Source organism: Dreissena polymorpha, chromosome 6 (assembly GCF_020536995.1).
Source record: "Dreissena polymorpha isolate Duluth1 chromosome 6, UMN_Dpol_1.0, whole genome shotgun sequence".
Classification (NCBI taxonomy): Eukaryota; Metazoa; Mollusca; class Bivalvia; order Myida; family Dreissenidae; genus Dreissena; species Dreissena polymorpha.
Genome location: NC_068360.1, coordinates 21351511 through 21423599, shown reverse-complemented (window position 1 = coordinate 21423599; position 72089 = coordinate 21351511). Strand labels below are relative to the sequence as shown.

Genomic DNA, 72089 nt, shown 5'->3' with positions numbered 1-72089 from the left:
ATAAGTATACTTACATGTACCCCGGGTACGATAAATAAACTAAAACGTATCCGGGAAATTTAACGCATAATCGGCCGTTGTCGGCTATTTTGTTTTTAAGTATATTTACATTTATGTCAATTGTCTGTAAAATGACATCTATATTATCGTAACTCATACTCAAAAAGCATGTTCATGCATTTTTTTTAAATATAAGTTTGTTTAAAGGGTCCGTCCAAATATATTTTGTCATGTCATAAATGTATTGAAGCTTGTCAGTAAATGCTTTATATTGATAAATTTAAATATTGGAACTAAAAATCTCTAGTAAAAAAACAAGAATACAATTTAAAAAAAGGAAAAAAAGTAATCCTCAACAGGGCTCGAACCACTGACTCCTGGAGTCCTGGAGTAAAAAGTCTCCCGCCTTGACCACTCGACCGTCAACGCTCATGATGCAAGCGGATGTATGTTTTACCTATATAAGAAATCCTCGTTGTTTCCCAAAAATCTGTTGGACGGCCCCTTTAAAATAATCGGTAGCGCGTTTTACGACATCGGATTTTGGGCGAGAATCCAACACGGGTACAGTCTAATATCGACCGGGTACGATTAAGTATTTTCCGTACCCGGGGTACATGTAAGTATACTTAAGATACCCGGGGCACATGTAAATAGAACCCGAGCCGACAATGACCAATCAAGCATAATTGACGCTCGATTGGCCAATTTAGACTGTACACGTGTATTATTCCCGCCCAAAATTCGATGTTGTAAAACGCGCTACGGATTCGAAACAAAATTCTCTTTAAAAAACTCCTTAACATGCTTTTAAGGAAGAAGTGTCGATAATATAGAGGCTATTTTACAGAATATTGACATAAATATAAATATAATTAATTTAAAAAAAATATAGCAGACAACGATCAATTAAGGCTCGATTGGTCATTGTCGGCTCGGGTACTACTTACATGTACCCCGGGTACTCTTAAGTATACTTACATGTACCCCGGGTACGGTAAATATACTAAAACGTACCCGGAAAATATGACGTTAAATCGGTCGTTGTCGGTTATTTTTTTATATTAAATTATATTCACATTTATGTCAATTTTCTGTAAAGTGGCCTCTATATTATCGAAACTCATACTCAAAAAGCATGTTGATGCAGTTTTTATTTAAAGAGAAGTTTGTTTAAGATAATCGGTAGCGCGTTTTACGACATCGGATTTTTTGCGGGAATACAACTCGGGTACAGTCTAATATCAACCAGGTACGATTAAGTATATTTACCTCACCCGGGGTATATGTAAGTATACTAAAGAGTACCCGGGGTACATGTAAGTAGTACCCGAGCCGACAATGACCAATCGAGCTCAATTAAGCGTAAGGATTCCCGGGCACGTGTTATTTTATTTACCGTACCCGGGGTACATTTAAGTAGTGCCAGAGCCGACAATTACCAATCGAGCACAAGTGACACAAATCATAAAATGTATAATAATTGCAAAGACGGACCTTGATTAAATATTTCCGTCGTACTACGTAAATAAAAAATGTCTATAAATAAACTACATATGTACTAGGTAACTACAATTACAACTGTTGCTTCTGCTAGTACTGCTTGTATTACTCATATTAATAATTATTAGGAAAATTAAATAAAGAATGCTTCTACAACAACAATCAGTACAACTATAATACTACTATTTCTGCGTTTAACGCTTTTGCTGCTATTACTACTTCTACTACATCTATAACTACTACTTATCAAATCACGAACAGGTGCAGTACCTAATACAGACTCAACTCGACGTTCATGTCCGAAGTATCCAGTTCGATCCCCTCGATATCCGGTCGGCGCGACCGGGGTCAACTCCCGCTGGGTCGTCGAAATTTGTACTACAGCGGATATGGCAAAAGCTATACAGTCGGGGCTTCAAGTGGGCACGGACCGGCTGGTGTTCTACCCGCATGATGACGTCACTACACGCGAAACAGCGGCCTATAGAAACTACATGGGGGTTGTTAACGCTCATGCAGTGATAGCGGCGTCTGCTGATAACGCAGTTCGCGGGAAACTTAAAAACGCAGTTTCAAGCGGTCGACGTCACTCACGACCTTAAAGATACTATGAAGATATGAGCTAATTGACTTTGAAACCATGTCATCATGCTAATTTGTGTCGTTGGTATATGTACCGTAGCACTTACCAATATTGACTCGATTTTTTGAGTCAGCTTAAGATTCAAGAGGGATAATTTCATTACCACCATTTTAATTCATACATCCACATACATTAAGGCACATATACGCTTCCTTTTTTTAGTTTCAGTTTTTGTTTGTTTTGAATACTGTGAATATAATACATGTATTGATAATAATAACTTATTGATTCATTTCCAACTTAAAACACAAAATTATATCATGTATACATGAAACAGATTTAGAACAAATATAAATAACTTTCATTTCCAGATATTTTAGTTTAAGGCCCTTTCTTATCAAATAAGGTCAGACAAATTGTGTGGTCGGACGTAGCAACTGACAGACAGACACGATGATGGACAGAGGGCTAGCCTAAAGCCACCAATATCAGAATACCTTTCTGAACACAAAGTCGTGTGGTTTTGGATCCATACTAACAAAACAATTTATGTGATTTTGTAACATTATATACAATACACAAATATGACAGGACACACATATATGTAATATTAATACTATAAAAAAGCATGTTAAGTATATCTGCAAAACGAGATTTTGGTACAAAATATATATTTATATCTCATTATGTACCATAATATCTTTTCCTTTGGTATCTAAACCATAAGTCATACATACCAATGTGTTTACACCCTATAAAAATAACAATATATATCACACCATCTACAAAATACTCTTCTCTCATTGGCTGTTGACGTCACATGATGAACCCATATATTCTATATGGTGTCAGTTGACTATATGGGGCAGTAGAAATATAATAATACTGGTTATATATAACCATAATTGTTAATTTAATGAGTTTGGAAAGTAGTTGGGGTGATATAATTGTTACAGGGTTAGTAACTGACCCGATACGGGATAAACGGTTCCGTGGAAAACCTTCGGTCTCACCCCGAAATGGTTTCAACAGAACCGTATATCCCGTATCGGGTCCGTAACTAACCCTGTATCTACGCCCCGATATGGTTTTCCACAGACCCGTATATCATGTATCGGGTCAGTACCTAACCCTTTAACTACGCCCCGATATGGTTTTCAACAGAACTGTTTATCCCATATCAGGTGTGTAACTAACCCTGTAACTACGCCCCGATATGGTTTTCCACAGAACTGTATTTCCCATATCAGGTCAGTAACCAACCCTTTAACTACGCCCCGATATGGTTTTTCACAGAACCGTTTATCCCGTATCAGGTGTGTAACTCACCCTGTAACTACGCCCCTATATGGTTTTCCACAGAACCGCATATCCCGTATCAGGTCAGTAACCAACCCTGTAACTACGCCCCGATATGGTTTTCCACAGAACCGTATATCCCGTATCAGGTGTGTAACTAACCCTGTAACTACGCCCCGATATGGTTTTCCACAGAACCGTATATCCCGTAGCGGGTCCGTAACTAACCCTGTAATTCCGCCCCGATATGGTTTTCCACAGAACCGTATATCCGGTGTGTAACTAACCCTGTAATTACGCCCCGATATTGTTTTCCACAGAACCGTATATCCCGTATCGGGTGTGTAACCTACCCTGTAACTACACCCCGATATGGTTTTCCACATACCCGTATCGGGTCAGTACCTAACCCTGTAACTACGCCCCGCTATGGTTTTCCACAGAACCGTATATCCCAGATTGGGTGTGTAACTAACCCTGTAACTACGCCCCGATATGGTTTTCCACAGAACCGTATATCCCGTGTGTACCTAACCCTGTAACTATTAATACACACTCTGGGGAAATAGGTCTTAATGAAAGTGACAAGTGGTTTCCCAGTCAGGATACTTCCCGTGTCAATTGTATCAAAATTAAGGCTAAAAATGTTGCCCCTGGTTAGCCTGTACGGACTGCACAGGCTATTCTGGAACTTCACTTTACATTGTACGGACTGCACTGGATAATCTGGCACTTCACTTTACGCTGTACGGACTGCACTGGATAATCTGGCACTTCACTTTACGCTGTACGGACTGCACTGGATAATCTGGCACTTCACTTTACGCTGTACGGACTGCACTGGATAATCTGGCACTTCACTTTACGCTGTACGGACTGCACTGGATAATCTGACACTTCACTTTACGTACATGCATCAAGCCCAGTTTTTCCCAGAGCCAGGCTCAAATGAACAATTAAAACTTGTCCCTCAACATTGTTTCATTCATAAAATCGTACATAAAAAACAAACACAAATAATTACAATCACAAGAAAAAGAACACTAGCTGTGATTATTTGATAAAGTAAAACTCTTTGGTTGCTCACTTGTAAAGATTCCCAAATAAAAAGCAATAGATACAAAACACTTGTTGGAAATGGTGAGCTATGCAATTCATTATGAATATAAGTTACCCCATATATTTTACCGCAATGAAGAAAGTGGGCATTATACACATATTGATACAGGAAAGTTTATTTATTTACCTAATTTAAGAAGAGGTAAATTGCTGAATATGTGATTTATCAATTTTATTATAATAGCACACCAAGCAATAATCTAAAGAAAAATATATGGATGAAAATAATACTTATACTTATATCAAACAAGGCTAGAATAATTTGTATTTTGTAAAAACTGCTGAATTGCGGCAAGGTTTAGCATTTGATAATATCTACCAGTATCATTCCAAAATAAATATTGCCTAAAGGACAAACAATAAACGTGGGTTTCAACTCCTCAACATGCTCTATACAATATTTATTTTGGGCAATATTTTGGGTTAAATGACATAATGAGAAATAACAACCATAGCAAACCAACTATTTTCTTTACATATCTTACTAGCGTGATTAGTAAATAGCAGAACCATTAACATGTCATCAACTGTTTAGGTATAAATATATTAATCTTGCTCTGGAAGAAAAGGCGTAATAATGTGTGTGTAAAGCGTCGTACCATATGAGCCTACGCAGTCCGCACAGGCTATTTAGGGATGACACTTTCTCCAAGACAGGATTTTGCTATGAGACTTCCTTACAAAAAAACTTCACATATATTACGGAATAACTGACACTGCCTTCAGTTCATGTAAGATTCATGTTAATATGTACAAGCAAAAGCAATAAATGGAATGTTCATGAACCATATGGGCAAGTCTCTAGCCGCTTGCACAGGTGTTGAACGCGTGGCCTATTCACTAAAACACTTTCAATCACTTTGACAACATGAACAAACAAAAATATGATATAATATATACGATCAAATATAATATATCACAATTTCTTTTTGTCATGGTGATAAAAATGTTATTTTATGGCTTATTGAGAGTGTTTAAGTGACTCGGTTACGCGCCAAACACCTGTGGTGGCTTGGTATGAACAAAATACAAAACAAAACAAAACAATGATCAGTCAACAAATAAAATCCTTAATAAGGGCAAGAAATCACCATCCAGCTTTAGACTTAAGCAGGGCTCTGGGATAATTTGGCTAAATTCGAGTGCTTTAAGTGTCGGCCCAAATTAGCGTGTGCACTTTGCACAGTCTTGACAGGGATGACATTTTCCGCTTTCATAATTTGTTTTTGTTTAAACAAAAATATAATCCGTGCAGAAAGCATCTTTCCTGAATAACCTGTGCAGTGTTGTGACGACACTAAACAAACAATGCGTTAAGCCTGTGCAGTCCTGTGACGACACTAAACACACCGTGCGTTAAGCCTGTGCAGTCCTGGAACGACACTAATCACACCGTGCGTTAAGCCTGTGCAGTCCTGTGACGACCCTAAACACACCATGCGTTAAGCCAGTGCAGTCCTGGGACGACACTTAACACACCATGCATTAAGCCTGTTCAGTCATGTGACGACACTTAACACACAATGCATTAAGCCTGTGCAGTCCTGGGACGACACTTAACACACAATGCGTTAAGCCTGTGCAGCCCTGGGACGACACTTAACACACCATGCATTAAGCCTGTGCAGCCCTGGGACGACACTTAACACACCATGCATTAAGCCTGTGCAGCCCTGGGACGACACTTAACACACCATGCATTAAGCCTGTGCAGCCCTGGGACGACACTTAACACACCATGCATTAAGCCTGTGCAGCCCTGGGACGACACTTAACACACCATGCATTAAGCCTGTGCAGTCCTGGGACGACACTTAACACACAATGCATTAAGCCTGTGCAGCCCTGGGACGACACTAAACACACAATGCGTTAAGCCTGTGCAGCCCTGGGACGACACTTAACACACAATGCGTTAAGCCTGTGCAGCCCTGGGACGACACTTAACACACCATGCATTAAGCCTGTGCAGTCCTGGGACGACACTTAACACACCATGCATTAAGCCTGTGCAGTCCTGGGACGACACTTAACACACCATGCATAAAGCCTGTGCAGTCCTGGGACGACACTTATCGCACCATGCATTAAGCCTGTGCAGTCCTGGGACGACACTTAACACACAATGCGTTAAGCCTGTGCAGTCCTGGGACGACACTTATCGCACCATGCATTAAGCCTGTGCAGTCCTGTGACGACCCTAAACACACCATGCGTTAAGCCAGTGCAGTCCTGGGACGACACTTATCATACCGTGCGTTAAGCCTGTGCAGTCCTGGGACGACACTTAACACACAATGCATTAAGCCTGTGCAGCCCTGGGACGACACTAAACACACAATGCGTTAAGCCTGTGCAGCCCTGGGACGACACTTAACACACAATGCGTTAAGCCTGTGCAGCCCTGGGACGACACTTAACACACCATGCATTAAGCCTGTGCAGTCCTGGGACGACACTTAACACACCATGCATTAAGCCTGTGCAGTCCTGGGACGACACTTAACACACCATGCATAAAGCCTGTGCAGTCCTGGGACGACACTTATCGCACCATGCATTAAGCCTGTGCAGTCCTGGGACGACACTTAACACACCATGCATTAAGCCTGTGCAGTCCTGGGACGACACTTATCGCACCATGCATTAAGCCTGTGCAGTCCTGGGACGACACTTATCGCACCATGCATTAAGCCTGTGCAGTCCTGGGACGACACTTAACACACAATGCGTTAAGCCTGTGCAGTCCTGGGACGACACTTATCGCACCATGCATTAAGCCTGTGCAGTCCTGTGACGACCCTAAACACACCATGCGTTAAGCCAGTGCAGTCCTGGGACGACACTTATCATACCGTGCGTTAAGCCTGTGCAGTCCTGTGACGACACTTAACACACCATGCATTAAGCCTGTGCAGTCCTGGGACGACACTTATCGCACCATGCATTAAGCCTGTGCAGTCCTGTGACGACACTTAACACACCATGCATTAAGCCTGTGCAGTCCTGTGACGACACTTAACACACCATGCATTAAGCCTGTGCAGCCCTGGGACGACACTTAACACACCATGCGTTAAGCCTGTGCAGTCCTGGGACGACACTTATCGCACCATGCATAAAGCCTGTGCAGTCCTGGGACGACACTTATCGCACCATGCATTAAGCCTGTGCAGTCCTGGGACGACACTTAACACACAATGCGTTAAGCCTGTGCAGTCCTGTGACGACACTAAACACACCATGCATTAAGCCTGTGCAGTCCTGTGACGACACTAAACACACCATGCATTAAGCCTGTGCAGTCCTGTGACGACACTAAACACACCATGCATTAAGCCTGTGCAGTCCTGTGACGACACTAAACACACCATGCATTAAGCCTGTGCAGTCCTGGGACGACACTAAACACACCATGCATTAAGCCTGTGCAGTCCTGGGACGACACTAAACACACCATGCGTTAAGCCTGTGCAGTCCAGGGACGACACTAAACACACAATGCATTAAGCCTGTTCAGTCATGTGACGACACTAAACACGCAATGCATTAAGTCTGGTTTTCCCATAACCATGCTCAATTTAATCGATTTTTGACACATTGGCCTTCCTTGCAACTACCCTCAACTAAGTAGCCTTCTTCCTTGCAACTACCCTCAACTAAGTAGCCTTCCTTGCAACTACCCTCAACTAAGTAGCATTCCTTGCAACTACCCTCAACTAAGTAGCCTTCCTTGCAACTACCCTCATCTAAGTAGCCTTCCTTGCAACTACCCTCAACTAAGTAGTCTTCCTTGCAACTACCCTCAACTATGTAACCTTCCTTGCAACTACCCTCAACTAAGTAGCGTGTATACGTGTAGGTTATTTACATTATGATTTTGTTCATATACCGGCATCTAATATTATTTTATTTAACCTTTATATGTTGTTGATTAAAGTTTTTGTCAAGTTTCTTTTTTTTCAGGAACACTCATTTTTAAATGTGTATCTTTTAATATTTAAGATTATGGTATTGCTTGGGACGATCATTGAACTTATTGCTTAAGATGGTCAGCACACTGCTAATGATTCTGAACTAATAGGACTTACACAATAATAATATGTCCTTTAAAGATTGCTCAGAAAACGTATATTGAAGTGACGTAACAATACCCTTATCGTCTGTGCTCTTCGGAAAGAGCGTTAGCCATATTGGGAATTCTTTTCGAAGACGGAAATATTAAAGATCAGTACACATGGCCCAATACGATTATGCTATATACAAACTGACCACAACGAAAAGTGCTATACTTTAGGAAAACCCTGTACAGGAAACATTGGTGTAAAAAATAGTAGAGTACAAACATTATGTAACTTTTCAGGATCTAAAAAGCGTTTCACGATGTCAAGTTCTTCCGTTTTACGGAGGATCTCTTATCAGGATCGGAATCATTCGTTTTGCGTTATGTGTACATAAATCTGCAGCTGCCGTCATCAAATTCCGAAATTCAGCTGCGTTTAGTATACAACCGAGCATTTAGTTTCTTATTAAATCAACGTTATACGACATAATATAGCGCTGAAATGTTGGTTATTACTATAACGATCATGCATTTGTTATGGTTAAACTTTATTTTACGAAGTATTCTTTGATTTTAGCATGTTTGTATATTTAATTACATAATGATTATTTACGAGAAATACGTCATGCTTTCAAAGCTGCCCAAAGCCATTCTTGCATTCGCTCGTAAATGTTCGGATATTGTCGCGGGAAGTTTAAATTGGTATATCGGCCCACAAAACATAAAAACGAGCATTTTGTTTCTCGTTTAATCAATTTTACCAGACCAAATCTAGCATTGAAATTTTGCTAGTGTTACAAGGAACACGGATTGTGTTATGTTTAACTTTAAATTCGTTGATTTCCAGCATTTACGGATCTTTATGGAAAATTAAAGACGCTTTACCGTTGATCATTATTAACGCCGGTTATTAATTGATTATTGCCCATGTGCATGTTATATTCTGCAATTAATACTTAGGTGACATGTTCCGTGTAAAATACAAAATGGAGCCTCGTTCTGGAAAAAGGGCGTTATGAATGTTCGTTAATTGCCGTCCCAAATTAGACTGTGCAGTTCGCACAGGCTAATCAGGGACGACACTTTGCGATTACACAAACTTGTCTTTTATAACAGACTGCCTTTAAACTCAAAATTGCATAAAAGCGTTAAGTGGCGTCTCTGATAAGTCTGTGTAGACTACACAGGCTAATTCGATACGAAACTTTAAGCATATGCATTAAGCCAAGTTTTCGCAGGTCGTAGCTATATGTTTCAACGAGGTTCTGTGACTGTGACCAGGTGTCGACTAGTTACATAGTGTTTCTTGTCGTTACCGGATTGTCTCACATATATAACTATGCCTTCTGTTTATATGTCATATTCAGTATTTCCGCGTAAGGTGTATCATTAAGTCGCAGTTCAAATAATAGACATGCTCAGAAAGTATTTATTTAAGCCTCGGTCTGGGAAAACTGGGCTTAATGCATGTTCGTATGCAATTGCTAATCTGGAACGACATTTTCCGCCTAACCTGGAGATTCGCTAAGAATGGACTTCCTTGAAACGACAATAAGATATGCCTGTATGCACTGAACAGGCTAAGCCGGGACGAAACTGTACGCACATGCATTAAACCAAGTTTTCCGAGAAAGAGGCTAATTTCATGTTTGAATGTTGGGAGAGTGTACACAAATAACCATTGCAACAGGAGTATGAACTTGTAAATCCACGGATATATTTTTATGCATCTAATATACTGGTATATAAATAATAAAAAAACATGTTTTTAATTGCAAATATGAGATCATAAGCTGACAGTGTATTAATAGTAACACGGCTCCTTATTCGCTGCGTACGGTGTAATAGGGTTAGTAAAATTCACTCTCATTTACTTTCCTGTATCACAGCGTGCGGGGTAAGTAAAATTGCGTGAAATGAATTTATCTTATCGAGTCAACTGCATTCTCCCGCAAAATCTTTAAAACAGGACGAAAGTAAGGTATATTGTTTGTAAAGGCGTCATTCAAACAGGGTGCAGGATCACGTGACTTTGATGGATTCCCAATTAAAAGTTAATGAATGAAAACACACCGGTGGTGATTTTTTCAAATAACTTTTAAAAATATGTTTTCCTAAAAATTTCGACTAGTGCTCACAATAAATAGTCTAATGCTGCTTATGGCAATGGCAAAAACATAAAAATTACTTTATTTGATAAGCGTGCTCATGAAAAAAGTCGTGTACTGCACGGTTATGCTGCACGCAAATTGAAATGTTGTTACCGATTTCAAGCGTATTCAAGGACTTATTCTTATACCTTAAGAAATCTTTTATGCACGAAATATTTTTGCAAATGTATTGCAATAACTTAAGATATTAAAAAAAAATCCTAACGGTGTGTTTGCATTATGTCAAGCCCGAGTGTAACTCCCTGAAAACCCCAATTAATTTGCACCCTGTTCAATGCTACTGACTGCGTGTGAAAAGCTACGGACCTTATATAGAACAAGATATGTGTTTGTCAGAAACACTATGTTCCCTTCTTCGCCGCTTTGAAGCTATATATTTGACCTTTGACCTTAAAGGATGACCTTTACCTTGACCTTCGACCACTCAAAATGTGCAGCTCCATGAGATACACATGCATGCCAAATATCAAGTTGCTATCTTCAATATTGCAAAAGTTATGGCAAATTTTAAAGTTTGACGCAAACACACAAAGAAACAAAGCAACAAACCAATAGACAGGGCAAAAACAATATGTCCCCCACTATAGTGGTGAGGGACATACAAATACATTGTCAACACGTGAGCTTGCTTTGCAAAGAAATAAAGAGTATTATGTAAGGTGAGATAATTTTCCATGTAAGCTTCGAGGCTTTTCACGTGCAGTCGGCAACGTTAAAACAGTAAGGTTAATAATTGTAATGTTATTGCGTTGTATGCTGGAGAAATAAAGGTACTCGATGAAATAAATTCATGACACGGCTTGTTATTGACCTCGCACAATGTGATACAGCTTAACATGTTTAATGGGCTAACTAAGAAGCCGTATAACTAATTATCTTGTCTACAATAAATTTTGAATATCTTGAATTAGCGATAACAGTAACTATGTGCATCATTAGAAAGGTATGGAAGACGAAAACATCCTCTCCAAATTGTCGAAAAAGTGCCTGGCTAAACCATCGAATAATTCAAGAAGGTATATTTGCTGCATAATGCTGTTTTACAACAATTAATTCTTAACACATATGCCTGTTCTTTAGTGCAACATTTTAAATGTTGCGTTAAGCGCATTCTTTTCATTAGTGTATTTTAAGTTTAAGATTCAACGACTACAATGTGCTATCTGTAACTTTCACTCCCTTTTATGTTAAAACCCCGCTCCCTCCTCTTAAATAGAATATTGTCTCCGCATCTGGTGTCCCACTTGCCCTTTCTCGCCTCTATTCCCAACGCCACTTTATCTAACACATAATCATGTCACCGCGTCTCGTTAACTTCGCGCCCAATATTACCCACGCTACCTCCTCTAACACATAATAACGTCACCGCGTCTGGTTTCTTAGTCGCCCACTACTCGCCACCTACCCCTCCCCTTACAAATGATTATGCACACGCGCCTGATGTCCTACTCGCCCATACAACCTAGAGCTGGGGGCCACAAGCCTCTCCGCGCTATCGTCGCGCTGGTCAAACGCACTACTCATCTAATCTTTCAAATGATTTCTCACACTGTTCCACATCGAGACGTTGCAGCCGGATTCGGCGGATCGCAGTGCGACTGCGATGTTTGCTGAGTGTGAATACCGGACTGTCGGTCATATCCGGGAGGAAGCGCCGTTTGCTGCGCGTCCGGGCATGAGGTCCGGTTCGAGTGCTTCCGGAGGGACCACAGACCAATGGTGCCTGTCCGGGAGAAAGCGCCACCGGAACCAGAAGCGCCGCTCTTCGGTGTGTACCTGTCATACACAAATGACCTTGTAAAGTTAACGGTCTTTACTTTCAACGCATGGACCAACATTGATAACAGAACTCAATCTAACACTCTAGACTTTGTCCCAACTTAATTGGACTGGTTGACAGATAAATGAGACAGCGAATAAAATGTGGTATATTGAAAAAGACAGCATTCATCCTATTTAAACAAACGAAACAAAACATATGAATATTGCGTTTTGTTTCTTGATAGGTAAATCAATAGCGTTTGTAACGTTTTTTGTCGATACATTAGAAAACACATGCATTACAAACATATATTATCAGACATTTAAACGTGAAAATGTAAAGCTTAATTTACTTATTGGTAGGGTTTAAGATGTGTGCATCCAAACGATATACGGTGAATGAAATATTTGTATTTAACAATTAATTCATATTATATATCACATTCCAAATGTTATAGTTTTGTTTGTAAAGTCATTGAACAAATTGTTGTTTTTGTTTCAAACATCTGTGAACAAGCCCACTTAAAACTTAGCTGGTTATTGAGCTACGGTAATAATATTTGAATTATTTTCTGATATAACTTTAAAACAAATTACCTATGATTTTAATTTTAAAGAATAAGACTATGGCTAACATTGAAAAGAACGTTTGTAAGGGTAAAATAATAAAATATAGTGATGACGCTTAATACAATATTAGTAACAACGTGTGTCAAAAGTAAAGGATAGACGGAATTGAGATACTTATCAGGAATAATGAAACACGGAAGTGGATACTTAGCTCTTCGTTCAGGAAAAATGAAAACGGACATGGATACTTACCCCTTCGTTCAGGAAGCAGAAAACAACGGAAGTGGGATGCTTATAATATGTTTTTATTATTTTTATATAAACGAAGGTATACGCGATAGCATACCACTTCGCACGAGTTCAGTACAACCGTGATTTTTACACATTGTTCGTGCATATCAGGTACCTGAGCATATGAATACATTGCATGTATATTACCATGATTAAGACCAACTTTTATAGGACTTTCCATTAAAAATTAACAGTTTGTTTTATTGAACAAGACCGCTGTGTGCTAATATAATAGATCCGTAATAAAAGGGAACAACAAACAATCAGTACGTTTGCGCCTTTTACAATTTAACCAGTTGCAATTATAATAGATGTCTTAACATTATGGAAGTAACCAAAGTTTCAATACAAAATTTTAAGCAGATCGGTTGCTTGATAAAAGCGCTCATCAAATACACGACAAATATCGGTTTACCAATATAAAGAAGTGAAACTCCAGCTGCTGGGGCAGTATTTAAATTTTATTATAAACAATTAGTTGGTCCTTTATCTAAGGCAAGTGACCGATTGCCCAAACAGTACAATACAGCATAATACAAAACAACATGAACACATATAAGAATAAAGCTGGGGTCACCGCCCTGGAACGGTCAATGCAAAGCAGTCAAAACAAACCGTATTACGACCGACTTGGCTACATAGTTGTATTTGCACGTTACTATCGTAAAGTAATTAGTGCGAACATTGCACGATCATAGTTACACATATTATCAATAAACTTGTATCGAAAGGATATTATATCTTGTATCTTCATAAGATTTACAATATTGAACATTAGGTAGTCTTAAACCGTTCACAACAAATGAATTTTACTGCGGGAATGGTAACAATAGCTCTGCCTTAGCCCAATGTTACAACAGTGTCGTGTTCTGTTTAATGTATTTATTCTTCATTTAACAACTTAAGCTGATGAAACTTCCCAATCAGAATTCATCCAGATGTAATCGTGTATTTCCTGCTTTATGCGATTACCATGGGCCATGTTTGAACTAACATCTTAAACTTAACCTTTAATAATATCTCATACCATTTTTTATCATATGTAATAATTGGCTTTGAGCTGTGCGTTATTTAAGGGGCATTTCCACGTTTTGGAAAATTGATAAAATAAAAAAAGTTTTGCAAATTTTCGTTGTAGTTATCATATTTGTGAGGAAACAGTAATACTGAACATTTACCATGCTCTAAAATATCAATTATATGCATCGTTTGACGATTTAAAAACCTGAAAATTATAAAGCGTTGCAACGCGAACCGATTGAATAATGTGGAGCGTGCTGTTGTTGTGGTAATATTTTGTGACACTACAAGGATTGCTTACCGGTATATAAAGTATAAAAAATACATCACTCATTGCATGAGCACTGATGGCCGAGTGGTCTAAGCGATAGACTTTTACTCCAGGAGTCAGTGGTTCGAGTCCAGTTGAGGGTTACTTTTTTCATTATTTAATATTATTCGTATTTTTTCCGGAGATTTTAGAAACACTGTTCACAATTATCAATAAAAAGCATTTAATGACAAACACTTCAATACATTCAAAAGACTGTGAAAAGGTCCCTTAAAATATTGTAACATAATTCTCGCTTTATTTTCCGTAGAAAAATACCAACATTTTTTTTTAAATATAAATACAAAAAATACATTAAAAAGAGATGTACGGACATCTTTGCTGTTATTGTATAAGCAAATAATATTGGTTTCTAGTATTACCAATAAAGACTCTGCCTTAATATGTAATTGACTTATGTAAAATAACGAGGTATTAAATTTGCTTCGTATAATGTTTAACAAAAAATATTTGTTTACGTAGTTGTCCTTAATTAAAAGTTGTTTCCGATGCCTTAAAGGGATCTTTTCACGCTTTGGTAAATTGACAAAATTGAAAAAAGTTGTTTCAGATTCGTAAGTTTTCGTTTTAGCTATGATATTTGTGAGGAAACAGTAATACTGAACATTAACCATGCTCTAATATAGCCATTATATGCATCTTTTGACGATTTTAAACCCTAAAAATTATAAAGCGTTGCAACGCGAAACGATTGAATAATTTGGAGAGTTCTGTTTTTGTCGTTAAATTTTGTGAAACTACGAAGATTGCTTATATAAGGTATAAAATACGTCTCGACTGTGTACTCGGCGGAATAGCTCAGTAGGCTAAAGCATTTTTACCTCAGGACTCTGGCAGGACTCCAGGGGTCACTGGTTCGAAACCTGCTCCGGGCAATGTTCTTTTCCTTTTTTTATTTTTTTTCTTGATTTTTTACTGGAGCTTTAACGATCCAATGTTTACATTTATCAATAGAAAGCATTTAATGAATAAGTTAAAAAAAATGCCAAAATCTGTGAAAAGGCCCCTTTAAAGCGGTTATATACGATTTTTTATATGTGTTTAATTGTAATATATTGATAAAATATGTTACAATTACACAAAATAGGCAAGAAAAATTATACATTAAAGCCGAATGTCTTAAAATGCAGCAAAGACAAATTAGCGCCCCGAGCCGATAGTGACGTACATATTTTCCTACAATAACCGAAGCATTCGTCTTTGTATTATAAACCGTTAAACTACGAGGGGTGTTCCAGAAGTTCGTGCATTTTCGCTATATTAGTTTGCTGGTAAGTCAATGAAATTTACATATAATACAAACCAATTATCACGGACTTTATATATAAGCTAAAACTGCATGAATTCCATAAAGCGCGTTTGAAACGCGTTGGCATAGAGACCTCAGTAACGACATGTGGCGCACGCGTGTATTTTATTTTAAGTATGAGCGTTACGCGAATTTAAATTTGGTTTAAATGTCGTTGATAAACAGAATTTACGCCAAATTTCACGTTACAGCGCCTAAGTCCTCCTTACAGCCCGGATTTGGCCCCTATGGACTTCCGCGTCTTCCCGGAAGTTAAATCACAGTTGCGCGGTATTCGCTTTGCAACTTAACAGGAACTTACAGTTGCGGCAAAGCGAATCGTGTCGTCTTTTGACGCTGACTGGTATAGAGACACTTTTGACAAGTGGATTTCCCGACACATAAAGTGCATTCGCGTTGGAGGTGATTATGTGGAAAAGATTTGACAGTTGTTAACTTCATAACGTCATTGACGTTGAACAGAAACGTTACACGTGCGTCGGTAAGCGCATTGTGCACATGTTTGAATCTCTTATATATATTTATTGTTTTATGTATTTCCATGATATTTGGAGAGTAAATTTGGAAAGGACAAAATATTCTTTACATGCTATTTGTTTGTCCATTTATGTTACCAAATGAAAGTTATAGCAAAATCCACGAACTTCTGGAACACCCCTCGTAAGTTTAGATGCACATCGTACATGTATGGTATACATGCTGGCGAATTCGGCTGTACAGCCGTTTTCAATTTCAGAATTAAAAATCTGGCTTATTTCACATTTTCCGACACATGTTCTTCTTAACTTTTATTTTAATTTATATTGAAAAATATATATAATAAGTTTTTTACACAGTTTATATAGATTCATAAATATTTGACAAAATCGTATATACCCGCTTTAAGTATATTTTTCTCTTCAGAATGTGTTATGCTGTATTATTTTAACAGTTCAATACATATATTATCATTCACACAAGCAATTTTTTTATAACAATGGTTCGTTGAAATGAATGTGAAATAGGATTTGTAAGGAATATGTATTTCTTAAAATTATGAAGAATAATGAAGAGTGACAAAAGTGTTATACAGGACTTACGGGCGAGAGGACAGTTACAATAAAACAAAATGTGCTCCCCAGGTTCAATAGCGGAAAGCTATATATATTAAGTGGAAAGCCAATCCTTGACGATTTTATTAGTAATAACAACAAAGTATCACTAAACAATACTAGTCCACAAAAATGGTTATGTATTTTATTGAGTGCATGATCAATATTAGATCATGAAATACATTATTACCAACATCAACATCTTTAATTATTTACATACAACATTTTATATAGAAATGGTGGACAAAAACAACAGCATAAGTGTAGTGCGCTTTGTCTTAATACGAAAACCACAATAAAAGTACGCACGATTACAGACAGAATTAAGCACAGTAAGCCAGAAAATATAAACACGTAAAAATAAATGCAACAAATGACCGGTTACAGTTTAGACACTATTTTAACTTATAATATTAAAATCCTTTTTAACAGTTATTTAACAGATATTTACACAATTCAGACATACGCATACAAAATCATGCATGAATTTAGAAAGACCCTGATCAATATGAAGTACACAAACGATTGAAAAGTGCCTACGGGTACTTTTCATAGAGATTATTAATGTATTAATTTGCTTATTCAAAATGCTTATTTGGAGTCGACGAACATATTTGAACATTATATTTCAAATTGCATTTGATACGGTTTTATGTATATAGCACAATTTTGTATATTGTTACCAAATACTTATATTTGTGTTTGGTAACATTTTTTGTTAAGCTTAACATACAAATTAACGCATAATGAGTGTTTGTTTCTATGTATCAATTTGATCAACATGTCACACAATTCACAAACATCAATGTTGAGCTATTCAACAACAGAACAAACATGTTTCATGCATTCAATAAATGCTAAATATAAACAACCCCAAGTTTACGGAAATCTGGTCTTAAAACATTTGCTGAACTTTAACAGTGGGAGATTTACAGAAAATGGCTCCATTGAAGGCATTGCACTGACATCAATTGTGGGAATGTTAAAGTAAAAGGTCAAACACGTTGTTACAAAACTAATAAAATGTCAAACTTTATTATCAGCAATACATCAATACGTTCACGTTTAATATTAGCACAAACATAAGTGTTTATTCCACATACACTTACAAAGCAGACATCTTTGTTTTTATTTGTTTAAGCAAATACTATTGCTTTCTACTTTACCAATATAGACAATTGCATTTTTTGACAATTGTAGCATATGACTACACTCTTCCTTAATTTGTGAATGACTGATTTTAAATAACAAGGTACTAAATTTTCTTTAGATAATGTAAAACAAAATTAAACTTATTTTAAGTAGTTGTTCTTAATTAAAAGCAGTTGATATAACAAGGTGTTTATATTTCATTGATTACAGTTTTCTCTTCAGAATCTGTTACTGTGCATTATTTTAACAGTTTAAAACATATATGAGGATTCACACAATCAATATTTTTATGACTATGGTTTGTACAAATTAATGTAAACAGTGAGTTTATCTTACAAAAATTGCAACAAAAAATAAATAATGTACATTTAAAATACTATTGTTTCACAGTTGCTCTGTGTATAAATGTGAAAATATACCTCTACAATCTATGCAGTGATCAAGAGATATTGATTAAGATACTCTGTGATTAAAGAGGATAAATTTTGGTCGTCTTCATATGCATAAACAAATATAAAGAATTATAAACTATTATGTCCGAAAATAAATTTAAACACTTATGAGCATTTAAGTCTATGATCTAACAACACAAATTAACATTTATAACTTTTGCCATTTTTCATAAAACTGTAAAAAATTTTTTTTTTTAATTTTCAGTTTTCCTTAAAGTTTTCCCAAAAATGCAAGAGCCATTATCGCCTATTTTACAAACAATATCCATTGAAATCAACAAAGTACTGGTAGTAAATACAGAATCGATACTTTTAGGTACATTACATAAGTGTGCACATAATTTATTTAGATTTCCACGAATGCTATTAAACAAGATTCTTGTTTGAATACCGACCCGAATGAGCAAATTTACTAAATTCTAAACAGAAAAAGCAGAAACGTAAAACTTCTAAACCTTTCTTTACACTACTTTTATCTAGCTTATCTATAATACGGGTAAAAAACGGAAAACTGAAACATGTTTATAACATAAAAATACTCCAATATTTTTTAAATGTTGTCCAAGTTACTAACCTCATTAAAACAGCTTTGTCACACTTTGAAAGTCTTTGCTAAAAGTGTATTTCCCATTAGTTTGCCATTATCAGGATCACAATACATGTATGTAGTGATATCATAATATAGACAAAGAGATTGCATATATGTGCAATATGCGTGCTTTTAAAATACTTAAAATGCTATATTGAACACAATATTTCAACATAAAGACTGAGAGCATAACAATTCCCATAAAACATAAACTATTGTTTTTGTATGAATATAACATGGTTGGTCACATATAACATAAAACGTAAGCTATTGTGTTTTTTAATACAACTTGGCCGGCAACATACAACATGTGGCTGTTGACATGACTTTGTGGCTTTCCACTTGAATTGTTGTGATGTGTCATTCTGCCATTTCGATCTGAACAAGGTCATGCATTTTCACCCGTCATAACATTCAAAGATTCAGAGTAAGTGCTGACCAAACCAGGAGGTATGTGAAGACTAGCACATCTAAAACAGTATGAAACTCTGAGCTTCTTAGGTTTGACTGGGGTCAATATGGTAACAATTGCTGCAACAGGCTGTGTTTCTGATCGGATGGTTTGATTTCCTCAAATTGCATCTGAAAAAAGAAAGACTCGTTACTGTAGATGTCAGTTTTATTTATTTTTATACCGATGACATATCAAGAACAAGCACAGCACTTGGTATTTCAGTATGTAACAACTAATCTGACTTGAATCCATTGAGGCAATGATGGTATTGAGCCTTTTTTTAAATAATGATAGATAATAAATAGTTAAACTGGTATGCCATCATGCACCAACATTTTGCTTTTGTCTCCAAATTCCGCTAATTTAAAAGACAAAGAACCAAAATACACAAGTAGGCAAGTTCACAGAATGGCAAATATCTTTGGTTTAATCACACTTGAAGCAATACTTTTTGAGTTTAGACTTGACATACAAATCCAACAGCTGGATGTACGTATGGACGAACAAATGTACATCTACATGCACTCACACAACTCTGAACTTTGGAGCATGTAAAAAACATTGACACAACAAGAACACTCACCTGAAGTTTGTTCTGCAAGATCTGTACAGACTAAGGGTCCTGTACCTTGGATATACCAGAATCTTGAGATGATGACTGGTTCATGTGCTGTTATGATGTTCATAGACTGAGGGTTCCACACCATAGACATGCCAGAAACTCGAATGATGACTGTTGCTGGTTCAAATGCTTCAAAAACAAACCAACGCTTTTCTATCCGGGTTTCTGCAATTAAGTTGGTCATGTGTTAATTAAGACAACAATTTTTTAACACTTTACTAGCATTTCATAAAAATTGTAAAGTATCAAAATGCAGGTTCAACCCTGGCAACACACTTAATACTCTCTAAAAAAAGCCATTAACTTTAACAAATAGATCTTTGTCATAGACGTGGCGAACACCCCCACATGAAGAGCTGATGAAAAGAACTTGAAATGCTGGATGTATAAAACGCACCCATGACCCAGCGACCTAGTTTTTGGCACGGCATGGCCCATGTTCGAACAATGCCTAGAGATCATCTAGATTAAACTTCTGACCAAGATTGTTGAAGAGCGGATGATAAGTACTTGAAATAGAGAGCGGACACCAAACTGAATGTGTAAACCGCATTTAATGACCCCATGACCTAGTTTTTGGCCCGGCATGGCCCATGTTCGATAATGGCCTAGAGATCATCTATAAAAAAACTTCTGACCAAGGTTGGTGAAGAGACGATGATAAGTACTTAAATAGAGAGCAAGCACCAACTGATTATGTAAAACGCACTAAGTGACGCTGTGATCTTGTTTTTGGCCCAGCATTGCCCATGTTCAATTGTTTCCTAGAGATCATCTTAATAAAACATCTGACCAAGTTTGTTGAAGTTTGGATGAAAAATACTTTAATAAGAGAGCTGACAACATGCTGAATGTTTAAAACACACTAAGTGATACCATGCCCTAGGTTTTGATCCTGCATGACCCATATTCAAACTTGACCAAGACACCATCTAGATACAACTTCTGACAAAGTTTGGTGAAGATCGGATGTGGACAACCTGAACTATAGAGCGAGAACTTAATACGGATCGACCGTCAGACCGACAGATAGACAAGTTCACTCCTTTATACCCCCTAAACTAAAACATCACTGTCCCCTCTTCGTAATTCAATGTTATTTTAAAAACCATACCTACAATTGATATGGAACATGATTTTGTAAAGAGTGAGAGTCAGGTATGTTGGTACCTGCTGATAAATTGTTTGCTGTTGTTGTTGTTTTTGTTGTGGTTTTGAGTTTTAATATAACTCTATATGTTAAATTTAAAATGCAAATTTGAGGGTTTAACTTAAAACTTGTGCACTTTCTTCAAATTTCTTTATAAGATAAAATAGTTTGTGGCTGAACCCTTAAACTCAGTTTAGATAAACTGGTCAATTAATTGAAGAGCAGAAACCCCAGTTTGTATTGGGTTTTACCTATTGGGTATTTGTGAAAGCTTTATTGCATCAAAAGGTTTAGGCTATTACAACTGGGTCTCCTGAATGCTTTGCCACAGTGGCCCTTTTAGCAATTGCAAGGTGACTTACCTATTGAGATGCAGAGTTTGATAATGTGAACATCGCTCACTAAGCTTGAACTTGTGAGTAAAAGACCTCTGTGAACAGATAGAAAGACCTAAGGGCATCCCAGGAATGTGTCCCTGTAAACCAAATAATTTAATTCATTCTGAAATAGCATCAGTTATATAAGAAGTCAATCAATATTGTTTGAGTAAAAAAATTTTTAAGAAATAAATTATGTTTGAAGGATCTTAATACAAATGGGATATAAACTTAACACTTGATACAAACATAGCCTTCTATATATTGTACACTTGATACAAACATTGTGTGTCCCTCTGGAACCAATATTTATTAAGTTAAGTGCAACACTAAAAGGTGGGACGGACATAAGGAAGGTTGAAAGGAAGGACGGGGTAAATTACTGAGCCCTTTCAAGGCAATACAAATGGCAGCTTTTATAAATATTTAACACTTACATAAATGATTTGTTTAAGTTAGCAGCCAGGATAGAGTTATATCAATATTTAACACACCCAAACTGTTCAAATTGAAACTTGGAGTGAAACACTGCACATTATAAATGATTAATTACATTACCAACCTACCTTATTGACGAGGTTATCTTGACCCCTGGCCAAAAAAGTATGGAGCCCCAGGTTCAGTGTGGCTCCATTCTGCGGGTAGGACTAGTTGAGCATTTTCCCCAAGGTCCTGGGCCAGGAAGTGTCACTGGGCGTCTGGGCCCAGCTGACCAGACAGCCTGGTGTTCAGCTAGGAACCGATCTATGATTGCATGGATTCCTGTAGGAACAGGCTCTTAAAACAAAATCCAGTAATTTAAATAAATATTGAAAATAAATGAAGAAATTAATTTTGAAATGAGCTGAAGGCTTTTACATAATTATTTTACTGAAATTAAATATAATTTAACAATTCTATTAAAGCAGATTTTTCTGCAAGGATAAACTTTTGGTTCAGGGGCTGAATTTCGGTTGAAAATATACAAAACTTAATGCCCTGACCTTCTATGATTAAAATTGGTATCAGATCAAGTGCTATTTACATTTTATTTACTATGTGTGATCAATTTAAAAGCACATAATTCCCATTTGATGCTAGGAACTTTTCAGGCACATAAAATACTGATGTTAAGTGTAGTATATAAGCCTCATTCTGGAAAAATAGGACTTAATGCATGTGCAGTCTGCACAGGCTAATCTGGGATGACACTTTAATAGGACTTAATGTATGTGCAGTCTGCACAGGCTAATATGGGATGAAACTTTAATAGGACTTAATGTATGTGCAGTCTGCACAGGCTTATGTGGGATGACACTTTAATAGGACTTAATGTATGTGCAGTCTGCACAGGCTAATCTTGGATGACACTTTAATAGGACTTAATGTATGTGCAGTCTGCACAGGCTTATGTGGGATGACACTTGAATAGGACTTAATGTATGTGCAGTCTGCACAGGCTAATCTGGGATGACACTTTAATAGGACTTAATGTATGTGCAGTCTGCACAGGCTAATCTGGGATGACACTTGAATAGGACTTAATGTATGTGCAGTCTGCACAGGCTAATCTGGGATGACACTTGAATAGGACTTAATGTATGTGCAGTCTGCACAGGCTAATATGGGATGACACTTAAATAGGACTTAATGTATGTGCAGTCTGCACAGGCTAATCTGAGATGACACTTTAATAGGACAGTATGCATGTGCAGTCTGCACAGGCTAAACTGGGATGACACTTTTAAAGGGCTTAATGTATGTGCAGTCTGCACAGGCTAATCTGGGATGACACTTGAATAGGACTTAATGTATGTGCAGTCTGCACAGGCTAATCTGGGATGACACTTGAATAGGACTAAATGTATGTGCAATCTGCACAGGCTAATCTGGGATGACACTTTAATAGGACAGTATGCATGTGCAGTCTGCACAGGCTAATCTGGGATGACACTTTTAAAGGGCTTAATGTATGTGCAGTCTGCACAGGCTAATCTGGGATGACACTTTAATAGGACTTAATGTAGGTGCAGTCTGCACAGGCTAATCTTGGATGACAATTTAAGCACATACATGAAGCCCCATATCCCAGAACACCACTAAGATACTACTTATTTTTTCTTGTTGCTGCTGCGACTGGGCCTTAGACAGAGATGGAGCGAGTCCCGACGCCGAAGTCGCCACCCCAAACCCGAGAATTGCCGACAACTGTTGTTGAATGGCGTCAATCGCATACTGCTCTCCAGGCCTAAGGTTCACATTATTCGAGAACAACATATCGAGTAGTCATATTAATTGATGTGTCACGCAACGCCTGCTCTACCTGTTGGATCAGATCGTTTCAGTTCGAGCGACTTGTCCCGCATAATTTGTCGACGCCCATCATCCAATTGTTGCTAAGCGACATCGATGCTAAGACGGAAGTCAAACTCACCAAGGCTCTGCTGTTGGAAGTGTTGATGTAGCCAACATGGGAGGAGATATTGATAGGAGGCTTGGTAGTCTGACGCAAGACGTCTTCATGCTGAATTTCTTAAGCGAGTTGTAGTATTTGTGCAAGAAGGGGGTTGTCATTGACTTTCACTTCAATGACGTTGTCATGTTTGCGAGTTAAGTTCACTGAAAAGGAAATGGAAAGTAAACTAAAACCGGATTGTTTAGTGACACATGAATAAGCCTTGCAACACCTTACCTTACAGACCTGTTTTTTAAATGCCAAACATTGTGCCTATAATTGATATTTAGAATATTGCAATTAATTTTTCACCAATTAGAACTCAGAATAATATAGTATCAATGTTTTACGCGCACCAACTCGAAATTGGAATTTTTGGGTTTGTAGCAAGGTGTAACATTTATTTTTTGTAAATCAAAAACAGGCATTACTTCAGCAATTTAGAATGTGAGACTGTACACCTTTAATTGTGTGACTATAGAACTTTAAATGTGAGACTACATCATATTAAATGTGATACTAAGCAACTTAAAATGTGAGACAACACAGCTTTAAATGTTACAATCTACATATTTAAGTATGAGTCTGCACACCTTTAAATGTGAAAGTTTATGACTTATACCTAAGACTTAACAACTTTAAATGTGAGACAATACAACTGTATGGCATTTAATAAGAAACAATAGATGTGAGTTCAAAATAGTTACTAAGTGAAATAAGCAAACTAGAGCTTTGTCATAGACGTGACGAATACCCCCACATACCGCATTGAAACATAATATTTTGCATGTCGTCTTCCCAAAAAACACCGGACACCATGCTCAATTTTTAAAACGCACTTAGTGACCTCTTGACCTAGTTTTTGACCCAGAAAAGCCCATGTTCTAACTTGGCCTTAAGATCATCTCCATAAAACTTATGACCAAGTTTGGTGAAGATCGGATGTAAACTACTTGAATTAGAGAGCGGACACCATGCTGAATGTTAAAAAGTGACCTGTGACCTTGTTTTAGACCCGGAATGGCCCATGTTCAGACTTGTCCTAGAGACCATTTAGATAAAACTTGTGACCAAGTTTGGTCAGGATTGGATGAAAACTACTTCAATTAGAGAGCGGACAACATGGTGAGGTTTAAAACGCACTATGATACCCCGTGACCTAGTTTTTGACCCGGCATGACACATATTCCAACTTTACCTAGACATCATCTAGATACAACTTCTGACCAAGTTTGGTGAAGATTGGATGAAAACTACTTGAAATAGAAAGCAGACAACACTGTGATGTTTAAAACGCACTAAGTGACCCCATGACCTTTTTTTTGACCCGGCATGACCCATATTCAACCTTGACCTAGACATTATCAAGATACAACTTCTGACCAATTTTGGTGAAGATTGGATAAAAACTACTTGAATTAGAGAGCGGACAACATGGTGAGGTTTAAAACACACTAAGTGACCCCGTGACCTAGTTTTTGACCCATCCTGGCCCATGTTCGAACTTGACCTACACATCATCTAGTTACAACTTCTGACCAAGTGTGGTGAAGATCGGATTTAAACTACTTGAAATAGAGAGCGGACACCATGCTCAATGTTAAAAAACGCACTAAGTGACCCCGTGACCTAGTTTTTGACCCAGCAAGGCCCATGTTCGAACTTGGCCTTAAGATCATCTAGATACATCTTCTGACCAAGTTTGGTGAAGATTGGATGAAAACTACTTGAATTAGAGAGCGGACAACATGCTGAATGTTTAAAACGCACTAAGTAACCCCGTGACCTAGTTTTTGACCCGGCAAGGCCCATGTTCGAACTTGGCCTAGACATCATGTAGATACAACTTCTAACCAAGTTTGGTGAAGAACGGATGAAAACTACTTGAATTAGAGAGCGGACACTTAATACGGACCGACAGACAGTTCACTCCTATATACCCCCCTAAACTTCGTTTGTGGGGGTATAATTAAGCCAGTTATTCTGATAAAAAACTGTACAATGTGCTATAACTAGGGGCTAGCTCTGTGCAGAGTTTATTCTAACCATTTTTGGATTGGGACAATTCGTAACAAGAGCACCGCCTTGCGGGTGCAGACCGCTCATCTATTTTCTTTTTAAAGGTGAAGGGACTCTCATTTTCAATCACAAAGGAGGGAGGAGTGGAGTGAAGAGGGTGTATAGTGTGGGGTTGTGGACATTTATTACATTATCTTCCAAAAAAGCGAAAAAAAAAAAAAAAAAAAAATCGGGGGGGCGGGGGGGGGGGGGGGGGTTTGGGGGGGCGATGGGGGGGGGGGGTTTGGGTGCGATGGTTGGACGGTATTTCAAACATAACAGTTTTTAAAAAAACAAGGGACAAAATTGTCACAAAACCAGGTTTTCATTGTGAAAAAAAAATCTGATAAAGGGAGAAAACTCAAACTGAACTTTTGAAATGACCAAAAAAAATTAACCCTCTTTGTAAGTTTTTTTTTTTTTAAATCTATTTTTTGTCGTGGCGACCTTGACATTGGAGATATTGACGTGATTCTTTCGTGGGACACACCGTCCCATGATGGTGAACAAATGTGCCAAATGATTTTAAAATCTCACAATGAATGACATAGTTATGGCCAGGACAAGCTCATTTATGGCCATTTTTGACCTTTGAACTCAAAGTGTGACCTTGACCTTGGAGATATCGACGTAATTATTTCGCGCGACACACCGTCCAATGATGGTGAACAAATGTACCAAATGATTTTAAAATCTGACGATGAACGACATAGTTATGGCTCGGACAAGCTCATTTATGGCCATTTTTGACCTTTGAACTCAAAGTGTGACCTTGACCTTGGAGATATCGACGTAATTATTTCGCGCGACACACCGTCCAATGATGGTGAACAAATGTACCAAATGATTTTAAAATCTGACGATGAACGACATAGTTATGGCTCGGACAAGCTCATTTATGGCCATTTTTGACCTTTGAACTCAAAGTGTGACCTTGACCTTGGAGATATCGACGTAATTATTTCGCGCGACACACCGTCCAATGATGGTGAACAAATGTGCCAAATGATTTTAAAATCTGACAATGAACGACATAGTTATGGCCCGGACAAGCTTATTCCGCCAGTCCGCCAGTCCGCCAGCCAGCCAGCCAGCCCGCCCGCATTCGCCAATCTAATAACCAGTTTTTTCCTTCGGAAAACCTGGTTAAAAATGGGAGGGGGGGGTATAGTGTGAGGGTGTGGTGGTAATTTGTGAGATGATCTTAAAAAAAAAAAAAAAAAAAAAAAAAAAAATTGGGGGGGGGTGGGGGGGGGGGGGTGGGGGGGGGTTTGGGGGGGGGTATAGTGTGAGATTGTGGTGGTCATTTGTGAGATGATCTTAAAAAAAAAAAATAAAAAAAAAAATAAGGGGGGAGGGGGGGGGGGGAGGGGGGGAGGGCACGGGGGATGGTTTGGGTGGAGTCTATTGTGGTATGTCAGGTAAGAGTAGTTTCATCAAAGTATCAATCAAATCTAATCATAAATAAAGAAGTTATGGCAATTTTAGCAAAATTTAATAATTTGACCTTGAGAGTCAAGGTCATTCAAAGGTCAAAGTAAAATTCAAGTTGCCAGGTACAGTAACCTCATGATAGCATGTAAGTATTTGAAGTTTGAAAGCAATAGCCTTGATACTTAAGAAGTAAAGTGGATCGAAACACAAAATTTAACCATATATTAAAAGTTACTAAGTCAAAAAAGGGCCATAATTCCGTAACAATGACAACCGGAGTTATGCAACTTGTCCTTTTACTGTACCCTTATGATAGTTTGTGAGTGTTCCAAGTATGAAAGCAATATCTATGATACTTTAGGGGTAAAGTGGACCAAAACATAAATCTTAACCAAATTTTCAATTTTCTAAGTATAAAGGGCCCATAATTCCGTCCAAATGCCAGTCAGAGTTACATAATTTTGCCTGCACGGTCCCCTTATGATAGTTCATAAATCTTGCAAGTATGAAAGCAATAGCTTTGATACTGTAGGAATAAAGTGGACCTAAACACAAAACTTAATCAAATTTTCAATTTTCTAAGTATAAAAAGGGCACATAATTCTGTCAAAATGCCAGTCAGAGTTACATTACTTTGCCTGCACAGTCCCCTTATGATAGTTAGTAAGTGTTGCAAGTATGAAAGCAATAGCTTTGATGCTTAAGGAATAAAATGGACCTAAACACAAAACTTAACCAAAATTGTCAATTTTCTAAGTATAAAAAGGGCACATAATTGTGTCAAAATGCATGCCAGAGTTATCTAACTTTGCCTGCCCAGTCCCCTCATGATAGTTAGTAAGTGTACCAAGTTTGAATGCAATAGCATTGATACTTACTGAGAAAAGTGGAACTAAACGCAAAACTTAACCAAAATTTTCAATTTTTTAAGTATAAAAAGGGCACATAATTCTGTCAAAATGCACGCCAGAGTTATCTAACTTTGCCTGCCCAGTCCCCTCATGATAGTAAGTAAGTGTACCAAGTTTGAATGCAATAGCATTGATACTTTCTGAGAAAAGTGGACCTAAACGCAAAACTTAACCGGACGCCGACGCCAACGCCAACGCCAACGCCGACGCCGACGCCGACGCCGACGCCGACGCCAAGGTGATGACAATAGCTCATAATTTTTTTTCAAAAAATAGATGAGCTAAAAAATCATAGTGTTTTGAATTAAATTGGGAAAATGGTTGTAGATTTTGCTAAACATTATTTAAAAAATGAGAATAAGTGCTATCAAGATAAATTGCACTAAGGTTCAACTTATAGAGCTGCACAAGGAAACAAACTCAATTTGTAACCTATTAACACATGTTTGGGGTCAAACCTTGAATTGAGAACTTAAGCCAGTAATTATGGAAAAAATAAACTGTTTAAGATTAGGAATGGGACTCAATTTTGGCCCCAATGTCGACAAAATGAATACCACTGTATGATCTCACCTGAAGCTCAAGAAGCTGAGCTGATATGCTGGCCTCGCTGATATTGCCAAAGGCTGAATTTGAGTTCTGATTAACTCAATGTTGCAATCAAAACATTCTTTTTCTTCCGGGACACCATGAATTGAGAACTTAAGCCAGTTATCATAAATATAGACTTTTTGAGATAAGAATGGGGCTGAATTTCGGCCCCAATTTCAACAAAATAATAAACACTGTAAGGTCTCACTTGAAGCTCTAGAAGCTGAGATGACATGCTGGCCTTGCTGATATTGCTAAGAGACGAGTTTGAGTTCTGCTTTCTTCAGGTTGCGAGTCGAAGGGCGTACTGGACCACACAACAAAACTGCTGTTATTTTTCATAGCCTTCTCTTGCATCAATTCAATGTGAGGCCTTTTGGACTCGGAGTGCTAAGTGCTCATAACAAAACCAGACGTGTTCACTTTAAGCACCTTGTTCAAAATGGTGGGCGTAATTTGCGTCTGTGGCACAACCCATGGATGTATGGATATCTTAGTGTTTACAACAAAATCTTTACTGCCTTTCTGTGTCAGCATGGATGTATTGTGCTCTGGTTGTTTACAACCAAGTCTTTACTGCCTTTCTGTGTAATCATGGATGTATTGTGCTCTGGGTGTTTACATCCAAGTCATTACTACCTTTCTGTGTCAGCATGGATGTATCGTGCTCTGAGTTCACAGCAAAGTCATTACTGCCTTTCTGTGTCAACAAGGATGTATTGTGCTCTGTGTTCACAACCAAGTCATTACTGCCTTTCTGTTTCAGCATGGATGTATTGTGCTCTGGGTGTTCACAGCATAGTCATTACTGCCTTTCTGTGTAAGCATGGATATATCTTGCTCTGGGTGTTCACAGCATAGTAATTACTGCCTTTCTGTGTCAGCATTGATATATCTTGCTCTGGGTGTTCACTGCATAGTCATGACTGCCTTTCTGTTTCAGAATGAATGTATTGTGCTCTGGGTGTTCACAGCATAGTCATTACTGCCTTTCTGTGTCAGCATGGATGTATTGTGCTCTGGGTGTTTACATCCAAGTCATGACTGCCTTTCTGTGTCAGCATGGATGTATCGTACTCTGAGTTCACAGCAAAGTCATAACTGCCTTTCTGTGTCAGCACGGATGTATTGTGCTCTGGGTGTTCACAACCAAGTCATTACCACCTTGCTTTGTCAGCATGGATGTATCGTGCTTTGGGTATTCACAACCAAGTCATTATTGCCTTTCTTTGTCAGAAATATTGCCAAAAGTCCGTTCTATTATGATATTCAGGCCGCTGAGAGGACAATCTGGGGCAGTCCGTAACCCTACTGTTGTTCAAACTATCAACAGCAGATGCATCCCACTAGGAAAGCTTACACTTTTATTGTTCCTTGATTTTCTTCCGTTCAATTTCTGTTTGTCCCATAAAGATTGGAACAACTTATTGAAATTTTTATTCTTCATGATATTTGTTGTGATGTCCAACAGCAACAACTGACTGTTAGCGTTACCATAACTACTGCTATAACTGTTTGTGTCTGTAACACTTGTCCCTTTCAGGCCCATGCGGAACTCTAGCTTAACAAAACTACCCAGGCTTATGTTTGGAAAACGTGATGTGGGCATTGCGTTTGTTCAGAACAGAATCATGCTCAGAATTTCCTGCAGAACGGAGTTGTTCAACGATGCTGACTTTTTGAGGCAGGCGGTCAAGGGGAAGGAGTTAGAAGTCAAGGGAGGGGAAAGGGTCGTTCTGGAATGGGGCCCTGCAGGCCGGACTGGTGCGGTTGCTGGGCCAACTCGATATCAATGCTGGTGCTCTGCTGAAAACAACAACAACACAGTGGGTGATAGGAACCTGTAACAAATTATATTACAATCTATAACAAACTATGCCTCTTGACTGGCTGTGAAGGTTCTCAACAACATGAATTTCTAATCTTGCATTTTATTGGTTCCTTGTCCTTAATAGCATGAACATATATACAATTAAGTCATTTTGTATTCAAACAAGATAAGAATGCAAAACTACATAATAGTAATTATCGGCTTTTGACGACATTATAAAATTAACATGCTACGCGAAGAAGACAAAGGTGTAACTATCAGCTTTTGACGCGCCACGCCCAGACGACAAAGGTGTGAAATTTTGCTCAGCGTTTTGCAGCTTTGACTTCGGATTAAAGATTGATGATTAGGTGCGAATTATAGTGTTGGGACCGACAGAATCACTTCAAATTAACGATTTTTTCGGTTAAACGAAGGTCTGATTAACTTTGAAATTTTACATTAAACAAAGAAGAACCAAAGTCGGGACCGGAAAAATACTTCGAAATAACAATGACTGTGGATTATCGGTGTTCGAAATAACGGTGTTGAAGTGTACTTAGCTGTAAATTTATATCTATAATCTTTACTCCATTTCCAGAAATGTATTTTCATAAGCCAATATGCGGATCACTTCTGTTAGAAAGTGTCATCTCAGATACATGTGGAATTCACATACCGGTAAGCTAATTAGGGAGGGTACTTTCTGACTAGACTTGATTTTCATAAAGAGGATTATTTGTTCAACGAAAAATACCTTTATGAGGAAAGTGTTGTCCATTATAAGCCTGTGCAAACTGCACAGGCTAATCTGTGATTTAAGCACATGCATTAGGCCCCATTTTCCGGATATCAAGTATGATGAGCTATGGGTCAGGGGAGTGGATGAGTCATCCTGGACTGGGGCTTCTGCAGGCCGGACTGGTGCTGTTGCTGGGCCAACTCAATATCAATGGTGATGCTGTCCTGAAAACAACAGCACAGTGGGTGATGTGAACTTGTAAAAAATGTTTATATTACAATCTATACGAAACTATGCCTCTTGATTGGTTGTGAAGGTGTTTAATAGGAAAAATTTCATTCTAATGAATTTCTAATCTGGCATTTCATTGGTTTATTGTCCTCAATAGCACGAAAATTTATAGAATCAAATCATTTCGTATCAAAACATTGTTGGCTAATAATACACTGTATACCAACCTGTATATTCATAATGATGTAATTTAATTAGCCAATATGCGGCTCCTAAATATTACAAATAGTCGTCCCAGATTAACATGTGAAGTCCACACAAGCTAATCAGGAAGGACACTTTTTGACTGGATTTTCATAGAGGATATTTCTTTTCAACAAAAATACCTTAACATATGAAATTGTTGTCCCAAATATGCCTGTGTGGATTGCACAAGCTAATCTAGGACAACGACAACAATTTAAGCACATGCATTAAGCCCCATTTTAAAGAAGTTTTTTTCCTGTATAAAAACAAAAAAATAATAGAAAATCATCTTCTTAACATTGTTTTTAAATTGTACTCATTATAGGTATCACTTTACTTTTCCATATATTGTACTGCTCATATACATCGGATTAAAATTATGTTATAGGCCACTTGCCCTTAAAGACTACACGCTGACAACACTAGTTTGCCCGTTCTTTGGTGACGCCTAAAAATCCACATTTTCACAGTAACCAATACCAAGAAATAATTTTTTTTTCAAGTAAATTGCTATCATAAACTTTGTTTGATATGTTGAGGGAAAACACAAGTTTCTGAAAACATATTACCCAAATAATTGCCCACAAACACAAATCCGATCACAGGACGTGTTTTGTGTCATGTTTTGTATCATCATTTGACCCATTCATTTTGTGAAAGAAAAATTATTCTCGAATTTTAATTATAGTGAAGAAATGAGTAGCAAACTTCTTAAAATTGCGAAAATTCTAGTCATAAACTTCTTTTAATTGTGACCCACAAAACTCTCAAATTTGAAAAAAAACAACTGATTCCATAAAAAGGAAAAATAGCCCAGAATTGTGCCCCTTCCAGAAAAACTACAACTTTAAAAAAAGTCACTGACTGATGAAACAGATGCAAAATATTGGTCAACAATTCAAGCAAGAGACTGGAATGCTACACCCCTGATCCTGAAAAATCATTTATATTAGTTGGCATCACACTTGGAGGTTTTTCAAAAAAATACTTTTTTGTGGACATGTAAATTCGTGCATTTCTTACTTGTTGAAAAAAAACACAAATTTGCTTTGATCATTTTAGTATGTGTTTGAGTAAATTTCGTTGGATCAGTTAACCCACGAAATCAACATTAATTAATGTACCACAAATTATTACAAATTTACAGTACTTAATCAACATGTTTTAAGAAATGTGTTTGACAAGATTTATTTTATTTATTTTTAATTTAAATTTATGATTGTTCATTAAGAACAATACTTTGATTTATTTTAGTCCGGTGTATTCCTTAGTTTAAATACAATGCAAACATTGATTGCTGAATAAAGTCAAAACCCAATGACTCTAACTTGCCTGGACTGACAACAAAAGTTTTAGCCATCCAGAATTCGATCCAACCGATCTGAATATACTTATGTTTACTAACATAAATCTGCAATAGATTTACATCTCCAGTTGAAGAGTATTCATACTGCCTAATCTCCGTACTACTTTCTTCTTTTGATTCAGTAAGAACAGAATTAATATACTTGACATTTTTAAGTAATCACTATTTTAAAACAGTAACACAAACAATCAAACAATGATCTTATGTAAGGAATAACGCTTAGATACAAAGCAATACATAAGCATTATATGCACATCGCCCAAGTATTAAACAACACATGTATTACTTTATTCGCTTGTGTTTTTATTTAAGAATAACATGACGACGCATAGATACAAAATTGTCTATTCCTTCAAGTTGACATATTATAACTGTAACTCTAACTATTATAGTAGATCTTAATTTTGTATAATCATAAACTGTGTATTTTGTAAACACTGTATGCTTGCTTTGTCCTCTTGGGCTTTTGGCCTTCTGGATGGATTGTTTAATAAACCATATTGTGATGCAGCCGTTCCAGCCATTATATTATAGCATCTACAAAAACGCCAGATTGTCATCTTTTACTCAAATCAATTAACGATTGAGTCAATAACATGTTTAAAATTATAGGGAGCCTTAAATCAAGTGCTCATAATCAAGTAACAGCTTTATGCGACACTAGGCGCTTTAGAGCCAGGCAAACAAAACAACGTGAAAATTGTGACGGGGACTTAAAAAAAATGAGACATTAATCCGAACCCTGCAAATTCGAGCCATTTGACATAAATGTATATGAATATTTAGCAATACAAAAATAGATGCTTCGAGGATAGTCCGAGCAAACCGGAAAGTCGAGCCAAGCAAGTTTGAGCCAACAGGTTTTGACTGTATATTATAAATTTTAGAAAATTACTATTCTGCTAATCTGTGAACAAGTCAAAATTCATAGGTTCTCGTTATCTCTTAATACATTTTATTGTATTTATTATTGCATTTTATGTTCATTCTTTCTTTATTTAAATAAAATAAGTTTCAACAATTATATAAGAATTGGTTTTCTAGATTGGATACTCGTTTACAGTAATTTATAAATATATTGAGAATTCACCTCTGTGAGAAAAGTTTAAAATAGCACAAGAGCCATTCAATTTTAAGCGCTCTGAATTCAATCACACATTGCTTACATTAGTATCTCTAAACAATTATTTTTAATTTGCATTAACATGAACACCATTGTCCCAATAACCACTTTTTAAATCGTATTGTTTGTTATACCAAATTTATTCTCATAAGAATGTATAAATACAACCCTTAAACGGACTTAACTTGAGCATCGCTCTTGAAAAACGGGACTTAATCAATGTGTAAAGTGTCTTCCCACATAAGCCAGTGGAGTCCTCATAGGCTAACCTGAGATGACACTTTTTACTAAGACCTGATTTTTGTTAAGAAACAAGAGATGTGTTCGTCAGAAACAAAATGCCCCCTACTGCGCCGCTTTTAATTAAATGTCTATTTATCTTTTGGCAGGTATAGAAATAATCTCCCTTTAAAGCTTATTACTTCCCTTGGATTTTGTTTTTGACCTTTATCATTATAGGATGGCGTTGACCTTTCACCACTCAAAATGTGCAGCTACATGAGATACACATGCATGCCAAATATCAAGTTGCTATCTTCAATATTGCAAAAGTATTTATAAAATAAGCGATTTGGGCCACATATATTTGACCTCTGACCTTGAAGGATGACCTTGACTGTTCACCACTCAAAATGTGCAGCTCCATGAGATACACATGCATGCCAAATATCAAGTTGCTATCTTCAATATTGCAAAAGTTATTGCAAATGTTAAAGTTGGGGCAAACAAACAAACACACAAACCAACAGACAGGGCAAAAAAACAATATGTCCTTCACTATAGTGGTGGGGGACATAAAAACACATATTCTTAAATAGATGCCTAAATTTGACCCTATCTATCTAAATGACATGTCTTTGTCAATAAAATGTCATTAGTGTAATAAAAAGTGAGTGGATTGGTCAATATTTTTCTATTTCTTAAATGTAACTTAGGTTTCAAATTTTACAGAAGTTGCTTGAACATTTCAACCCAAAATTAACAAGGGCTGTTTGTAAAACATGCATGCCCCCCTATATGGGCTATAAGTTGTAGTAGCAGCCATTGTGTGAATACGTTTTTTGTCACTGTGAACGGTGGTGGTGGTGGTGGTTGTGGTGGTAGTAGTAGTAGTAGTAGTAGTAGTAGTATAGTAGTATAGTAGTAGTAGAAGTAGTAGTAGTAGTAGTAGTAGTAGTAGTAGTAGTAGTAGTAGTAGTAGCAGCAGTAGTAGTAGTAGTAGTAGCAGTAGCATTACAATACCAATACTTAAGAATGATCAAATGGGAAAAGGTAACCTAGCACTGGCAGTAAATATGGGGCTCATATACAGGTCAGATTTGGAATCTCTGCTGTTAAATGAGATTTTAAATTAATTAAAGGGAGGCAAATGCTGTAATAAAAAGAACATGCATAAACGGTAGTTGTTTCCCTTGTTTGAACCATGCTAAATCCTTAAAATGCCTATTTCCAGTAACTGTGACCTTCACCTGTGACCTTAACCTTTGACCTAGTGACCTCAAAATCAATAGGGGTCATTTGCGAGTCATGATCAATGTACCTATGAAGTTTCATGATCCTAGCCCCAAGCGTTCTTGAGTTATCATACGGAAACCACCTGGTGGACGGACGGACCGACCGACATGAGCAAAGCAATATACCTCCTCGAAGGGGAGCATAAAAATTGGCAAATCATGCTACAAAACTGCAATTGACATATTCTGCACACAAACCTTTTCCCATCTCCATATCATGGCCCTGTTTCCCATCACCACTAACAACAGTCGGGATGTTATTGGACATCGTGTTGTCCCAGTTGCCAATCGACATGAAGGGGCCAGAACTCTGTCCATCCTCTTCCAGCTGGTCCTGCCCGCGAGGCTTACCTCCCTTGTCGCCTCTCAACTGTTCCCTCTGCTTGGCAAACCTTGGGGGCAATTTGGTGTGCTTGAAGTTGCGTGTCTTGTCAGCTGCCGTGTGAACGCCTTTGGGTTTAGCCACAACCTAAAATCAAAAGATTGTCCACATTAATATTCATATGAATTAAATTAAAACATGTTTTATTGACTTACATTCTTTACATCTTGTTATTAATTTATTCATAGTTATTTTAGTGTACAGTAGATCTCTACAGCTATTATTGAAATACCATAACAGCCAGGGGCTAAAAAGCAATTTTTTACAGTCAAATTGAAGCTGAAATAAATTATTGTCTCGTACAACTTTTCAGAAAATTTCCAACCTTAATCTACTGGTTGCATCGTAAAAAAACCAATAAAGGAAGCTGCTTTTAAAATAATTTTTAACATTTGATACGACAATTTGGACTTTCCAAAAATTATACGAAGCACTAGTAAAAATCCTTTTACTAATATTGCAAACATATGATAATAGCCCCAAAAATCCTACCAAGAACTACATGTATATCTCACCTTTGACACTACGTCCTTGGACTTCCTGCTGACAGGTGCCTGTTCCTGACTCTCGATGGCCAGTTTTCGTATCTCGGCCTCCTGGGCCTTCTGTTTGTTCTTGATGGTCTTTCGGCTCTGCACCTCCTGGAAACCTTCATTGCTTTCGTACAGGAACGCTGGGTCGTCAATGGTAACATCTGGCACGTTGTCGATGACTACTACTCCTGTAGAATAAAGATTGAACGTCTTGATTTATCAATACAGAAGCACAGTTGTTGTTTTTAAATAATTTGATATCACTTTTAGATATTCTTATTTAAGTATTATCATAACCTATATTGATAATTTATTTCCAAAGCTATTTAACTGTGTGTTTATGTTAATTAAATAAACACTTGTTATCTTCCAAGTTTCAAAGTTTGCTCAGGGTCTAGTTTGATAGAATCATTTTCTGTTCATGGGATTGACAGATATGACAGACATCATCGCAAACTTTGGAAATATTAAAGTCCATTAGTAAGTGCTATATTATTAATGATTTCAATCAATACCTGCTATATTTGTGAGGTCAATGTTGGCCAGGGCATCTTCCCTTTTCTTCTCAGACTTCAATGGCTTTGAAACGTCAGTTAAATCACCTTTTTTGGAGAACTTTCCTCTAAAATAATAGATAACAACATAAATTCAATGCACATTGGTGCTGATCAACAATGAACATGCAACCATTCAATAACATATTCCTTTGCATGTCGATAAACAGGTTGTGTTATAACTTTTATTACTGTCGCTTTTGTCAAACGCTTTACATATAACATGCAGACAGTTCCAATCTTTCTTTCTTTTGTAAAATCAGTACAATTGATGCTGATAACCAATGTGATATAATGACTTACTTCTCACTTATACCAGAGGAAAGGGCGCTGTCAATGGCTGCCTGGTCGTTCGGGACAATGCCATCCACTCGGAACACCTGGCTACCACTCATGCTATCTCGTTTGGTCTGGGAATGTGGGGGTCGTTTGCCCCCACCCCGCCCGTTTTTTGGAGGGGTAGCGTACCCATTTTTTGTCAGCGAGGAGTTGGGCATCCTCTCTTTATGAAAGTTTTTTGGATTTTCATAATTTTTGTTACTATTATTACCACTAACATTTCCACCACCACCACCACCCACAAAGCTGTTCTGATCACTGGCATTCATGCGGCGATTTTGACCCCCACGATCACCCTGTGGCGGCCGCTGACTAGAGAAGCTCTTCTTCTGATCGCGCTGCTTATCACGGCCGTCCTTTAAATCGTTCTTTGAATCGCGTCGCTCGTTCACATCACTGCTCTCTGACGCTGTCTCCCAATCATCAACTCCCGCCTCAGACGAGTTTTGCTTGGCAAGTGGCTGGTTTCTACCATTGCTGTTGGGCACTATGGGACCACCACGACCCCTGCCTCTGCCCCTCCCTCTCTCAAACCCACCACCCCTCTCTCCCCGCCCGCGGGCAAATCTGGGAGGTGGGGACGCTCTGTCTCCTCGTCTGTCACGCCTGAAAAGGGTAATGTGGGTAGTTTAAATTTTAAGGCTTCTAATAAGCGCAAAGGGACTGCAGGAAAGTACTTTCCAAAACTGACTGTGGTTTCAAATGAAACCTTTTTTCAATAATACATCTACTGGTTGTTGTTTTTCTATGTCTATTTTAATGGAGGCGATGGAAGAATATTTCAGAAGTTTGCTCAGTGTCCCAAGTATTTGAATCATATTTCTCATAGGATTGACAGATATGACTAGCATCATTGCAAACTTTGTACAAACACGATTATTTTCTCAATTCTACTCTTTAACTTTCAATAAAATGAAATAAAAGTGTTTAAGACATAAACATGTCACATATCTCAGAACTTAATGAAAACCAACCCTACACAAGAGATTGTAAGATTACAGCAACTACAGACCTATTATCACTGCGGTATTGCTGATCCTCGGGGGGTCCACGGAATTCCTTGTTTGGGGGTCGCCCAAACCCGCCTCCACGAGTGGGTGGGGCTGAGTTGTACCTGCGATCATCCCTTGCACCTCTGCCACTGCCTCGACCACCCCTCATGGCAGAGCCACCTAGGGTAGATAAAAACAGATGACGGAAAGATCTAGCATCATACACAGTTTATCACTTTATTTTGAAGCAAACGCAGGACAATTTATAATTAACAAGAGCTGTCAAAGGACAGCGCGCTCTACTATTTGAGTGCTTGACAGTATAACGCAAGCCATCATGGAGAGGGGGGGGTATAATGTGGGTCATTAAATAGCTGATCTTTCAATAAATAAGGAAACATTTTTTTTGGGGGGTGGGGGGATTCTGGGGTGGGGGATGGTTTGGGTGGAGTGCATTGTGGTATGTCAGGTAAGTGTTGTTTTGTCAAAGTATGGATCAAATGTGATCATAAATAAAGAAGTTATGGCAATTTAAGCAAAATGTTCAATTATCTAAGTATAAAAGGGACCATAATTCTGTAATTCTGTCAAAATGCTTGATACAGTTGTCTGCTCTTGTTTATAGATTGGGATCATGTTGGTAAAGAAGTATGCAAAATATAAAAGCAATAAGTCAAAGGACATGGGAAATATTTGGGGTAGAACGCAAACTTTAACATTTGCACGCTAACGGGAACGCCGGGGTGAGTAGGATAGCTTCACTATATATATTTCATATATATATAATAGTCGAGCTAAAAATGTCAATGATGTATCACCAGTTTCAAATTAAATATCAAGTCAAAGTCAAAGATTTTTCAGTCAACAGCAATTTTTCTAACTGGTTTCAAATAAAACTACCACCAGATCCCTACCTCTGCCCCTTCTAGAGGGTTCACCCTTAGGTATGAACTGCTCATCGCCACGTGGTGACCTTGGATCCTTTGGGTAGCGCTCATCATTCCCCTCATCCACACTACGCCTACCGCCCTTATCCCTAGGCTGAGATTCACGTCTACCATCGTGGGGCTTTGCAGAGTCCCGTTGAATGGAATCTTTCCCATGACCAACTGACACCTCTGCCCTGCCAGCCGTGGAATCGCCACTGACAGAGCTAACTTCCTCCGTAGACAGATCACTCTCGTCATCCTTGTCCCTACGCCTGTTTGGAACTTCCTCAACTTCCTCTGTGTCTCCCCAGTTTCCCATAGAGAAGGGCTTTACCTGGTCTGCATATGTCGCAGCCCCTCTTCTATGCCCCATGTCATCTCGCCTGCTGTCCCTGTCCGTATCATTATCATACCTGAACTCGTTAGACCGGCCCCTGCCAGGGACAGCCCCACCCCTACGGTCCCCTCTCTCTGGTCGCCCGAAGCCCCTTTCTCCCATACTGGAGCCCCTGCCACCCCTTCCTCGCCCGCGGCTTCTTGATGTCCCCCGAACAAACTCGCGGCTGCCTCGCGGTGCGTTCCTCTGCCTACTGTCGTATCTGTCACTGCGGTTATCATACTTGTCTCGAGGTGGTTCGTCTCTCATTCTCTTGGCAGGAGGATGGGACCTGTCACCATGTTCTCTGTCCTGTTTGTTCTCCTTATTTCGGTCCCTTTGTTCGTTTTTGGGTGTCTTCTCCAGTGTATCTGATTTGGTATCCCTAGCAAACAATAAACTTCTACAATCAGTTAAATAGCCACTATGGTGAAGTATTTTTATTTAGTTTCCCTACTAACAAAAAGCAATTCCATGATGCAATATGAAACTATTGTTCTTCTTGAACTGGTTTATTTTTGCTGAATAAAAGTCTGAGGCATATAATAATACCATAACTGCAGTAATGAGGCAACCTTCATTTAACAAAAAAGCCAGCAACATCTTTAACTGTATCGTCTAATTTATTTTTTCCCTTGGATTACTACCAGAAACGTTCTGTATATTCTTAGACTTTTGCAGACATTAAATTTTGGAGATTCCTAAAATCTGGCATTTTCCTTTATCTTCAATTCATGGATTTTATGCTAATGTCTGATATGAGACTTCAGACATAAATTTTCGTAACACATTTGATTTCGTGGTTGAGAAGGCTGACGAAAATCTAAGAAAATGCGTGACCCACACACAAAAAATTGCTTCCACAGTATATGTTTACTGTTTTTGATATCAGATGTCAAATGACTTCAATAGAATTCAAAAGAGTCTTGAGATTGCATGATACCCAAAAGATTACCTGTCCGGTTTTATAGCATCTGGGCTCTCTGTCTTCTTCACATCCTCAGCCAAATCTTTCAGGTCCTTCGCCTTGTTTGGGGATGAGAACGTTTCCTTTGTAGAATCCTGCAAAAACATGTGTATCATTCTTATATATTTTTAAACAAAACCTTGTTTTCATATTATGAGGCAAGAACATAATTACTTTATGCTAATATAACTTGTAAATGCATCAAAAACAACAACTTTCTCGTTACTAGCTAGTGCAACATAAACTCTGTCCTCCAAAGTAACCTGCACATAAGGTTGGATTGTAAACAGCACAACACTTTGGTTTATCATTTGCTTTCTCTACATTATTGTGGAAACAATGTTATAGACTTAATATGAATGTAAAATTAATAATTTTCAATAAGTTTCAAAACTTTGAACCTAAAAATCATTCCAGATATGGCAAAATAAGAACCCGTTATCACAGACTGACATGCCTGTTTATTTCAAGAAATGGCAAGAAATTCCTAAACTATCTTCATTCCATATGGTCTACACAACATTCTCTTACTTTGGCAGCTGAGTGGTCCTCATTTTTGTCGCTGGCAGGCGATTCGTGGGAATCTGCCTTTGAGAGCGTGGATGCAGGCCTCTTCAGGGAGACAAAGTTGCTCTGGGCTGGAGTATTCTGCTGAGATTCACGCAGGGTGATTGGGGGAGGGGCATTGTGGAAGTCTCGCTCTGAAACATTTCAAGCACTTTTTAGTTGTTTCATTCTAACGTGGTTTTCAATGACGAAAGGTTAGTTTCTTACATAGGATGAATTGAGAACTGTTATTTTAACATTTTGAAAGTAAAATTCCAAACCAAGCTGGATAAAACATTTCAAAATAACAAAACAATTTAAAACAAGAGATTGCCAAGCAATATTGTCCCCTACGGTGAAACTCCACCATTGTCAGTTATTTTATAAATTTATATATATACCAGGGTTTTCCACAGGCCATTTAGCGGTTCCTCGCCGGAGCGCTTGAATTTTGAAATCAGAGTAGCCGGGGCGCTTGAAATTTTCCGATCAGTGTATTTTTACAGTAAAAGAAAATGGAGAATGTCAAGAAAATCAAGGTTTCTTTATCAGTGTATCAATATTCCCTGTTTTAAAAGAGCACTTGGTACCTACTTTCGCATGTTATAGCCATAAACACCACATGGGGTCATAGATAATCCACTGATAGGAGAAAGCATGATGCGCGTATCAATTATTCTAGCCACATTAAACAGTCATTTATGAAGACAAGGATGTATCACAGGAAACTCTCGGGTAACTTTCCAGTCGTCAAACTGTGATGTTCATCGTCCAATTGGTTACGCGAATGCTTATGAGGGCGGGGTTAACTATCGATAATTATTTTTGATTGACGTCGGGCACGAAGTAAGAGTTTATCGCAGCTTGATTAGCAAGGAGTTGTACCATTCACGTAATATAAAACCGGTAACTAGAACAGTACATTAAAGACGGTTTTGGGCATCATCATCACACCTTTTTACTGTAAACAAGTGTTACTCATGACACATAATACGAGAAATTAATTGCAAGTGGTAAGCAATTACTTACTTGTAGCGAGTAAGTTGTACAAATAACTCCCGGTAACAATTATGCAATAACAATTTAATTCCAGTACATGTTTATTTCATCATGTCCATTTGTAGAACTGACATTTATTAGACACGTAATGCGCTTTAACAAATAATCGTTGAATTAATTACGCACAACTGTAAATGTTTCGTTCAATTTTCAAATGAGCATTATCAATTTGTAATCCAAAACAAGCTTCCGAATTTTAATGCTAACGCGACATTAACAAATTGTAGCGTCATATAACCAGTATATTATCCTTTGTCTCAATAAAAAGCGCGCGAAAAATATGCAGACATGTAGAACGTCACATGGAAAGTGTGGATGTATTTTGTGCTGTATAAAAACATGTCAAGCGATTTACGCTGTGTTCTGTGGAAATCCTGATAGGATGATATTTCATCACATCTTTAAATAGTAACACATGCCAAAATTTATTTGATACTTAAGAAAAAATGGCAACTTTTTTAAAATTCTTCAGCACTTTTATCGTGAATATTTACCAGAATTTGCTTTAAAACTGGAATATACGGGATTATCAGGTAATGAGTAGCAACTGGAAAAGTAGTAAGTATGCAGTAATAGATCGAAGGTATGGTTGATACGGATTAATTAAGGCATTGATCGAGACAGGATTATGCGTATCTATGCGGGAAAGGGTAAAATATAAATACAGGTTAAAACATATAGACACTTAAAATTTATTTGATACAATAGAAAAACGGCAAGGTTTGTGTTAAAGAATTAATTGAGAGCTTTATCGTCAGTTTTTACCAGAAAGTGAATTATAAAACCGGAATAAACGGGATTATCGGGTTATAAATAGAAACTTCAAAAGTAGTAAGTATACAGTAATAGTCGGGTTGAAACGGATGTATTCCGGACACGTTAGAGTCGGGATTTTACTATCTATGCGATTTTTTTAAAAAACAATTAAACAATATATTATATATTTTTAAATGACTGGGGGATTTTCTTGAAGAGTCATAGCACACCAAATGACGTCTTTTGACGCTGTTTTATTTTGAGTTATAACTCACCACAGAACGTCAATTTACACATTAAATAAAAATAAAATCAACGTCCGGAGGGGACACCCCTCCCAAACCACCCCTATCAATCCCGGGGCACCTGACAAAAATCCTGTGGAAAGCACTGATATATATATATTTGTTGCCATAGCAACCAAAATTCTTGAAGTAGGAAAAAAATGAAATGACAGGCATCATCTCCATATTGCCATCATCTATCCATGTTTTAAGTTTCATGAAAAAGTATGAAGAACTTTTAAAGTTATTGCAGGATCCAGAAGTGTGACGCACTGACAGACAGAGCCCAAATCATAAGTCCCCTCCAGTTTCACCGGTAAGGGACATAAAAGACTCATCCTTGAGTACACTTAACTTCCAAAAAACCCACTTATATGTCAGTAAACACAATGATGGCCCATTTTATAAACAAATAGTAGTTTCATTCAAATAATAATGGTCGATATGGTATGTGATTTTGAAAGATTATAAACTTGTCAGCTTTGTATGTACTAGAAATTTGTTAAAAAGCTCGCTTATTCCCGGATATGTGAAATCAACTGTTTAGCTTAAACTCATTTATATAACAACAACCATGCAGTTATATTTTAAGAAAGTCTTCAACTATTTTTGTACTTGAAAAGCAAGCTCTGCTCAATCAAGGTCCAATCAAAAATTCATAACAAACAAGGTGTTCACTACATTAAATAGAATAATCCCCATCCCAATCCGCATTTAGCACTAATAATACACAAGTCATCGATTTTACTTTGTGAAAAGAACAAGTAGCTTGACCAACAAACACATACTATGTCGATTGTCCTCCTGCTTCATTGGTGACATGTTCCACACATTGTCTGGATCCCTCTTTTTACGATCCTGCCTCCCATCCTTTCTTTCACCTCTATCAGACTTCTCGCGGGACTTGTCAGGGCGGTCCCAATGATTCTCCTTTTGTTTAGAGTCAGCCTTGTTCCTAGAGTCCCTTGTGTCGTAGGAACGGTCGGACTTCTCCTGGCGACTATCGCGTCTTTCGATGTGCCCATCTCTCGAGTCATGAGAAGTCTGCCTGTCAGGGTGTTTATCGCGAGGTTTATCATCACGTGTGGGAGGTTCATGGTCTCTGGGCTTGCTGTCCACCTTGTCATCACGATCATCTTTGGATTTGTTTCCTCTGCTCTCACTGAAAAAACAACATTTACATCAAAAGTAATTTTTATTGATTGGATAAGTACATCAAGTGAGCAGAATTGTTTAAACATTTCAGCACTGAAGAGGTTCCCATATCACAAATGCTCAATAAATGCTAAAATTTACAAAATATAGGATCATACTCAGTAGGGTATTAGAGACAGTTTATTAAACGAATAGAAGTACCTAAACACAAATACACATAATTTAAAGGTGAGGAGTTAAAATAGAGATGATCATCAAGCAAACAAAAACAGTGTGCATAAAAGTTTTAATCATTAGAAGGAGGAAGAAGACTGATAAATGCCCAGATAAATAGAGCACCTATCCTCGTTTTCCTGATCCGATATATCCTCATACTGACTGTTGCTGTGATGTAAATAGTCCATGGGGCCAGCTCGGTTTGACTTCGGGTAATCTCTGAAGGCATTCAATTGAATCACATTACAAACCATAGTTTGACCTAAATTTCAATAGGAATTATCTACTGTTCAAGGTCACTGCATCTTCAAAGTATGAGGCCCATCACTCAATCATTTGATGACATATCAAACGGAAACCAATTTAACACAAATCGACATAGTGAGAGCGACCTTTGACCCAGTGACTCAAATATCAATAGGGGTCATCTACTGTCCAGGGCAAATGTACATGTGAAGTTTAAAGCAAATCAGTGAATCAGTTGACGAATAATTGATAGGAAACAATTTCCAGCGCAGTAATTTTGGGCAAAAACAAGAGATGTGTTTGTCAGAAACACAATACCCCCTATTGCGCCACTTTTAAGACATATATTTGACCTTTGACCTTGACTTTTCACCACTCAAAATGTGCAGCTCCATGCGATACACATGCATGCAAAATATCAAGTTGCTATCTTCAATATTGCAAAAGTGATGGGCAATGTTGAAGTTTTCGGACGGACGGACATACAGACAGACAGTTCAACTGTTATTTGCAACCCTACCTGGGGCATAAAAAAGTCACTGGAGAAGCACACTATAATATGACCAAAATCACACACACACACACAAACAAATCAGTATTGTGGTTTAAGCATTTGCTGCTGTAGCCTGAAGGCCAACTTCCTTATAAACAGTAATAGAAAAGAATTGTTACCACTGAATGAGGCATTTAAATAAAGGATGTTTGCTCAGCGTCTAGTTTGATAGAATCATAGTCTATTCATAGGATTGACAGATATGACAGACATCATCGCAAACTGTGTCCACAAGTCACAAGTGAGTTTAGCCATCATAATATGACCAAAATACTTTTGAAAACAAATGACCAAAGCAGTATTGTGATGAAAGCAACCGTTACCTTCTGTAGTCATCCTGTTCCCCGTACATGCGTGGTTCAAACATTTGCTGCTGTCACCTCATCGCCTCCTCGTACTGCTGCTGCTGTTGCTGCTGATATGACGCAGCCCTGCTGTCACGCTCCTCCTGGCTCTCTGTGCCCGAGCCGTGACTGTCCGTACGTGTGCGACGTGGTGGCATACCTGGGTACATGTGCATACCTGAAATGATGGGACAAATAAGGACACAATGGAACAAATGAGGACAAAGAGGGACAAATGAGGGCATAATTAGACAAGAGGGCCTGAAAGGCCCAAAGTCGCTCACCTGAGATTCAAAGGAACTGACCTGTTCTGTGCAGCCCAAGATGTCATTAGAACAAAATGTTTTACCAACTTTCATGACTAGTGAACACCCTGGCAGCCACGTTTTTCAACAGACCAGAACCATTTTCATACACATCCAAGATATCATTTAAACAAATATACTGACAAAGTTTCATGAAGATTCATAAGTCCAAATAAGGCAAAATGCCCCTCCCATTGGTTTTTCATGTTTTTCAAGCAACTGGAACCACTTTCTAACTTGTCCAAAATATAATTGGGACAAATCTTCTGACAAAGTTTCATGATGATCGTACAATGAATATGGCTTCTAGAGTGTTAACAAGGTTTAACTATAGCTATATGAGGAAAAATGCCACGCCCCCTTGGCGGCCATGTTTTTCCACCAACCTGAACCATTTTCAAACTCATCCAAGATAACATTGGGACAAATCATCTGACCAAGTTTCATGATGATCGACAATAAATGTGGCCTCTAGAGTGTTAACAAGGTTTTACTAAAGCAGAATATAAAGCCAGATTAGGAAAAATGCCCCGCCCCCTGGTGGCCATGTTTTTTAAGCAACCGAAACCATTTTCGAACTCATCCGAGATATCATTAGGACAAATCTTCTGACCAAGTTTCATGAAGATCGGAAAATAAATGTGGCCTCTAGATTGTTAACAAGATTTTTCTATAGCCATATAAGGAAAAATGCCCCGCCCCTTGGCAGCCATGTTTTTCAAGCAAACGTAACCATTTTCGAACTCATCCAAGATATCATTGAGACCAATCTTCTGACCAAATTTCATGAAGATTGGACAATAAATGTGGCCTCTTGAGTATTGTTTAAATTCATTCAAAATGACAAAATCATATGGAATCGGGTAGTATATATATTTTTAAGTAATATGCATCATAGCAAATGAAATACAAATTTTAAACATACCCTGCATGTCCATTGGTGGTCTTGGACCATATCCCATGAACTGCTGCATGGGGTTCCAATATGGGGCACCCCATGAGGTTGGTGGCCCCTGTCCAGGCCTCATCTGGGCCCCAGGGTGGGGCTGGGGGGAGGTGGGCGTGGCCTGGGACGACTGGGGAGAGTGCGGGGGCTGACTGCGTGGCGAGGTTACCCCCTGCTGATCCCCTCCAGAGTGCTGTTTCTGGAAACGAGGTGGCATGCCAGGCCGGGAGTAGGCCTTGTGCTGGCTCTGAGAACCCTGCAGGGCAATGGGCAACATAAGATTACAATGCAAGTTAAGTGAAGTCTGAACTTTAAAATGGCGTCTTTAGATATATTCTATAGAGTGGTGATTGAATATACAAAACTTGCTAAAACACAGAAAAGAGAGTTGTTACGTTTGTATTAGGTTAAGTGAAATATCTTTAAAAAGTATTAGGTATTTCTGATATTTCAATTCACACGACAAATATACTTTATTTACCTGTTTATGTTGATCATGTTAAATTAAAAAAAATATTTTTTTATTCCATGGAATAAAAATTATTAGGTCCTTAAAATTCAGCCAGTGTTGATATGGATGTTAACATAAAATGACAAACTAAGACATTTCAATCATCATTTAAGCACCTTCAATTGGGAAGTTTGAATGCCCATTTGGGAAAAACATATTGGGAATGGGGCAGAATACAACCCCATTTTCAACAAAAAGAAACCCTTAAGAGTCGAAGTTAAAAAAAATATTCTGAACATGGAACAGGCTTAATCAGAAAAATTCTTAAGGTATGATGATAAGACATCACAAAACTTGCTGAAACACTGAAAAGCCACATAAGGAAGTTGTAAAGTTTGTGTTTTTTATTAACCCTTTGCATGCTGGGAAATTTGTCGTCTGCTAAAATGTCGTCTGCTAAATTTCTAAAATTAGCATTTTCTTCGAGTTTTTTCAAAGAATATTATCAGAATAGCAAACAGTTTGGATCCTGATGAGACGCCACGTTCTGTGGCGTCTCATCTGGATCCAAACTGTTTGCAAAGGCCTTCAAAATTCGGTTCCCGCACTGAAAGGGTTAAGTGAAGCATCTTGAAAGAGTATAAAGCGTTTATTCAAATCACCTTTACACAAATACTTAACTAAAGGTTTATGCTGATCATGTTATTAGTTTATTATAAGTTTGAATTAAACTTTTTATCAAATCAAAATATGTTAGTGCTTTCAGACACCCGAGAGTCGACAAAATGTTTGTCATCATAGACAAACTATGACATTTCAATCATCATCAAGCATTTACAATTTTTTTTAATGGTTCATGTTGCTCAAAATTTAAAAAGAACATCCATCTTTCAACAGTATCCAGATTAAGTTTGCAAATCCAGATTATTTGCAAACTTATTTTTTTTATTTATTGAACAATTGTTATGAAATTTTGCATATTTGTAGGGGGCATTGTGTACATACATATAATTGAAAAAAAAGAGTTAAAATGTTTTTAGAAAGTAGAGTTATTTGATGATAAAGTTGCCATCCCCCGTGGGATCCCAACGGGGTTTTGGTTCCCCCGTTAAGAATTGCCATTTTCCAACGGGAGATTTTTCCAGACGGGAGAATTTTATCTATATTTTACAAAAAATGTAATTTAAATGTTATGCTTTGTTTTCTGTTTAAATGTTTACAAATACACATGCTGAAGTCATAATTGTAAGAAATAAGTACTTAAATAAGAAAATAAAGTGTTTGTAGATTTTCTTCCCCCGTTGGAGTTTTACGGGAGCTCCCGTGAAACTCCCATTTCCATTAAACATCCGTGGGAGGTTTGACGGGGGACCCCGTCAATCCCCCATTGTCAATAAAATCCAACGGGTGTTTGACGGGGGACCCCGTCTAACTCCCATTTAAAAAGAACTCCAATGGGACTTTTACGGGGGGGGGGGGTAGGAATCACAATTCATTTAACAGTTAATACACATAGCAATATATTACATTGTATAAAGACACCAAACTTTATAAAATAATTGATGTTTTCTTTTTAAGGTGTCGGAATCAAATAATAATTTTTGAGTTTTCTTAAATCAGTACCAAAATTTACGTTGAATATAATGTCATTTTGGTAAAAGATTAGACCCCGATATTTCTGTATAGATGAATATAAAACGTTCCGACCATAATTTTGCAACACTCACTGTATATATAAAGTGACTTGTCTCGAAAATATATTGCATTTACCTTTTGATAATCCAAACGTTGCTTTTATCCATTACTGTGATGATATATACAATCCAGAAAGACAATAACATTGGAAGCATAATTATTGTCATTCGGAATTGTATTTCTTTTGCTGTTTATTCCCGTGTAACAGTTTTGGAGGTTTTTTTTCCTAGAAATTTAGCTTGCAAACATTTTCGGTGCAATGTCGTACCTTAGTGTACCGGTTACATTCCACAAGTTGTTTTTTTACACAAAATGCCTGAATAGGGCAGTGTGTTAGGTTCATTGTTTTGTTATTGTAGTTGTTTGTTTTTTTATCTTTCACAACACCGTGCACTGGGAGCGTTATTAGCAGAGACATGCGGGAGTCTTCTTGAAACATACTGTACTGGCTAGTTTCAAATATGGGACACAACACCACTTCTCCAATAGAATCGATGATGTTTAAATACATTTGAGTTATATTTGCAGTTTCAGTTATTAACTGTTTTGTTTTCTGATAAGGATATGATATCCCAGACGTTAGTTCCTGTGCTGTCTTTTTCCCTCTAAACAAACAGACATATAACACCAAGGACTTATATCACTTTTCATTATTGTGTATAAAATACAAAATACCACACACAACTGAAATATTTGATATAACCCATATAAGCAGTATGATTTCCTTTCTAAATGTAATAAAAACTTAATTTTCAATCATGAACTAGTAGTTTCAGGAAAACAGGAAACCAAGAAAAAATGTGAAACCAACAAAGGCATAGAATTGTGAAATATGCAAGCCAGAGTTCTCGACTTATGATTGTTGAACGCTGCACCTCTATACACCACAACCTACCTTTGTTCGAAGTTTGATGTAAATGGGTCTTATTGTAATTACGTTATGACCCGGACAATAAAAAAGTGAGATAAATAAAGTAATGAAGGGGCTATAGCTATAGTTCTTGTGCACTGAACTTCTCATCAGTGAGATCTATCCATATATGCATATATGAAGTTTCATGTGAATAGGTGATATAGTTAAAGACTAATACTCCGGACAAAGTACTGGAAGCTGCCCGACCCCAGGCATGACATAATTAATCCCTTAATATGGACTCTATTGGTCATTGTCGACCCTGGTACTACTTACGTGTATCCCGGGTACTCTTAAGTATACTTACATGTACCCCGGGTACGGTAAATATACTAAATCGTACCCGGTCGATATGAGACTGTACTCGAGTTGTATTCCCGCCTAAAATCCTATGTCGTAAAACGCGCTACCGATTATCTTAAACAAACTTCTATTTAAAAAAAACTGCCTCAACATGCTTTGTGAGTATGAGTTTCGATAATATAGAGGCCATTTTACAGAAAATTGACATAAATGTGAATATATTTAATTAAAAACAAGATGTGTTTGTGAAACACAATGTCCCCCTTTATGACGTTTGACCTTGAAGGATGACCTTGACCTTGTGAAGGATGACCTTGACCTTTCACCACTCAAAATGTGCAGCTCCATGAGATACACATGCATGCCAAATATCAATTTGCTATCTTCGTGAAACACAATGTCCCCCTATATGACGTTTGACCTTGAAGGATGACCTTGACCTTGTGAAGGATGACCTTGACCTTTCACCACTCAAAATGTGAAGCTCCATGAGATACACATGCATGCCAAATATCAAGTTGCTATCTTCAATATTGCAAAAGTATTCATAAAATAAGCGATTTGGGCCACATATATTTGACCTCTGACCTTGAAGGATGACCTTGACCTTTCACCACTCAAAATGTGCAGCTCCATGAGATACACATGCATGCCAAATATCAAATTGCTATCTTCAATATTGCAAAAGTATTTATAAAATAAGCGATTTGGGCCTCATATATTTGACCTCTGACCTTGAAGGATGACCTTGACCTTTCACCACTCAAAATGTGCAGCTCCATGAGATACACATGCATGCCAAATATCAAGTTGCTATCTTCAATAATGCAAAAGTATTCATAAAATGAGCGATTTTGGCCACATATATTTGAACTCTGACCTTAAAGGATGACCTTGACCTTTCACCACTCAAAATGTGCAGCTTCATGAGATACACAAGCATGCCAAATATGAAGTTGCTATCTTCAATATAGCAAAAGTTATTGCAAAAAGTTGGCGCAAACAGACAGACCAACAGACAGACCAATAGACAGGGCAAAAACAATATGTACCCCACTACTATAGTGGGGGACATAAAAATAGCCGACAACGACCGATTCAGCTTTAGATTTCCCGCGTACGTTTTAGTATATTTACCGTACCCGGGGTACATGTAAGTATACTTAAGAGTACCCGGGGTACATGTAAGTAGTACCCGAGCCGACAATGACCAACCGAGCCTTAATATGCCCTGTATTTGACAGACAATCATATAAAAGAGACAAATGGAAAGGATGAAAAAAACAACACAGCAGTAATTAGTTTTATCAGAGACATAGATAACAGAGATAGGCAACATGCCAAATATCGGCAAACTCTCGCGCATCCAGTGGTTTTGGCGAGATAGGTTTAAACGCGCAACTGTTTGACGGTTGCAACGGTAGTAAACACGCTTATCAAGATTTCTAAAACTCGCTTTCGCATTCTAGTTTTTGCGATTTGAAACAAATATGTTATGTATTATTAAAATGAGAATGTATGCGGTATTATCACTCAACGGTAATGTGTCAATTAAAATAAATCACATGCCGCATTGTTTTATTAAGCGATTTTATCTGGCTCCAATTTGAAAAAAAAAACAATGCTTACCGGTATATAAAGATGGCCTTTGTAATGAGATAAAGGAGCGATAAGAATCTTACGACAAACAACTAATAATAGGTTGTTTTAATTAGGTTTTTGTTTTTCATTTTAATTGCATTTTTCAAATTTGAATAATCCGAATGCCATTTACCTGTAGTGTAATTTGAATAAAGCTCTGAACAAGTTTTTCTTCTTATGGAGAGAATCTGTTCTTGGTCTGCTCTAATCTGCTGTTTGTGTTCTTTGCTCTCTTAAATTACCGCTCAATTCAATGCACAATTTTACCAATAATAAATAACATTACAACCTAGAGTATATGTATAGAAATCTTCAGACCTGTATACTGTGCCATTCTCCGATATTTAGCATATCGATCAAGTTATTAAGTGACTTTTCTGTTTTTCTTCAACATGTCTTAGGCGGATTTTGTGTCATGTGGTGACGAGGATGAACATTGTGATAGTGAATTTGTTGAGGACATTAATCAGTCCGTTGTGTATGAGTGCCCAGAATGCAAAAAGTTAATGAAAAGAACATATGGATTCCATGTGTTGTTAAAAAGCACAATCAAAACGTTAAAAGTAAGTCCCCTTATGTTCATAATGATAAACTAAATGAAATGTGTTCCGGCTTCTACAGAGGAGCTTATGCAACCATTTATGTGATACAGTCTCTAAGTAAACCTCTGTAGTAACAATTTTAGTCTGTGCAATAAAAGAATGCATAAACATAGTTTTTACAATTTAATGATATTTCATCAAAACTTCATCATTCATAAACACATATCAATACACCTGGCATAAAAAATAAGCAATTTATTACACGTATTAAGCAAGTTGTTGATATTACAAAATTAATAACATATCGGGAGAAAACAGCTAATATTCTGCAGAGATGCAGGCAACAAACATGTAAGCATAAGAGCCATTATCGTATGGGGCAGAAAATTCATAATCACATAAGAATTTTTCATCATGGAGATTGGACTATAAATGCGACTGAGAGTGTTAACATGTTTTTACCATAGTCATGTAAGGAAAAAAGCCCCGCCCCTTGGTGGCCATGTTTTTCATGATATCATTGGGACACTCTATAGAGTGTTAAAAAGGTTTTTCGAATCCCGGACAATCGCTCCTACGGACAATCGCTCCTACGCTAAATTTGACAAGGCGGACAGTCGCTCCTACGATGTTTTGACAGGGCGGACAGTCGCTCCTACGATGTTTTGACAGGGCGGAAAGTCGCTCCTACGATGTTTTGACCGGGCGGACAGTCGCTCCTACATTATTTTGCCAACCCGGACAATTACTCCTACATTATTTTGTCAACCCGGACAATCGCTCCTACATTATTTTTGACTCCACGGCAAAACATATTATTCGCTGATCAAAGGCTTACACCTTTAATTAACCAACAATTAAAATTGCCAACCTGTTAACAGAAAGCCAATTTAACATGAGCCGATCAATTTGATTTTAATTAATTAATTTACTTACTGACAAACTATGTTACAGTTTGTCGATTCTGTAAATATAAGGTAGTTATAAGGGCACTTTGGACAATGGTTCCTACATTATTCCTATCGGGGACATTCGTTCCGATATTACATTTATTGGAATAAGTGCCATTTTGCGAATGGAATAAACATAAAAACCGCATTAAATCAATAATTGCTATAACAAAAATGGTAGTATCAATTGATAATGACCACTTTGACACCTATGATGTGCAAACCGTGCATAAAGATTACAGAATGGCGTCACATTAAAGGGGCCTTTTCACAGATTTTGGCATGTTTTGAAGCTTGTCATTAAATGCTTTATATTGATAAATGTAAACATTAAATTTTAAAAGCTCCAGTAAAAAATCAAAAATAAAATTTAAAAAAGGAAAACAAAAGTAGCCCGCAGCAGGACTCTAAGCAAAAACGCATTAGCCAACTGAGCTATCCTGCCAAGGATACATAAGATGCGTATTTTATACCTTATATCATCGTAGTTTCACAAATTTAAACGACATCACTAGAACTTTCCAAATTATTCAATCGCTTCGCGTTGCAACGCTTAATAGTTTTTAGGTTTTAAAATCGTCAAAAGATGCATATAATGACTATATTAGACCATGGCAAATGTTCAGTAATACTGTTTCCTCACAAATATCATAACTAAACCGAAAATTTGCGAATCTGAAACAACTTTTCTCAATTTTGTCTATTTACCAAACCGTCAAAAGATCCCTTTAAAGTGAATTAAGGTTAGTAAAGAATTGGCTAGGTCATTGTTTTCACATTTGACCCATTGATTGATATGACACTGAACAATTTCTTAATCGGCATTTCTATGATTATTAAAATACTGAACGATTTTTGTATGTGTTGAATTGTAATATATTGATAAAATGTTATATGTATATGTTACAATAACACAAAATAGACAAGAACAATTATACATTGAATACAAAATTCATGAAATGCAACATGCTGGCGAATTCAAATGTACAGACATTTTCGATTTCAAATTTAAATATCTGGCTTATTTCGCATTTTTCGACACAAGTTGGCAATTTTAATTGTCGGTTAATCATGGGTGTTAGTCTTTGATCGGCGTACACTACTTGCCGTGGAGTCAAAATAATGTAGGAGCGACTGTCCGGGTTGACAAAATAATGTAGGAGCGATTGTCCGGGTTGGCAAAATAATGTAGGAGCGACTGTCCGCCCTGTCAAAACATCGTAGGAGCGACTGTCCGCCCTGTCAAAACATCATAAGAGCGACTGTCCGCCCTGTCAAAACATCATAGGAGCGACCGTCCGCCCTGTCAAATTTAGCGTAGGAGCGATTGTCTGTAGGAGCAATTGTCCGGATACCAGGTTTTTCTATAGCTATATATAGACATATAAGGAAAAATGCCCCACCCCCTGGTGCCCATGTTTTTGAACCAACCGGAACCATTTTTGAACTTGCCCAAGATATCATTTTGACAAATCTTCTGACCAAGTTTCATGATGATGGACAATAAACCGGAACAATTTTTTAACTTGTCCAAGATTTCATTTGGAAAAATGTTCTGACCAAATTTCATGAAGTTTGGACAATTAATGTGGCCTCAAGATTGTTTACAAGGCAAATGTTGACGCCACACAACACGCACTCCACGACTGCCAAAAGGCGATCAAAAAAGCTCACCATTAGCACATTGTGCTCAGGTGAGCTAAAGGGCAAAAAGATAATCACTAGAAATTTGTTCCCACAACAAAATGGTTCTGGGCAACTTCCTAACCATGAACATGTTCAGTAGTGTGTCCTGCTTCATTAACACATACTTTCATCTTAAATATGTTTTGCCATGCTTTGATCTGAATGTAAAAAAGCGAATGTCCAGGTCTCTAGCGTGCGTATTGACAATAAATTGCTTTGGATCACTTCGTTCAGTATGTAACACTCAACCCTGATAGGCACAGTGATCTCAACTTGACAGTCTCCAACGTCAGCTTAGTCTGGTTCTGTTGTTGACGATGACTAACCACACTGAGTTGCTTTGTCTTCATACAATGCAGTGTTGAGAGAAGTATCATCCTCATTGAGCAGGAAACCATCCTCAAGCGCTGTTGGGGATGATTCATCATGTCGAGATGGCTTGTGCTTCTTCTGCACCCCATAACTCAGTCACTCCCTCCTGGGCATGGCCAAACTGTAAATACAAATGAGCATATCAGATGAACACCAAATAATATGAAATGTATTATATGCTATTCTAAATTTAGATAAAACAAAGAGATGTGTTCATCAGAAACACAATGCCCCCTACTGCGCCGCAATTTGACCTTTGACCTTGAAGAATGACCTTGACCTTGAACTTCCACCACTCAAAATGTGCGGATTCATGAGATACACATGCATGCCAAATATCAAGTTGCTATCTTCAATATTGCAAAAGTTATGGCCAACGTTAATTTTTTTTTCGGACGGACGGACAGACTGACATACTGACAGTTCAACTGCTATATGCCACCCTACCGGGGGCATAAAATATAAAGGCCTCATGGAATTTATAAAGAAGGCACATAAGCATGCAATTTATAATGTTTCATATGTGAATTCTTTTTCTTTCTATCAGCATTTTAACCATTTTAACCCAACAACATTCAGGCTGTTTAGTTGACTTGTTACTGCATAATGTAATAATGGCAATTTCTCCATAAGATATAACACACTACTGCAGTTGACATCCAGTTACCTTTAAAATAGGATTTATGTGTGTTACATGAATATTGTAACTTAAAAACTCTTCCATTATACAAAATTCCTTTTCTTGTAATAGAATGAGCTTCATTTTTATAAATTCATTGTCATATTTCAGCAAATGAACACAGAAAGACAATAAACAACCAATCCACCATTTACACCACACAATAACTGGTAATAAGACAAAATGCTGTCTTATTTCCAGGTATTGTGTGGTATTTAATATTACCTGAGCTAAGACACCTTATTAAATTATCTTCCTGTATTATAAATTGATCAACAAGCACCTGTTTTAAATTAAATTCTTAGATTTAATATTCCTTGATCAATGGATTAAAATTAAATTATTAATTAAATTCTTATCTTAATTATTAAATGACTCTTGTTTCAAAACTAAATTTATAAATTAAATCATATATTAAATGATCAATTTATTAAAACTTTCCTTAACTTATAAAACTGAAGCACTTTTTTAATTAAGCACATTCTTCGATGATTTTAACTACACAAAATAAACAAACCATTATTTATACTAATTTACACAAAGTAAGATTGTGAATGAGAATGAAGTCAAATTATAAATGTTTAAATTATTATAAAAAGTTGATTTAATTGGGGAGGGCTAATCTCTTATCTGGCACCATACTGTGTCTGCCATTATAACTTTGATATACATCAAATGATATACATCACCATTCGGTGGACGGACGGACTGACCGACATGTACAAAAAATCTACCCCCTCTTCTTTGAAGGGGGCATAAATATGCGAAACCATAAAACTATTGAAATCAGAAATTTGCTTATATATAAATGCATAATATATTATAGATTGATTATTAAATGAGGCATGTATTGATACGTCTTGCTAATTACAGCATTTAAACTTAGAGCAGATAATATAAAGATTTTTTAGAGAGTAAATTTCCCCCCCACAACTAAAATTTTGTACATAACATCTAACTGTATTTTTTTCTTTATCAATTGTGGATTTTAAAAATTCACTTAACTTTGTTAAAACAGAAAGAGCTTTCTCTTACATCATACATTCTCACAAGTCGTATATTTGTACAAAATGCATAAACATATTTTTGGTGTTATTTTGATGCATGTGTATTGTGTATTTATTATTATGGTAGTTTGATGTTTAGCTGTATATGCTTATGTCGCAAATAAACTCGCTGTTCTGTTCTGTTAATTTTATAATATTGGGATTTATTGTGCTCGAATCAAAGTCAGGGGAAGTCTACACTGTGTATTAGCAGCCTGCTGTGTTGATCACTATCTTATTAGCTCAATACACAGGCACCTGGCTACTGTACTGGAAAAATTGGATTTACTGCCAAAATAACTGATTTCATTTATTGCTAAATTGTTGTGTACCTTAAAAAAACTTCAATAAATAGTAAACGCTCTACCATTGTCTTATATTTATACCGTTTGAAAAAGTTAATGACAATTATTGCAAGCGTCCGTTTTATTTACCATTATTATTTTAAATACGCGTTCAATGGCAAATAATACAGGTAAAATCATTATTTGATGTGGATATCAGTACAGTTAATAAATGTTAATAAATGTCTATATATTCTAAGCATAGCATACGCAATTGTATAATTCCGAACTAATATTATTTACTTAAATATGATCTAGCTAGAATCAACATCAACATGGATCAACATCACCGTTGTACTTTTTATTTAGTTTTCAGTAATCTGTCCTTGAAATAAAGGTAGCCTTATTAAAGACAGCGCTAAGTGTGAAAGTGGAGATTAAGAAATAAGATCTATTGCATCGCACTGGCGGTATAGCATGTAGTCTTAAATAAGACACATTTAAGACATGGATAAAATACAAATATGACACATATGAATCTTTCATTTCTTCAAAAAATAAGCACGTAGTCACATATAAATAAGACACATTTAAAACACAGAAACAATATGAATAAGACACATTTGAGTCTTTCATTTCTTAAAAAAAGCATGTGAATCTTTAGAATACAATATAAAATAACATGTATTACTGACACATTATTCTCAAACAACATGTTTAATTAAAAAAATGTATCCGTACAATACTCAATATCCTTTTACAATGAATTTAACAAGTTTTCTTTAATGACCGATTCATCAAAGAAACACAAATTCCCAACCATTAACAACATGTTCAATTAAAAAAAAAATGTTTCCGTACAATACTCAATATCCTTAAAAAATATTGCTCAAAAATCTGTTTTACTATATAACGTCTGGCATTTTTACCTATGGCATTTTTACCTGTGGCATTTTTACCAATTTACCTCTGGCATTTTTAACGCTGGCATTTTTACCTATGGCATTTTTACCGCACACCATATAAATGGGTATCAAAAAGTAAATTTCAGTAGCGGGAAAGATATAATAGCAAATTCAATAAGTATACTGTATTGATATGACAGAAATTAAAATTCAAGTATGAAATGTGTCCACTTTATCAAATATCTAGTATTTAAATGGGTCCAGTTTATAAAACTTCTTGTATTGAAATGGGTCCACATTCTCAATGTTGTCGTATACAAATGGGTCTACTTTATCAGAGTTCCAGTATAAAAATGGGTCACATTTCGCAAGTCTCAGCGGAACACCCCCCCCCCGGGTTTAATGTCTAGGTGTTTGTTACCCCTCACAGCAATTGCTAGGGAGGGGGGGGGAGCTACATCTTGTTCGGATTACAATAATTTTAATGTTTAAGTGGTCATTATTTTATGTTATTTTCTATTGATGCAAAGAAATACTTAAATTACTTCCCAAAATGTATAATATATTATAACATTATTATTTTTTTGCAAGCATTCCCCACACATTTGGCAACGTCAATATGGTGAAATAATCAAAAATAATATTTTCATGATATTGTTGAAAACACAATAAGAATCTTTTATTGACATACCATATATATATATCGCTCAAATCAGCCAATGAAATAAATGAAGTGTCTTTATTTGTGTCTAGCCGCAGGAAATTTTATTGGACAGTCTGTCTTACAAAGGTCAGGTAAGGTGAAAAGCTGGCTTAGACAGCTTCCACGAGAAAGTACAATTGAAACATATACATGTAACTGTTAAGCATGTGCTAATTATAGCAAAAAACAAAACCTGCATATTTAATTGGCTCTGGAGATAATCTGTCTACTGGGGTCGGTGATGTCCCCCAATAGCTTATCTTATCAGTTATTTATAAACTGCAGTGTGATAGCTCTTATAATGAGGTGAAGCAAAATGTCTATGTCACAAAAGAATGTTACTTTCAGTTGCAACTGGGCAGACATGTGGTCAATTACACGAAAAAAAATCAATGAAATTAATGATTTTAACTTATTTTTTAACATGATTAATGTTTTTTTTTCATTGATATATTATTAATTGGTAATCTCAACCAAAGTGATCAAATTGATTACAGATGTATTAATTCATGCATTTAATAATATTTGGGCTTCTAGACCCTTTATCAACCACTGTTCATCTATAAAAAAAAATCCTATTCTTATTACGGGTGTCACGATACGCTCCCCTTCATTACTATACGTATCGCGGTACAGTGTGTACGATACAATATGTACCGGGATACGTATTGTCGGATGGAAACAACATACAAACCATTTTAAACCATTTTTTCAATTTTATTTAAAGACCTCTACATACATTCATTTCTTTAATTTGTAAAAAAATGTAATTTTATTTTAAATTCATGATTACAAAATTTGTCATTTAAAAATTGGATATGAGATGATATTGGGAGAATTTCCGTTAACATTGATCCAATTACTGTGCCACATATTTTATTGATTGCGCCAATGGAATCTTTCTTGCCGCGTATTGTTACAACATCCAAACATTAAAAGTTTACTTGGCGCGTTGGCGCATATGAAAAATGCTGTACCGTACCATACGCACTCGAAGGCGTATCATGCACTGTACTGAGAGGAGACTATTACCATATACCGTCCCACACAGTACCGTGACACCCTTAATTCTTATCCTATTAACTTGCACAAAAAAGAAAGATGCATAGTACTGCACGATTATTGCATTTGATGTTCATGGGCATTTGAAAAGTGCGGTCACTCATTCAACTTCTATCAGAAAGGAAAGAAAATGCCAGAGTCTCTCCACTGGTGCAGAAGTTGCATGAATTGCTTTTTCAAAATGTAACTTGTATACATGGGTTAACATGGTTCACTAAAATTCTCATGAAATCAATTATTTGACTGATTACTTAACTGTTCCCACACCTAATTAAGCTCCAACACTTATTTTTTGCATAAATGCAGATCATCAATGCAATAGACTGTATTCGGAACTCCACTAATCGTTAGGTACAATAAACTTTTTACCATTATGACCCTAGTGTCACATGAATATTCTGGTACCGTACTTGCTTAGTTTGAACAAGACTATTTCCAAGCAATATAAGTCCAATACCGATGAAACTCCACCATTTTCAGCAATATTTCTAGTCTATTTGTTGCCATACCAATCAGAATTATTGACATTGGAACACAATGAATTGACATGCATAATCTCCATGTTGCCTTCTATCCATGTTTCAAGTTTCATGAAAAAATATGTAGAACTTTTAAAATTATCGCAGGATCCACTATTTTCAGCAATATTTCTAATCTATTTGTTGCCATAGCAACCAGAATTCTTGACGTAGGAACAAAATGAAATGACGTGCATAATCTCCATATTGCCATCTATCCATAATTTCAAGTTTCATGAAAAAATATGAAGAACTTTTAAAGTTATCACAGGATCCAGAAAAGTGTGACTGACTGACTGACAGACAGAGCAAAAACCATAAGTCCCCTCCATTTTCACCTGTAGGGGGAATAACAATACGCATTCCCGTGGATCTAGGTCAATTTTATTTGTAACTCATGTAAATTAGCCGAAAAACCAGTTGTAGGCAAGTTCCAAATAAGAACTATTGTTCAGACTTAATCCCTTGAAATACCCCTTGGACCGAGAGCTATCAGAGATCTACACCACTTGAGTAATTAACTACATGATAAGTTGGCAAGTATCTGATGTTGTTAATGTGTCATTTGTCTTCATGAATTGAAATTGAATCTGCTTTTTGGTCAAAAGTAATCATAATCATAAAATAATAATGAGTAATGACCTCTTGTAGTGGTAATCTATAAAATTATTATTTAAGTAAAACAAAAGCTATAATTAATGATCAATCCATGATTAATGAAAAAAGTAATCAATTAATAATCATGATGATAACAGATTAACAATTATGATTACCCCATGTCTGCTACTGGCAACTTATTGAAAATATAACCCCATTTCTCAGGTAAAAAGTTTTATCAACTCATCAAATAATTATGAAATGGTATTTGTACTAAATACTTCAGGTAAAAATGAAAGTTAGATTTAAAATTTGAGATTTGCACAACAGTAGATAGCAGCTTGTGCTTCAGTGATTGAGACACAAAGAAACTATTATCAAGCATGTGCAATACCCTTAATGTTTTGAAGCATATTTAATTTGCATGAAATGTACAACTCTTTTATCTTGAAATAATTAATGAGAAAATCAGAGCTTCCCTTGACATACTTTTTTGTATCTTCATCACACCCTAGGGTGAATTAAAAAGAGACAAAACAAAAACACAATTTCTGATAGAATATTGGAAATAGTGTCACAAAGCATTTGGAGATTCTCAGAATGTTCAAAAGAAATTGTAAATACATTTTAAATGTTTATTTATGGATTATGATGAACAATTTAATGATCAATATAAAAAGTGCTTATGAAATGCTGGGAACAAATTAAAATGAATGTTGCCTGATTGAAATCCCATTGTGTTTTTTCCAGAGACTATTTATCATCTTTGATGTGAGGTGTGAGCATTTAGAAGCCCTTAAATCAATTGAAAGTCTGTCACATTGAATTTTAAATTATGAGTCTGAATATTGAAATGTGTAAAAGGTCCCTTTTTTGGGCTGGACTAAATGACTGCCAACTAATGACATTGAACAACAAGTTTTACTGTAAAGTGTCAAATGAGCAGTACAACAATTGGCCCTAGTGACACCCCATTTGCACAAATATTTGTTTGGTACTTTTTCAATCATTTTTGACCCAAGCATTATAACTCCTTAGTAAACTCCTAACAACAAGTATCGTTGAAAACGATGGATGCTCCCCGATGATGCGCTTTGTCAATCTATGTTAATAACCACCTAAAATCTATTATTAGCCTCGGTGACCTTGACCCCAAATTACATCAAGCGTCATCAAAAGGTAGGTCTATATATGTAAGGTACCTACATGCCAAATATGTAAGAGATCAGTAAAATATTGAAGGCGCTATGAAAAACTGTAACAAAAGTGTGACGGAAAAATATAAAATTAGCCTCGGTGACCTTGACATTTACCCCAGTGACCTAAAAACTCATCAAAAGGTAGAGGTCCATGCAAGGTACCTACATGCCAAATATGAAAGAGATCGGTAAAGTAGTTAAGGCGGATGGCCCTATGAGAAACTGTAACAAAAGCGTGACGGAAAATCTATTATTAGCCTCGGTGACCTTGACCTTGAACCCAGTGACCTCAAACCTCATCAAAAGGTAAAGGTCCATGCAAGGTACCTACATGCCAAATATGAAAGAGATCAGTAAAGTAGTGAAGGCCCTATAAGAAACTGTAACAAAAGCGTGACAGAAAATCTATTATTAGGCCTCTGTGACCTTGACCTTGAACCCAGTGACCTCAAACCACATCAAAAGGTAGAGGTCCATGCAAGGTACCTTAGACATGCCAAATATGAAAGAGATCCTTAAAGTAGTGAAGGCCCTATGAGAAACTGTAACAAAAGCATGACAGAAAATCTATTAATTGCCTCGGTGACCTTGACCTTGAACCCAGTGACCTCAAACCTCATCAAAAGGTAGAGGTCCATGCAAGGTACCTACATGCCAAATATGAAAGAGATCGGTACAGTGTTGAAGGCGCTATGAGAAACCGTAACAAAAGTGTGACGGAAAGAAGTAAGGAAGGAAGGAAGGAAGGACAAACTGGCCACTATATGCTCCGCCAAAATTTTATTTCGGGCAGCATAAAAATATAACACTTGTTTAACTCTTTCCCACACAAAAGCAAAGTGGAAGTGGCTATGTGCAAACAGTATAACTTCAGAACAGCCTGTGAATAAAACGCAGGCTGTTCAGGTTTTATGCTGTTTGCTGCTCATCAGTATCTAAGGGTTGGAAATGAAGCCTTTAAAACTTGGATCTAGTAAGAAAGGTCTTGAATTAAATATAACTTTCTAAGTGACTACAAATGCGTCAAAATACTACTTAGTATCTAAGGGGTAAAGGGATAAACAAAAAGTAAGGATTTGTAGTAAAAAACTAAGAAGATTGCCAGTAATATTACAAACAAATAAAACTATGTATTTAAAACTGATAATATTGTCTTTGTGAAATTAATCTGCAGATTCATTAGCCCATTGTTCTCAATAATTAAATCAAATACAACTGATAGATTTACCATGCCAACACATTGTTTAAAACAATTATTATAATACTTGTTTTCCTCAATAAAAAAACAACTTATTTCGTATTCATTTAAAATTAATAAAAAACCCTCAAATCTCAAGATTGTTTGACCTGGAGATAATAAGATATTTGTGTGGAGTGTGTCCTTCAGCTTATCAGTTACTGTGTTACTGATTGTAATCTAATAAACCGTGGGTGACTGTGCTCTCTAGGGGTCTAAGGTGACAAAATAAGATAAGACTGGATGCATGTATTTAAGAGGGCATAAGGCACTATTTGGATTTTTTAAATTAATAAATGACATTAAATAAAAATGGAAACTAACAAACTAACAGCTCATAGATTATGGGCATTCAATAGTGGTGATATTATATTGTTAGTAAAAAACAACTGCATTAATTTATCAAAAAGAAACTTAACACATAAAATTGTCTATTTGGTATCTGAAAAATCTTTTCTTGCTGAAATTGTGATGTACACACCATCAATGCATTTGGTTACGTAATATCCCATATTTCTACGAATTCACTGATGGTATTGACACAACTTACATGTAACTGTAACAATAATAAATATTAATAATAATTATACTGCGAAAAAGTTTCCACCGTAGATTTTCATTTTCAAGTAATTGATCGCCTGATAATAAAGGCCAATTTGGTGCAGTCACACCAGCAACCAGTATTCGATTTCCATTCTGGGACCAGGGTCCATGTAAATTGTTCGGTGGTGACAATACAATATAGGTGGAGCTTAAATTAGGTACTCTGGTTGATCCACATGGCACATGACCATGTCAACTTTAAAATATGTTTTTCAATGAGTCAGAGATTAATGCATAGAATTAAGCTCTTAATATTGAAAATTCTTCCCACATTTTGAGTCTTAACTGCAGGAGCTCCAGGTCAACACATTGTCATAAACATGATAATACATATTCATCATCACACACTGTCATGTAATTATTCAGGTGAGGAAGGAACTAAGAAATAAAATATATGCACACATGCAGACATTTGTTCACAACCTGTGGCTTTCAAGCCTAAAAGATGCAGCAGACGTAAACATCCTCAGGTGTGAAAAATGATGTTCAATAAATTTAAAATAATCTACAGTAGATACACTTGATTAACCACACAGACGAAATCTACAGTACTGTAACGACACTGAATTGCACTTAAGTATGTGAATAATTTCATCATTGTTCAATTAATTAATTAATTCAATACCAACAACAAAAAATCAATTATAAAAGTGGATAACATTCATTAACCCTTTCAGTGCGGGAACCGAATTTTAAAGGCCTATGCAAAACGTGGTGTCTCATCAGGATCCAAACTGTTTGCTATTCTGATAGTATTCTTTGAAAAAAATCAAAGAAAATGCTAATTTTAGAAATTCAGCAGACGACATTTTAGCAGACGACAAATTTCCCAGCATGCAAAGGGTTAAGGGGGAAGGGGATATATTTTTGCCCAAATTTCAAGTTCCGAAAGGCAGCAAACAGTCAAATCCATTTCATCAAAACAGAAAGTGACACAAGAACGCCTATTTGTGTCAGTGTCATAACATAGCGCTAAGGCAACATGCATTGAAAATAAAACCAAAGACAAGGCCAGCTTCTTCACTTGTGAAACTATTGCCCTTGATCTTCCCCCCGGAAGCAAGACAATTCACCCCCAAGACAATTCACCCCGAGGAGACAATTCACCACCTAGACAATTCACCCCTGCTCCCTAGACAATTTTTTGGATCTTTTGCTGTTTGTTTAGGATTTAGTAATTACAAATATCTGTTTTCTAAGGATAGTTATTTGTATTCGTTTTTATTTTCATGAAGTTCTAATAAAAGCATATTAAGATGTTCTCAGAATTTCTTTCTTTTTTTCATAAAATTACTTGCAATTGAAACATAACTGTGCTTTTTATCTATTGATGTTTGTTTTTGTTATTAACAATATCTTATTATAACACTGTATTATGTGAATTGGGAATAAGACATCAAACTGGGAATGGACATCATTTTGGTGATTTTCTCAAACAAAACTATTCATTTCATGATCTACATATATTTTTGTAATACATTATCTATAATTTAAGCTTAATAAGAAATTTTCCATGACTTTTTCATTAACAGTGATTGAATTTGTTTCATTTAAAGTGTATTTTGAAACCGTGTCGATGCACGGCATGGACACAGTTTCATTTCATGAGGATTTTTTGTTTAAATTAATAAAAAATCAAGTTTTGAAGTAAAATCAATTTAAATGATGCTATTATATATGCAAGTATATGTTTTAATTATAATTTGTAAAACTAGATAAATGCAACATATAAAACTGCATATTATGCACTTTTGATAAAACACAATTTAATCCCAAATTGATGTCTTATTCCCAATTCACATAATACGGTGTTTTATTAACAATATCTTATTATAGTTTTTATGTCATTAAATAATTTATTATGTGTTTATGTTTTTTTTAAGATTGATTTTATTCATTAAAACAGTTTATATTTGTAAAAAGTGTATGAATAAATAATAATGGTATTGGATACATTATTTGGAAATAATCTAATTGTTTTATTTGATAAGTTATGCAAGATTTCGAAATTTTTATAAAATTACTATATTTATTTTTAAATGGGAAATATAATAATAAAATATTTGTCACATAATCAGTCAACAAAGTAACAACACCTAAAAAACAACCTTTTTCACACCCATAAAGGTATCAATAAACAGATAATCTGTCAGGCATTTAGAGCTGATGAGGGTACTGATTATCTAATGGTAGATAAGGCTATTACTGATTGGGGTTGCTTAGAGATAAGGCTGTAGTATGGAATGAGTTAACATACTGTATGATTGAAGTGGACTTGAATTGAGTACAATTTTTGTAAAAAGTACATTACATTTCAAAACATTTTTAAGAGGAGCATACTAGTGGTATTATAGTAGATTTAATAAATCATGAGGTATTCGTGTATAAGTAGCATTTAAAAAAATTATAACATAAAATGGTGTGAATTTGATACTGGCTTTGAAATGAATACTGATAATTGCAGACTAAAATATGTTTCAATACACAACATTACAAAACACAACTTCTATCACTAATCCTTCAATGAGAGAAAATCCAACAACTTAATGGATAATAAGAATAAAAATAATAATTTTTTTAATGAAACACTTTTGTTTATAGGCAGTTAAATAAAAATAATAATTAAAATATCAGGTGAACACCAATGGAATTTTTTAATACAATACCAGGTCTTAGAATTGCCCAGCCCAACATAATTATTTGTCAATGTGTGTAACTGAAGTCTTTGTTTATCTGTGTTGACACTTTGATAAAGCCTTGTCAGGTGTGTGAATGCTTATCATGTACCATCATGTAACTCTAATGGAACTCAAAACTCCCCATTTTTCTCATGTAACTGCGGCATGCGTCAGGGAGAAAATTTATCGCCCATCCTCTTTTCCCTTTTCCTAAATGACCTTGGGAATTACTAAGAATCTAAAGGCCACCATGGTATAGAACTTACAAATCCAGAAAACAATATTGCTACTTTTCTCAAAATAATTGTACTATTATATGCAGACGACACAGTCTTAATTGCTGAAAATGCCCAAACACTACAAAACTGTCTGAATGACTTTGCTGATTACTGTAAAACATGGAAGTTAAATATAAATAAGGATAAAACAAAAGTAATTATTTTCGGATCAAGGCAAAATAGAAACTTCTCTTTTAAAATAGACAACACGTCTCTAGAAATTGTTAACTCATACAAATATCTAGGTGTTTTTTTAGCAAAATCTGGTAGCTTCCTAACTGCAAAGAAACATCTTGCACAACAAGCAAGGAAAGCAATGCACCTACTCTATTCAAGAATTAATAACCTTAATTTACCAATATATCTGATATTTAAACTTTTTGATAACACTATCCTGCCAATATTAACATATTCAGCAGAGGTTTGGGGCTATGAAAGCATTGATTTACTAGAGAAAATACACAATGAATTTCTGAGAAAAATTTTCAATCTAAGAAAAAGCTCCCCACTTTATATGATATACGCAGAATTCGGAAGATACCCCATAGATCTCACTATAAAATGCAGAATGATTGCATACTGGAATATATTAATAACTGGGAAACCGGATAAATTAGCATATCTCATATATAAATACATGTCAAACCTTCCTAACTTTGAATCTAAATGGATAAATTATGTAAAAAATATCTTCACACAAACTGGCAGAAATTACATATGGCTAAATCAAGATCAAATCCAAAATAAAAATATAAAGTACACTATAAAGGGCATATTACTTAATCAATACCAGCAAACCTGGCATACCTCACTTCAAAACTCAACAAAAGGCTTAAACTATTCAATATTTAAGGATAAGATTGAATTAGAGAAATATTTAATCACACTAACTAAATATGAATCATCTTTATTTATTATACTTAGAACTGGTAATCACTTTTTCCCAAATGAGACAGGTAGATGGACCAATCAAGACATAAATGAGAGAACATGCCCTCATTGTACATGCAGAGATGTGGCGGATGAATTTCACTACATGCTTATATGTCCCTTTTTTAATGAACATAGAAGGAAGTTTATAAAAAATACTACTACTGTAGAACAAATACGCTAAAATTTAAAGAATTGTTGACAACAAGGTCCTTAAAAGATTTAAAAAAATTATGTAAATTCATAAAAGTAATATTTCAAACATTAACCCGCTGATAAGTTTAACTTGGTGTATATGTTAAATTATGTTTGTTATCTTTTATGTATTTCAACAATCAAACCTCATAAGACTAATTCATATCCACAAAAAATATTACTTTAAACGCTAACACGTTGATAAATTTATTTATATAGAGAACAAAATCATGTCTAATGCAGTACTTTTTGCATTTCGTCTCAATCAATCAATTAATATTTTATAAGATGAATTAATCATCTTACATATTGGTATTACTACATCATAGTTCATGTTGAATACCTAACTTCATTCACTACGCATGTTTAAAATATTTTTACGCATGTTTTTTCAATCTGGCAACAAATATCAATGTCACAAATTTGAAATTACTGATTTACTCATAAATGTTGTTAGCAAATTGTGATTTATATTTTAAACCTTGCACTAGCCAAATTATATGCAATGTACATGTATGTTTGTATCTCAAGCTTATTGTTAACCTTGCTGGAATATGTTTTTAATCAATGACACTTGACACTTATTACTTATTGCAGCACTTCTACTCATCCCCCCTCTCCATCACCCATCCATGCCTTTCACCATTGATTTCATGTGCCATGTGTAAACTTACACAACTTCACAAATACATGTACAGTAAAGTACTTTTTGTCATGCAATCTCACTACTGCAGGTCAAATCGACACAATTTAGTACATGATTATATAAAGCTACTTGCTGAAACAATAACATAAAGTCCTTTACTTACGAATCACATGGTCACTGACACAGGACAAACATGGGCATGGTTAATCTGGCCTGACACAACATCGGTCAATGTCACGTGAATGGGTCACTTCACATTTGATCATTACTTAATTTAAACACACCAATTAATCCCAAGTAGAATTACATTAACAGACAATTTCGGTCTACAAAATGTAAATCTATACGTCACTTTTGAAAGTTTAGTTAATATGCGATCTATAAATGAAACACTCTCCACGATTATTCTACAGAGGAAACAGTGAAAACACAAACAATACGCACATTTCTGACCTAATTCCAGGGTTTACACACAGATCAGCGAAGCGCTGCAGACAAAAATAAATTAACCAATCAAATTCACCGGGTTTTAAATAGAACCGAATGGAAAAACCATAACTATAGTCTGCATCAGTAATCCATGTAAACAAACAGGTTATTCAGGCCAAAGGAATAAAAAATGTTTATTTCTCAGGTCAACATCATCATTCCCCCACTCAATTCAAATGTATGTCTCATATCTTTTTTCATCTCCACTTCTCTTTCTCTTTTCTATTTTCTATGTAAAGTTTAACACCATGTCACAATTGTAAATAACTCTTTGTAAAAGATGCATTGTCACTGTATACTCATGTGTCACTATATTTGTGATTTGAGCTTAATAAAGGTTATGTTGTTGTTGTTGCTTGATTGTAATACCCATTAATAGCACGCTTCCAACCAGATTAAATTTCCTTTCTTTAATTAAGGTTTTCTTATCAATTAAACCATAATATTTTATTAAATTAATTATCCCATCTAACATGAATAAATAAGTAATTGTCATAATGTAAAATTCTAAGAATTAAATGAAATTAATTAATCAACTTCAATATTTGACAAAGTTCTCAAATAATAAAATAGCAGTTAACCTAATAATATTATTTCAGTCTTCACGATAGTTCATTTTATCCACTAGCCATTCGGGCTACTGGAATGGTAAAGACAAGTAGCCCAGCAGCAAAATTACTAGCCCAAAGTAAATTTGTTAAAATATACACCCTGACAAAGGGTGTCATCTTTCAATAGCAGTTAATCTATTAAAAGTAAAATTGTATCCAGGGTATGTTAACTGTAAAGCCTATTGCAAAAACAATTGCAACACAATATAACAAGTCAATGTAATTATGTCCTTTATTAATTATAAGTATTTAACATGTGATAAACAACTTCTTCGTTCATCTAATCATCACTGCAATCCTGGAGATCCTCTTAGTCAGAAACCATATCATGTAAAACAAGCAACCTGATAGTTATTTTCCAGAAGTTTACTTGACAAGTGAAGGCATAGATGGCATACTTTTATCATACATGTTGACTTTTTTCTTATGCTGTGTTTTTAAGCGTAGCTTATTAAACTCTGTCTTACAGAAGTAGCTTCTCCTTCATCACTGATTTTTTACCACTTTTCTTGAAATTCACGTTTCCGTGATTTTTCATAGTCATTTGTTGACTTACGATCAGAAGTGGGCAGTTTCTTGCCAGGCTTCACTCCAGCTAGGGACTTTCAACTTTGGAAATAAACACACAAACAAGGTTACAAAGTAAAACGATGTTTATTCGGGAAATGCAAGCCGCGTACGTCGATAAGTTTACTTCAGCAGAATAACACATCAGCATGACGTGTGCCACTAGTAAATAACCAGGCTAAATTGTTCACCACGTGGCCTGTGTTACGACTCGAAAATGACCGTTGAATGTATGGACCAATGGGAACGCGTTTAAATCTCGTATTTTAGGCGAAGTTGAACGAAGTTCTGTCGGAAATCTTCGCGAAGTACTCACAAAATAATGACTTTTATCACACTTAAAAATGAAACAATATTGATACACGGAATTTCTACTGGCCCGACGGGCGTACAATTTGGCAATTTTAATAGGCCCGAGCTATAATTTACACGCCCAGGCCAACGGGCGTGCGCTTATTTC

The 72089-nt window shown here is 36.4% G+C and overlaps 3 protein-coding genes across 5 annotated transcripts in view; 1 reads left to right on the top strand and 2 right to left on the bottom strand.

The window, feature by feature from the left end:
• The window catches only part of LOC127835109 (uncharacterized), a 6904-nt gene extending 4808 nt beyond the window's left edge, over positions 1–2096 (top strand). For all 3 annotated transcript variants that reach the window (XR_008028348.1, XR_008028349.1, XM_052361424.1), the window contains one exon: positions 1765–2096. Coding sequence is in view for 1 of the 3 variants with exons in the window: in XM_052361424.1 (XP_052217384.1) it covers positions 1765–2025 (261 nt within the window). In the remaining 2 variants the exon portion in view is untranslated. The remainder of the gene's footprint in view (positions 1–1764) is intronic.
• Positions 2097–17179: 15083 nt separating this feature from the next.
• LOC127835492 (protein PRRC2C-like) lies at positions 17180–46621 on the bottom strand. The gene is made up of 17 exons (XM_052361935.1): positions 46578–46621; positions 45579–45674; positions 44873–45246; positions 41971–42140; positions 41428–41534; positions 40082–40857; positions 39188–39347; positions 38140–38781; positions 37798–37904; positions 37265–37470; positions 36566–36836; positions 31903–32111; positions 29544–31141; positions 22474–24505; positions 21893–22005; positions 20342–20545; positions 17180–19886 (listed from the first exon to the last, which is right to left on the bottom strand). Exons 1-12 carry the CDS (start codon positions 46619–46621, stop codon positions 32095–32097), a joined length of 2970 nt encoding a protein of 989 aa, XP_052217895.1. The 3' UTR covers positions 17180–19886; positions 20342–20545; positions 21893–22005; positions 22474–24505; positions 29544–31141; positions 31903–32094.
• Positions 45585–48126, bottom strand: LOC127835491 (protein PRRC2A-like). Its single transcript, XM_052361934.1, has 3 exons — positions 47829–48126; positions 46578–46776; positions 45585–45674 (listed from the first exon to the last, which is right to left on the bottom strand). The coding sequence occupies exons 1-2, from the start codon at positions 48124–48126 to the stop codon at positions 46631–46633; spliced, it is 444 nt and encodes a 147-aa protein (XP_052217894.1). The 3' UTR covers positions 45585–45674; positions 46578–46630.
• Between the last annotated feature and the right edge of the window lie 23963 nt (positions 48127–72089).

What these genes read in the sequence shown, in the direction of transcription:
- LOC127835492 (XM_052361935.1), bottom strand. Translation starts at nt 46,621, where the DNA reads ATGTTTGAACCACGCATGTACGGGGAACAGGATGACTACAGAAG. An exon ending in AGGACCACTCAGCTGCCAAA is followed by an intron (nt 41,535 to 41,970) that starts GTAAGAGAATGT and finishes ATGTTTTTGCAG; the next exon opens with GATTCTACAAAGGAAACGTT. An exon ending in TCCTCTGGTATAAGTGAGAA is followed by an intron (nt 37,905 to 38,139) that starts GTAAGTCATTAT and finishes CTATTATTTTAG; the next exon opens with AGGAAAGTTCTCCAAAAAAG.
- LOC127835491 (XM_052361934.1), bottom strand. Translation starts at nt 48,126, where the DNA reads ATGTTGCCCATTGCCCTGCAGGGTTCTCAGAGCCAGCACAAGGCCTAC. An exon ending in ACCACCAATGGACATGCAGG is followed by an intron (nt 46,777 to 47,828) that starts GTATGTTTAAAA and finishes CCATCATTTCAG; the next exon opens with GTATGCACATGTACCCAGGT.